This window comes from Nycticebus coucang, chromosome 6 (genome assembly GCF_027406575.1).
Source record: "Nycticebus coucang isolate mNycCou1 chromosome 6, mNycCou1.pri, whole genome shotgun sequence".
In the NCBI taxonomy this organism is placed as follows: Eukaryota; Metazoa; Chordata; class Mammalia; order Primates; family Lorisidae; genus Nycticebus; species Nycticebus coucang.
The window spans coordinates 83,691,871-83,763,747 of record NC_069785.1 but is presented as its reverse complement, the minus strand read 5'-3'; the positions used below and the strand labels follow the sequence as shown (position 1 = coordinate 83,763,747).

The window sequence follows — 71,877 nt, the reverse complement described above, 5'->3', positions numbered from 1 at the left end:
TCCTTCCCCACCTTGCACCACTTCACACCCAGTCACTGATAGCCCTGCAGTTCGCTGACCCAGTTTCCTGTAGTGAATCGGTACTCCAGGAGTTTGTACCTGCCTGAATCACAAGGAAGTCTGCCAGGCCACTGCGCTCTGCCTCTCTCCAGCAGGAGGAGGTGAGGCCTGACAATCTCGGGCACTAGATGAAGGTTGAGGGGTTTTCACTCAGGTCCAGTCTCACCCCTGATTAATGTTACTGACAGAACAGAACAGAACAACTCTGCGTTTCCCCTGCAGAAGAGAAGCTGAATTGAGTTCCAAATCAGCTTGTCTTTGCTGTTGTATTGTCTATAGGCTGACGATCCCCTGAGGGCCAGGTGCGTCTTAGGTTTAGTAAAGTGGACCTCTGGGTCAGCCCCGCCCTGGGAGTTTCCCTGGTTTGCAAGTTTATGTTGCGTCAGGCAAACTCAGAGTCTCTGGTTGCCCAGGGAGACAGGGGGTGTGGCCTCAGAAAATTCTGTAGTGAGCCGTATTGCTAGCGAAAGAGGGCTGCTGCCTTATGGCTCAGGCAACCGTTGCTCTGGTGTAGCTCCCCTCTGGCCAATCGTCCTCTCTCCGCTCTGTACCCTAGAGTCAGCACCGACAGGCTGCAGCCCAGCACTGTCTACACCCCTCGAGCGATCGCCCAAGAGTCTGGACCCCTGGGGGACAGGCCTCCAGCCCTTGGAGCGAGAGCAGAGGGGAGCGTGGGGAGTGCTGGAAGCCTGGGGTTGCGAGCAGAGAACACACACAGCTTTACACAGTTTTATGCCTGGCCGTATTATCACCAAAAGACGGCTGTCACACTGTGCCTCAGGGAACTGCCATTCCGGTGCAGTCCCCTCTCCACCGACCGACCGGGACTGGCTTCCAGACCCCAGTGTGAGCGAAGGAGAGCGCTGGGAGCTCAGAATTCCAGGTAGAGACCATATACAGTTTTATGCCTGGCAGGAGGACACCGTGGCACCCCAGTAGGGGAGGTAGGTCCAGTTTTTAGAGGGTCTCTCCCGTGGAGTGTAGTGGGAGGACCTTTGAACTCTGCCCGGTTATTTGTGGGGCACTCTGAGCTGTTCTCATGGGGGAGGGGACTCCCGTCCGCTTGGTGATGGATTTTGTACCTTTTGTTTGTATCCTTGTGGTGGCAGCTCGCCTCAGCGGGGTTGACGTGCGTTCTACAACCTTCTCTCTTAGTGCAGCTCAAATCCACCAGGTTACTTGCTGAATTTTTGTCCTTTAACTCTCCTTCTGAATGGGAGCCTCTGTGGAAAGCTGGCTTCAGTCAGCTATCTTGTCTCTTCCCCCCTCATGATTAGCTTTTAAAATGTCCTGGCTAATAGGAAAAATAGTTAGGATCAGCAAAATTCTCCCTGGGAACTGAACCAGAAATATGCCTAGAGGATCACTCAGTTAGCGGTGGGGTCAGAGCAGATGGTCACTCAAATAAAACAGAATTGTTAAATTATATTAATGCAGCACTGCTGTATGGTGGCCCTGCATGCACTCTGTCCCAGTAGGATGAAGGCCCATTAATCCTACTCCTGCTGGGGTGCATGAGGCTTCCTCCACACTCAACAGTTACCTGGTCAGCTGCCCTGGGGCTGTCCTGCCTGCTGGACTCAGGGAGATGGGGAGAGATGAGAAGGGCTCCAGTGTGCCCCAATCCCAAGCCAGAGGTGCCCTGAGCTGAATGAGAGACAGAAGGTGAAACAGGGCAGACACGGGGAGCTGCACATCCCCCCATCCCTCCTGTACCCCGAATATGGCAGCTAGGGTGATGCTTCCCTGTTCTGTCTGTCCCGCCCTTTCTGGCAGAGGGACCCACTCTACATTGGGTCCCCCAATGTGTTGCACTCCACTGTCACCAGCCTTTGCCTGGATGTACTATGGCTATTGTTTGAACATCTGTTTACTCTAGGACCTGGTGGCATCCCTGATGGCCCTGAGTTGGAGGAAGCAGAAGGAAAAGAAAGCTGGGTTTTCAGGGCCTCGATTGGGAATCAGGGTCAGTGGGGAGAGGCTGTGTCTGTCCAAGGCTGCTTGGAGGTAGGGAGTGCCACTTACTTCTTGATACCGGGACAGAGAGGCCCCTGAGGAAAAAGAATGGCTGGTCTGAGCTCCTGACCAGTGGGCCTCTTGGCTGGGGCACAGTGAAGACTACCCCAGTGTTTTCACTACTGCAGGGGGTGGAGCAGGTGGTCAGCCAGGCTATGCCAAGAGTGGCTGCCCTCACTTGCCTTTGTCTAGGGTCCACTGCATCACAGAGGACACCTTTATCAGGATGCTGTGTTCCCACAGAGGACGACAAGCACCTTGAGCAGCAGCGCAATGGAACATTCATATGCCAGGAAAGGCTGCCTGCCTGGTCAGGGTCATCAATGGGGATCCACCAGCTTGACCTGCTGCAGCACAGGGCAGCCCTCACTCCTCCCAGCTCCAGGTCTACTTCCCTGCGGTGTCCCAGTGACCAGCATGGCATGTGACACTGACTCAGGGTCCAGTAAGGGTGTGCGAAAGGTGCAAGTGACCCAGGGAATGAGTGACATAGACTGAAGAGGCCCATCTCTGGGATGGGCTCTCAGAAGCCTGGAATGTTGCTAACCTGTTGGTAGAACTCTATAACAGACACACTGGAGTAATCCCTGCCCCAAATGGACCAAAGCTACACTGCCTCCTCTTGGTAAGGAATCTAGCTGACTCACACGGTGGTTTGAAGTTCTGGGGACCTGGGCCACCAGCCATAGGGACCACAGGAGGATGGCCAGGTGGTGGCCTCCCAGGCCCTTATTTTCATGTGTCCATGCTCAAGTAATCCTAGAAGGGAAGACAGGGCCCTTCTGCCCCTGAGCTCTTAAGTCCTAGGAGGAGCATAAAACCCTCAGACTTGAGCTCATGCAGCCTCCACATGGGATCACGCTGTGATACAGAAGGCCTGCCAGGAAGGCTGGGGGACTATGTTGAGGCTGGCTGCCACCTTCCACCCTTAGGCAATGTCCAACAAGAACATTGGACATCCACGTGCAGGGTGGCAAACACCGAAGTTGCATCTTCCTACCACGCAGACATGCTTCTTGTAGCAGCGTATGCAAAGCAGCCCCTGCCCCTCTGCTCCAAGGGCCACATAAGTTCCAGGTGTGACAGCAGTAGCCAGAAAGCCGCTATCCTGAGGGATATCAGGCCCATCTTTGTGTGTGGGGGGAAAGGCCAGGCCCTGCTGAGGCACTACATATGTCGCTCTCAGGGTGTCACCTAGCCTCACATTGCTACACAAAGGAGAGTGGACCTCGGAGACATGGAGGGTCACACTCCCCACCCCGTCCAGAGTCACGCAGCCTGAAGAGAAAGTTCAGGGATGGTCGCACGCCACACCCATGACTGCCAGGACAGGAAGGGTGATCTCAAAGAGCCTCTGAGGAAGGCCTCCAGCCAGCTGCCACCCCCTCTTCCACACAGGATCGGATCTGGCTGATGGAATATTGTGGCTACATATGTCCATCTATGTGCTGGAAGAGCTGGTGCAAATGTGCGCAGGGGCTGCCTGTTTCTGCAGGAGCCAGGCAGGGTTACCCGGAACTCCAATGTTCAGGGTTGTACAGCAGATCAGGAACTGATGTGGGCTTCCACATCTGCATAGCCCTGGCTCTCTGCAATGCGCAATTCCATCTGAGGCCCTCAGGTGAAAGCCAGCAGGAGTCAACGCAGCTCCTGTGCTCAGGCTGAGGTCGCCACTGCTCCTGATGCACATGCCACAGCGCTGCCTTCCACAGTGGGTGCCGCCTGGAAAAGGTCAGACCCTGCTTAGAGAAAGGAGGGAAGAGAGAGAACGAAGGAAGAAGGAAGGAGGAGGCCTGAAGGGGCTGGGGCCGGGGCGGGGCCGCTGCTGACTGGCAGTCGCCACCAAGCCGGTGCTCAGCTCTGGCGGCCATGCCTGTCAGTGAGGAGGCGGAGGCACAGTGGGTACTGGACCTCGGTCGCCGCCTGAGCAGCGCAGCTGCGCTTTGGCCTGCGCCCTCCTCCCTCTCGCCACACCGGCCATAATCGTGCAGACTCCTCCCTGGTTGGATGTGCCAGAAGGTCCTTAAGAACGGATGTCACCTCAGCAGGAGGCTCCAGGGGAGCAGCGCAGGAGGCACTGCGTGGAGAAGATGAAGACCTGGAGCCGCGCTCTGGTCCTCCATCCCACCGCCTCCACTCCCGCCCGGCCCTCCAGGGGTCTCCCAGGTCGCGCCCAGCGGCCGCCCGTTATTTAAAGGTCCCGCCGCAGCCCCGTGCGCGGTACGTTCCCCGCACTCTCATGTGCCGACTACTGGCCACGCCACGGTTTCCACAACCCCTCCCAGTGTTTCCCCGAGTGACTGCGATCCTTTCCGTGCAGAGTTCAGCGAGTTGGAGAGAGGTTTATTTTTTCAGGAAAAGACCCTCCAGGCTCCATGAGTCCTCAGGTCTGCAATTGGGTTCCTCCCTTGGGGAGAAGCCCAGGCCTCGGGTGGGAGGTGGGGGTGAGAGAGCCCTTCCCTTGTCCAGCCGTGTGCTCAGCCCTTAGTCCCCGGGGTGACCTGTGCGCCACTGCGCCTTCACGGGAGCCAGCCTGGAGATGCCACTGCCAGGGATCCCCCAGGTGACCTGTCCACCTCTGACCCTTGGACGGGGCCAGCTCAGATACCAGGGCCTGCAGCAATCCCTAAGGTGACCTGTTTGTCACTGACCCCTGGCAGGGCCAACTTGGAAATGCTGGCACTGGCAGGGGCCCCAGAAGTGACCTGTGGGCTACTGCCCCTCAAGGCAGTCATCTTGGAGCTACCAGGACCGGTGGCATGTACCGCAGGGCGGCAGCCAGTGCTGATGAAGGTGGGCAGCTTGCTGAGGGCTCCTGGCTCAGCCCCTCGCCTGCATAGGCAGCTGCTCTGGGGGAATTTGGGGTGGGGGGTTCCCGCACCCACCGCAGAGGTCTGGGCTTGACTTTGCCTCTGGGAGGTGGTGGTCAGAGTGGGAAGGGTGGTGTGTGATGCTGACCCTGGTCACTGGGGACATGGTGGTTTGGCCTGGCCTAGACCCAGGCCCACAGGTCAGTGGGCTATGAGGAGGGTGGAGAGGACTGAGGCAGGGGTCCCTAGCCTTGCTTCTCCTTGGCCCTGGTGACTTCCATGGCTGGAGAGGGGTATTGGCCAGTGTCGGTTTTGGGGCTGTGTGTGTTTCCTGCGAGAGCTTGGTGGTGGTGGTGGAAACAGGCGATGATTTATAGGGTCTCTCTAGACAAACACAGCCACTAAGTTGTGGGAGGGCTCCAATGGGGGCCAGAACTCCTTGGAAGGGTGCCTACCAGGTGTACCTGGGACCAGAGCCTTTCAGCTCAGAGAGGACTTGGTGTTGATGTTTCTGGCCATGTCCTCGGCTCCCCATCCCCCAACACAAGTCACTCTGATATTTGGCTCTGTTTTCGCTATGGCAGTGGTGCCCTTCCAGTCCCTCTGGGAACAAGTGGCCGATGGAGGGATCATCTAGCTCTTCCTTAAGACCCATGCCAAGGTCATGGGGACTTAGGGGTTGCACAGCCTTCCTACTTGTCCTGATTTTACTGCTTTTCTAAATCTTCTCTCCAGGGTCTTAGGTGGGCCAGAGGGCCATTGAAGAGGGGTGAGAGCCTTGCACCAGGGTTAGAAGTGTCTGAGCTTCCCAGGACCTTGGCTGTGTGGCAGAGCCATCTAGGGGTGTTCATGAACCTGATGTGTATGGGCTGTCGGGCCAGCTCATACTCTGATGTACTGAGGCCGCAGTTTGTCCTCATTGCTTTTCCGTTTCAGAGATGGAGGGACTGTGTGTGTGTGTGTGAGAAATCAAGTCTTCCCAACTGCCTCCTTTCGTGGTCAACTCAGTCCATTCCTCGGGGTTGAGACTCCCATGTGGGGAGCTGCCACTGTATTTCACTGCGGTCACACCAGCCTAACATGTCAGATTCCTGAGGGTGATGTTCCTAAAAGGTGTGGGCGATGGAAACAGTGATACGGGCTTACAGGCTGTAAGATATAAACTGGGTTATTGAATCACTGAACTGGAGAGGGATTAGAGTCTTCTGGCAATGTAATGGCACCTGTGGGCTGTTTCTGTAGAGAGGCACCAAATACACATTATGGCAAAAAAAAAAAAAAAAAAAAACAAGTAAATTGACCTTAACCTGATTCATAGATAACAACTCCTGAATGAGTTGTTTGATATTCTCCATTTAAATCTGGAGAAGAGGCAAATGCTGCCTCTTCTTTATTAATGTTTTCTCTAATTATTTCAGTCATCCTGAGGAGATTTGGGCATATATGGGAGCCAAAATATTAATGACAGGAACAGCACCACTGAGGCCAGAGTAGGGGTGACAACAATATTTTGGGAGATATCCTGAGGGCTCGGAGATTTTTTGAGATAAGAATTGTGCTAAAGAAGTCCACCCCTTTCCAGCTGCATGATTTCTCTTCAAATCCTATCGCTAGGTTTTATTTTCCTAGCTACGAAGCAGTTCTTTATAAATCATGAAATGGGATACTGATACTGAGCCAGCGACTTAGTTTTCTGTAGTTGCTATGGGAGCAACAGGCAGTTGTCATTCATGGCTGGCCTAGCCTCCAAGACAGTGGGTGAAACCTCTGGCCAGGACAGGGTGAGAGGGGGTGGCAGGGAGAATGGCTTTGGTGACACAGCCTGAACTCTGCTCATGGCTGCTTGTGACTCTATTGTTAATTTTACTCATGTATCTCTAGCGGCTGTTTTTAGAGGTGTTAAATACATAAGATCAAATTTAGGGCATAATTATCTGGATAATTCAAGTTGAATAAAACCTCATTTACCACACGTTTTTGGTCAGTTGAAGCAGGGTGGCTGAATTATATTTATAGCCCACCTAGAAAAATTAAGAAAAAAACACTATCATTTTAAATACACATAAAAAGAAAATCTATCTGGAAGGAGGGATTCCCAAATGTGTAAACATTAAAATTGAAAACAAAATTTAGAGGTTAATTTCATATTTTTTTTTTTTACAGTTTTTTGGCCAGGGCTGGGTTTGAACCCGCCACCTCCACCATATGGAGCCGGCACCCTACTCCTTTGAGTCACAGGCACCGCCCGAGGTTAATTCCATTTTTATGTGAGCACTAGTCTGTGCCTTTGCTTTAACTGTTTTTTTTTTTTTTTTCTCCCCTATATTAATCTTTTCTTGAAGACTGGCTTGGGACCTGTCCTGTCTGTGAAATAAAATAGTATCTAGTGGCGTGACACTTTGGGGTTAAATAAGAGTATCTATATCCAGTCTTCAGCAGAGGGCTGGGCACAAAATAGCAATAGTGTTTTCCCCTTATACTGTGATTAACCTTTAATTGTTTTATTCCCTGACTATAAAAAAAGAAGCTTGCTGCCTATACCACTTATTTATACATACTATTTTAGCTTTTTAAACTTTTCTATTTTAGATGTTAAGTTTTACATGCATAATGGAACTGTAGGCTCCTTGGTATACAAAAATGGGCAACACAAAACTCATTGAATTATATTAAATATCGACATTTACTTTCTTTACAAAGCACATGGCTTTCATTTATTTATTTTGTACTCAACAGAAAACGAAAATGTTAGTAAGAAGAGAGAGGAGTGTTCTGTCTCTTCTCCTGAACAAAATCCTTCAACAACAGCCCAGTATTGGCAGGTAGGTGCAAGGCTTTGTACTACACATGTGGTGTGTGCTTGAAACTTAGTATTACATGATGAGTTGTTCAGATCACAGTTTTTAATGTGGTTGTTTGTTTTTTTGTTTTTGTTGTTGCCCAGTAGCACCAGCATTCTCTGTTGGAAGAGAAATGGAAAATAATGATGGAAATTTAATAATGGAAAATTTGACTTCTGTCCTGAGCTTATTTAAAAAGACCCTTGTTGTGGGAATAATAAAGCCTTTTAGATCTGGTGTGTATGCTCAGTTGGGTTAAAATTGATTCAAAAGTGAATTTCACATCATATAGTACAAAAATGTGCAGGTTCCACATTTTACCAAGGTTTATTTGTAGAAACAATTGAACATCAGGATAATGAAAACTAAATATTTTGTTATGCAGAAAATATTACTTATCTTTTTTGAGACAGAGTCTCACAGTGTTTCCCAAGGCTAGAGTGTTATGGCATCAGCCTAGCTCACAGCAATTTCAAACCCTTGGAGTCAAGTGATCTTCCTGCCTCAGTATCCCAAGTAGCTGGAGCTACAGGCGTCTGCCACCACACCTGGCTAATTTTTCTATTTTTAGTAGAGACAGGCTCTCTACAGCATGGTGGCTCATGGCTGTAATCATAGCATTTGGGGAGCTTAAGACAGAAGGATCGCTTGAGGTCAGGGGTCCAAGAACAGCCCAGGTAATATAGTGAGACCTTGTCTCCATAAACAGACAAACAAACAACAACAAAAATAATAACAATAAAATAAAAAGGAAGAAAAGAAGAACACCCTCAATGTTAAGCTAGTTCTTTGTTTGTTTCAAACAATAGTAGGGCAATAGTCACAGATTGAAATGCTTTCAGGACCCTGAGAGATGCAGAGGACAGAGTAAAAAGTGACAGAGAGAGAATGTGATGAACTGGGCATTCAAAAACAAAAGTTTTTGAAAACTCAGTTTGGGCCAAGTGAAATATGGTCATGGGCTGTGTTTCTCAAACTCTACTACTTTGAGCTGAGCAACTAGAGTCAAAGTTCCACAGCAGCAGAGAATTAATCTAACTTATCTCCCCAGTACCTTAATTTAGCACAAAACCTACCCATTATATATAGATGCTCAGCTGGTATTTCTTTGATGAAAAATTAAAAATAATAAGTAAATAAAGGCTGCCCTATTCTTTCACTAAGTCAATTTGTCTCCACTTCACCACCCACAACTAATCAATTTAATCAATTGACAGATGTCAATAATCTGTATTTTTATGTGTTCTTCTATCTTTCCTGTCCATTATCCAAGGTGGATATGCAATTTTTCTTAGGTAAAATTACTGCAGTAACTTCCTGACGGTCTTCCTTCAGGATGTCCTCCTCTGTTTTCTTCAATATACAGATTGAATTTCCTTGATCCAAAATGCTTGGAAGCAGCAGTGTCTTGAACATTGGATTTTTGGGAGAATGTTTGCATATTCCAAATCAGATATCTCGGGGATGGGTCCCAAGTCTAAACACAAATTAATTTCTATTTTATATATAATTTATACATGTAGCCTGGAGGTAATTTTACACATTTTAAAAATATTTTTTTTCCTAAAATAAAGTATGTATACATGAGGTCAGCTGTGGAATTTTTACTGTAGGTGCTTAAAAAGTGTTAGTTTTTAGAGAATTTCAAATTTTGTGGATTTTGGGGGTGGGGTGGGGTTAGGAATGTGTAACTGGTATTACAAGACTTTATGTCCTGCTCAAAACCCTTTAGTATTTTACACAGAGTCTAAGTCCCTTAGTGTGATAGGAAAAATGTTCATGGTCTCGTCCTTACCTCATCTGCTGCTCAACTTCCTCAAGTCCTTATCGTTTTAGCTTTTCTGAATTTTTCAGTTACTGATGCACAATTTTTGACACATTCTTCCTTCCACTTACAGTGCCCTTCAGCTGTCATTTGTCTGTCTGTCCATCTTTTAAGACCTTGCTTCCTCCAAGACCCTTTCCTGACCAACTCACTGTCAGAGGGGGATGTCTGTTTTTGCTCCTCTTTGTACCACAGTGCTCTGCATTTCTTTCATTGCATTTATCTCACTACTCAAGATGCCCTCCCGACTGCCTCTAGTAGATGACCTTTGGTCTCTGCCATGACAAGCCCAGCCACCTCCTGAGCTACACTGTACCACCCTTGTCCTGCTTCCTGAAGTCTGCATATGTTCCATCTGGTAACCAGGTTATCCTCAGGACTTGAAGGGAAAGACATGATGAACTCAAGGGAAAGTGGACAGGCCTCCAGGACATCCTACTTATGACCCGTACAGTGGTCAAGTTGCCTGGATTACATCATTCCCGAATCCAGCCTTATCCCCCTAAAGAAAACCAACAAACTCATGCTGGACCAGTGGATTGCAGAACTGTGCAGAGATGAAGGTTAAAAACTTCAGTTGTTGGAGCACCAGCTGCGGTTAAGCACTGCCCTGGGCCTGCTAAACAAAACAGCTTCAGTTGTCAGGATGGGAAGTATATTGTTCTTAGACATCTTTGTTTGTCGTTTTATTTAGTGTTCTTCTTATCGTCTTTAGTTAACTGTGCTTACAACTTTTGTTGTTCTCAGTATAACTTTAAACTTAGCCATGGCCTAAAGAATTTGAATCCCTGGAAAAGTGCAGTAAATCTCAGTAATTATTTCCATTTAAATCTATTTCATAAATATGAAATGTAGTAATATGAGTGAGGAATAAAAGCACATGTAGTGTGCAGACTAGGGCAGACTTGACACAACAGATCTGGTCAGTTTGGTCCTGACTGACCTTCACCCCATGGCCAGACAGGTTCATCCCGAGGGCTGACACAGGCTCAGGAGAGAGCTGGGCTCTTTCTCTTCTCTAGCGTTGCAGGATTTCAGAAGGGCAGATCCCAGCGAGAACAGGCTGGTCTCTCTTTGCTTCTCTTTTCTCTGGGCCCTGCTTCCCTCTGGGAGAGCTTCATGCTTTAGAAGGCTACTCTCTGTGGGGCAGCCTGTCCGGTGACATTGTCAACATCTGTGGATCAGCTTGATGTGTGAAGCATGAAGTCGAGTCCTGGAGGGAGAGGAGGACAGCTCGCTGCTCTGATTCCCTGTGTGTTGCCCCATTTTTCTGGCTATGTGGTCAGTACGTGACAGACACATCCAACACTCTTCCTTGGTCAGCACAGTTCTTGGTTCACACCTGGCACACAGCAGGCGCTCAGTAAATGTCCATCTGGTGATTAATGCAGAGCCCATGTCACAGAGTTTGCTAACAGGATGATGGATCACCTCACTCCTGACTCAATCAGCATGTTGTGAGTGGTTCAAAATACAGGCCCAGTGTTTCAACTTCAGCGACACCCCAGAAAGGAAAAATTACTCCTTGGATGGAGTGATTTAAAGTACCACTGCTCTGCTCTCCAGGAAACATGGTGAGAGTGAGAACAATGCTGGGGTGTGATGCGGGTTTGGAGGGAAAGCAGACGGCGAGTCCCCAATTTGGCATCATGCTCCATGTGGGCTGCTCCCCATTTCCAGTTCCTCCTTCATGGAGACACACTTGTGTTGCCTTCTCTAGTGTCCTGGGGAGAATGGACTAGGGCAGGAGGAACTGAGCTCAGGGTGCAGGGCAGTTACACGCCCGGTGCCTCCTGAGATGAGCTGTGGGGTTCTCTCCTCTTCCCTGCTGAGGCCTGGCTGTAGCTCTGTCAGCATCACTGGCTGTGGGCCCTCAGCCTCTTCTTTATCAGAGAATCCTGGGGAATGGAATTTGATGGATTTGCTTATTAGCCTCTTGGATTACTGAGGTTGATTTGATTGTGTTTTCTTTCCCTCGTTGTGCATATGAATCAAATTGTTAGAATACATCTCAGCAAATCCTTTTCCTATATCCTGGACAGATGGAGAATGCCACTGTGTGGGAAGTGCAAGGCAATGGATTTCAAATGTCACCACATTGGCCCATCTCTCTATTTTTTATTTTAGATTGATATGAGGGTGCAAATGTTTAGGTTACATTATTTTCATTTGTAAGGTGAAGTTCAAGTTGTAGTTGAGCCCTTCACCTGGGGGCCTGCTGAGCCCCCTTACATTGCGCATATTAGGTGACATCCCACCACTCCCCCCGCCTCCCCCTCCCCCCTCTTGCCTCTCCCCTCCCTAGACTATACTTGTGTTTTTCTCTCATGTGGGTGTGTAGTTGTTTATCTATTTGGTTTCATATTACTATTGAGTACATTGAAGACCTTCATCCCAATTCTTGAGATACTTTACTAACAATGTGTGTAAACGACATCCAGGTAAACACAAAAGATGTAAAGTCTCCATGTTTTCTTATGGCTGAATACTATTCCATGGTATACATATACCACAATTGGTTTATCCGTTTGTGGGTTGATGGGCACTTGGGTTGTTTCCATGTCTTGGAAATTGTGAATTCAGCTGCAATAAACATTCTGGTGCAAATGTCTTTGTGGTAAAATGATTTTTTTTCCTCTGGGTAGCATCTATCTTCTTACAGGTGAAAGCCAGGCCATCATTTCTGTTAGTCCTTAGAGTCAGAGCTGGAACGTACAGGGATTGTCCAGCCAAACCTGCAGAGTGGCCACCGGCTTGGGACGCTGCATGGTGAATTGGAGGGAGGTGCTAGTAGCCCTGCCTGGGGGTCTGCTCCATCCCTGCCAGATCCTGTCACTGAGATCTCCTCACAGGTGGGGTGCCAGTTGCCTCGTTGCTGCTGATTCCCCTCCCCCTCCCCCCGCTCCTTGGAGTTCCCTGCCTCTACCACCTCCCTTCTCCTGCTCCTTTGCATTGTGGGCCCAGCAAGTCAGTTTAACCACACCTCTCAGCTCTCTCTCTACAGGACTTGGAGAAAGTCCCCTCTTATATTTTATAGGTTTCTTTCTCCCTGTAGCCACGGGCCACTTTCACTCCTCACCTCTCCCCCTCCCCCATACTGTGTCTGCTACATGTCCTGCAGGAGGCACGTATCCAGAGGTTTATAAAACAGGGAAAGGTGTTGGGCATGTGTTCCTGATTCACACACAAGCCAAGCTGTGAGGGCCTAGCTGTTCACAGTGTGGCTCCTGGACCAGCAGTGATACCTGGGGACTGTCAGAAATGCAGTCTCAAGCACTGCCCACCCTGCTGAGCCTGCATTTGACAAGACCCCCCAGTAAATCCCTCTGCACAGTCATGTCAGAGCAGCTCTGATCTGGTATTATTCTGTGTCTTCCTTTTTCTACTTAACAATACACAGTTGAGCTCTATCTGTACTGCTCCATATGCAGCCTGGTTTTTGCTTCTAATTGCTGCATTTCATTGACATTTGCCCACGTTGTTTACTTCTCCACTTCCCTGTGACGGACGTTTCCTCTGGCCATCACGATCGTATTAAGTGACCCTTCCCTTCTGGCCAGAGATGATTCTCTGCTCCAAGTTGGGATCATTCCTTCCTCCAAGGAATTTGTGCCTGGGTCTGAGATGTGGCTGCCCAGCCTGGGCAGATATTCTCTGAATAAAAGCTTGGCAGCAGTGACATGAGCACAGGCTGAAAGAGCAGGGCAAGGGGGAGGCCACAAGAGAGGAGCAGAGAAGAGGGACACAGAATGTCCTAGTCCCTTCGCGAGGCCCAGTGCACTAGTGCCTTTAAAATGCTCTCTTTTCTTTTTTCTATTCTTTTCATTTCTTTTCTCATCTTGTGTTTTCTTTTCTTTTCTTTCTTTCTCTTTTTTTTCCTTCTTTCTTTCTTTCTCTCCCTTTATTTTCTTTTTTTCCTTCTTTCTTTCACTGTATTTTCTTTCTTTCCTTCCTTTTTCTTTCTTCTTTCTTTTCTCCTTTCTTCATCTGGCTCTCTTTCTTTTTCATTTTTGTATTATGGTTTTATATATTTATATATAACATAAAATTTACCATTTTGAAAATTTTTGTGTGTATAATTCTGGGGCATTCGCACTGCTCTGAAACCAGGATACCATCTCCAGAACTTTTCCATCATCCTAAACTGACACTGGGTACTTCTTCCCCTTTTTTGCTGCCAGCTTGTGTTGGTTTTTAGTCTGTGTAAAACAATAAAATGTAAAGAATCGGGCATTCTTTGTCAGTCAGCACTCAGGATGTCACCTGAGACTGGCCTGGGGGCTAGAAACTGCTTATCTGTCACAAGAGGCATGTGATGGGTCAGGAGGTTATGACCTCAGCTCACAGGGAGGCTCCAGTTGACACAGGAATTTTTCTGACCTCAGATAGAGCATCTGATTTCATAAATGCATATTTTAAGGAAGAAGACAATAGCTTTCATTAACTTTCAAAGGGTCTCAAGAGTAACCTCAAAGAAAGGTTATTAATGGATGGGTTTGTTGAGGAGGAGAAATCATTTTTTCCTCTCAACTCCCACACAGTGCTCAACACACCACTTTTGATAGCCAGTGCATGGGTCCCTGCCCTCCAAAAGGAAGCATTTACCAATGGTGTGTCCACACAACCCAATTCTGACACCACCTACCCGGGGTTGTAGAGGATGCTGCAGGCTATAGGATCAGTGCCCAAGATGGCCCCATGGTAGGTGCTAACTGGAAGTAGCAGGCTGTCACCCACACTGACTGACTGGCCGCATTGGAGTTCCCACAGTTTGCTCAAATGGCTCACAGAACTCAGAGAAATGCTTTCTTACATTGACCGGTTTATTATATTAATAAAGGATACTATAGTCTGGGATTACATAACCCCTGTAATCCCAGCACTCTGGGAGGCCAGGGAGGGTGGATTGTTTGAGCTTAGAAGTTCAAGACCAGCCTGAGGAAGGCTGAGACTGTGTCTCTACTAAAATAGAAAAACTGGTTAGGTGTTGGACAAGTGCCTATAGTCTCAGTGACTGGGAAGGCTGAGGCAGGAGGACCACTTGAGTCCAAGAGTTTGAGGTTGCTGTGAGCTATGATGATTCCAGGGCATTTTACACAGGGCTACAGAGTGAGACTCATCTCAAAAAGAAAAAAAAAGGATGTAATAAAGAACACAGAGCAGGGAAAGATGAAAGGACACACAGAACAAGGTGAGGGGGCTCCCTGCCCTGTTTGTGGTGCCACCCTTCAGGGTCCTTTGGGGTTCCCTAAAGGGTTAATTACCTAAGTATGATTGATTAAATTACTGGCCATTGGTGATCAACTTGACCTTTATCTCCTCTCCTCTTCTAGGAGGTCAGGGACTGGGGCCAAAAGTTTCAACCCTCCAAACATGTGGTTGGCTCTCTTGACAACCAGCCACCAATTATCACTTCCACCCTCCCCAATTGTCTCCTCATTGGGACCAAAAATGCTCCTGTCCCCTAGGAAGATCTGAGGGTTGTGTCTGATGCTCTGTGTCCAACGCTTAAGTCACCCAGGACATCAGAAAGATCTTCAGAGCTCTGTGTGACGAACAAGAGCTATAAGGGAAAAAAGCTAAATGTATATTTCTTATTATATGAGAGTGTCATAGATGATCTCTTCCTTTATTTGGGGAAGTAGACCGGAGAATTTGCAGCTGCTTAGGACACAGTCCCTGCCCTGCCTGGGCTCAGTCCTCAGAGGACATGGGTGGGGAGTGTGGGAGCCGGGAACTGACTGCCCTTGAGGAGCAAATTCAGGGGCAGGATACCTCTGGGCTCTGTAAGCAGCCCCAGTCCTGCTATTAGGGACACCCCAGGGAAATGCAAATGGAACCGCCAAGTCCTATCGGAGACTTTCTCAAGGACAGCAGTGGGCACCATCTCCACCTAGTCTTCCTCCAACACCCAGGGACCCTCAGAGTCTCTGTGAATCCGGTGGCTGGGAGTTTTCCAAGCAGGAGACCCTGGGCCTGCAGTCACACACCCCTGCCTTTGAAACATGACTCCCTTCTTCCCTGCTTGCAACCTCACAGTCACTTTGCAGCTCTGCATCGCAGTTTCTTCATCTGTTAAACAGGGACGCTCCTTTCCCTACTGCCGGACAGGGTCGCTGTGCATTCCAGGCCAGTTTTTCTATGTTTGATACAGTGTCTTTAAGACCAGATGTCACAGGCTGGTAGACACACAATGTTTGTGGCTAGTGAATGTTTTGTTTGTCCCAAAGTATTTGTAAATAGAAATTTTTATTTGCTGTCAAGGATGAAAAATGAGGAGATGTTGTAGAAAGTTCTGACTTTCAAGTCTTTAAATTCTTTTGGAAAAAATTGGAAGAGGCGACAGTGGTGGGCGGGAGCCCAGCAGCTGTGACTCATGGGTGCTTGCTGTACACATGCCGCAGGCCTCACCCTCTCTGGCCTCCACCGAGCTGGCCCCTGTGGGTGTTACTCGCCTGGTACCTGGGGGCCTGTTGGTTTGACCTCCAACTTAGAAATGCTTTATCCAGTTTGGAGCTGGGATGTGAAGAAGGTGGAATGAGCAGGACAAAAAAAGAATAAGAGGAGAAAGACTTAGGTTGAATCAAATATTTTGAAACAAACTTTTCTGTTATTTTAGAGCTAAGAAAATTCCATCACCAGACGTTGCCTCCCAGTCAGAGCAGCCGTGGTAAGCGCTCAAGCTGTCTATGTGCCATGAAGCCCTGGCCACTGTCTCCGCTGCTGCCACCAACTCTGCAGACCGAGAGCCCCACATGTAGTGTTGAGCGACAGGAGACACAGATGCCTGAGGGCACTGGCCAGGCCAGGTCAATGCAGCCCTGGATCCTGTCGTCCATGTGACCTGTGGGGGGCGGAGGTCATTGCAGACTCTGACAAGGAGATGTCACTGGTTAGTGACCAGCCCGGCTGATGGTACAGAGTCACAGCTTCATGTGACCTGTGTGGGGAGGTACTTAGTGGCTGTGCCATCAGCTGTGATTGGTGTCAGGCTGTGACCGGCTAGCAATTGTACCAGCCGGTTTTGTTTTCCTTTTGCCCTGCCTCACTCTTTCTTCCTCATTCTTGCTTCCCCGGGGATGCATCTCCAATGAAGCTTTAAATTCATGATTTTCAACCTGTGTGCCATGAGAGGTTCTCAGGTGTGCTGTGACAATTCCTAAAGATCATTCATTAAACTATTTTTGAAAGAAGTTCCAAGCACAGTAAGTATATTCCTTTTTAAACTCTTTTTCTTTTGATCCATGTAATTTAAGGGCACTGAAGAAGTTAAACTATAGGTTCAAGTGCGCCATGAGATAGGTTGAAGCACTGCTTAGCCTGTAAGCTTTTCCACAGGCTCTGTTTTCTAGGGAAACTGAAATAAAATGTATACATTCATAGTAGAAATCTTGTAAAATGCTAAGAAAAATAAAGATCATAAGAGAAAAATAAAGATGGTAAAATAACTCACTTACAATCCTACTACCCAGTGATACCACTGTGGATACATTGCAGGGTTCCTCAAACTTTTTAAACAGGGGGCCTGTTCACTGTCCCTCACACCATTGGAGGGCCGGACTATAGTTTAAAAAAAAAAAAAACTATGAACAAATTCCTATGCACACTGCACATATATTATTTTGAAGTAAAAAAACATAATGGCAACAATTACAATGACACCGCCTCATGTGACCTGCGGGGCGCAGTTTGATGACTCCTGCTAGAGAATTTGCTGCAGCTTCCCCCCTCCCCCCCGCTCCTCTCCCCCACCCGGTCTTCCTCTGCCTCCCCTTCCTCGCCCTCTCTGTCTCTCTCACTTCAACAGGTGAGACTAGGAGATTTGAGGCTGGCAAGAAACAACTTGACAAGGTACCTCAGAGAGGGCTTCATACTTGCCTTGCAGTAAAGAAGTAGCTTTTATAATGAAGATGCTGAAGAAAAGGACAATAAATTTAGTAGCAAAATGAGAAAGAGAGGTTAGGTGCAGGAAAGAACTTCAAGACTGCCTGCCTGGAGGGAATCTCCGCTAACTGGGGTTTCCAGGACAGGGAGAGCAAGGAGCACTCAGAGCACTACCTTTTCTGGCAGAAGAGAAACTAACTATGAAAAAACTGGCATTTTAAGCCAAGTAATTCATGGAAAAGGGGAGACAGAAATAAGAGAAGGGGAAAAATAATGCAAATTGAGTTTATTGTGTTTAGCAAAAACTCTTACAGGATTAATTGCTCTTTGAATTTTCAAAAGAGGTTGTTTGGCAATGTGGAAAAGAAATTGTAAATAAATATGTATACTATGTAAATACATTTGTAATAAGACACCTGTGAGTGTCAAATGATGCCATCAGTCTGAGCGCGTGCAGGGCCCTGTAAGGTATGAGAAATAACAGGCACACAGACATCAGCAGGCTAAAGACTTCCTCCTTGGCATTGTTTGCTAACTAGTTCTGGAGGTGATTCAGGATGTTTGGCAGAAAAAGTTTGGGGAATGTATTTTTGATTGATCCCAAATGATTCAGGGGCAAAATTTAAATGTAGTGAGCATTACGTGGAGCTCATTCTCCTCAGAAGAACTCTAGAGGTTTTCCCATTTACATCACTAACAAGATCAATTATCCTGATTACATGGAGAACTGAGGGAAGTAATTCTCCTGTACTGCCTATTATAGTGCTTCCAAATGAATTAAAAACATCAAAGGTATAGAAGTTTAAAAACCAGTTATGGGGCATGCACAACAGCATCGTTTTGATAAGCAATTGTAAATGACCCATGAACCAGAGATGCTTTCTTAGAATCATGGTAATGCTTTTTATTCCTTTCCTTTCCAGCTCGTTAACAATCAGCATTTAACGTGTCTGAACCCGGGCGGCATTTCCCAGGAAGGGGCTGCACATGCCTGTCTGAGCCCCCAGTGCTGACCTGTGGCCACTGACCTCACCAGATGGGCATACCCTCACAGCCTTTGTCAGAGGCCTTCCTCAGATGCAAACACTCACTTTATGCAGCCTTAAAAACATTTTAATTCAGTGCCAATAATTAAGGATCAGATTTCACATGAGAAAGCAGACTTTCAATTTCTCTTTGAAAATCAGAAGCGTTGGCCATGCTGCCTCTGCATTCTGTCAGGACAGAGCCTGCTAGGACCAATGTGTTTGTCCTTTTTGTACGTGGGATTGAGCTTGTGCCCACCCTGACTACTCTACTCATTTTTTCTATCTTACTGAACTCAGTAGACCAGTGTTTCTCAACCTTGGTTATCTCATAGGACACTTGAACCTATAGTGAAACTTCTACAGTGCACTAACAATTATGTTGAATGAAAAAAAAAGAGTAAAAAAAAAAAAAAGAATGTATTTACTGAAAAGAATATACTTTGAACTTCTTTCAAAATAATTTAATGAATGATCTTTAAACATTTTTGTGGCACACCTAACATCCTCTCACAGCACACTGGTTGAAAATCACTACTGTAGGCATTTGAACTTGGGACCATTACGATTACAGCCCTGTTTATGGTGGGCTGACTTGTGTGTTCCTCTCCAAGTTAATTTGTTGATGTTCTAACCCCAAATTTCTCAGAATCTGACTTCACTACATCCTTGAAGTTAGGTCTTAAGTGTGGTAATTAAGGTAGAATGACCTTGGGTAGACCCTCATGCAATCTGACTAGTGTCCTTATGAGAAGAGGAGATTAGGATGCAGACACACACAGGGAGACGACAGATACCTGCCAGGCAAGGAGAGGCCCTTAGAAGAAACTAACCCAGCCAGCTCCTTGACACAGACTTGGAGCCTCTGAAAGTATGAGAGGATCGATTTCTGTTGTTTAAACCACTCAGTCTGTCTGCCTTTGTTACAGCAGCCTGAAAACACACCCACACACCCCTCCGCCACTGTCAGCAAAATGAAGGCTGTGTGTTATGTCCCTTCTTCCAAGAGGCGGAGAGGGAAGTTACCCAGAAAAATTAAGGTCTAAAGGAACAGAGGTTTTCTCAAGAGGACCCCAAGGATATACATGCGAGGTCCTCCCTGTGGTGACTCAGCTGTTATAAATTTGTAGAAACTTAACTTCCTGGGACCTGGAAACAAATGCTTGCTTCACTTCTGTAAAAGCCAGAGCCAGCTTCTCCAGCTTGATTCAAAATGACTAATGAGCAAGGTACCTGTGGGCCAGAACTTTTTGACTGGAGGTAAGAAGGAGAAAACTGAACCAGTCAGGGAGCGTGGCTATTATGAATTGTTCTGTGCCATCGCTCCCCTGTCTGAAATACAGCTCTTCCTCTTTTAAACACAGTGTTTGGGTGCTCATTCTCTCCACTGGACTTCCTCTTCCTGCAACAGTGGGTCGCTGTGAGTAACACCATCACCATATCCTTGTCATTCTCATCCTACTGTTACCTTTGAGAAAAACAAAAATGCAACAAATTTAGTGCAAAAATCTTCATGTCCGTTCATTTGTGAGTCTAGAATCTATCAATGCTTCAATTCATAAAGTACAATGAGAAGAACGTTTATGAACCTGTGTATGTTAAACCAGCATTTCATCCCTGGATGAAACCTACTTGATCATGATGTATGACTTTTTTGATGATAAGCTGTAATCTATTGGCTAGGAGTTTTTTTTAGAATTTTTGCATCTATATTCATTAGTGAAATTGGTCTGAAGTCTCCTTTGTAGTTGGGTCTTTTCCTGGTTTTGGTATGAGGGTGATGTTTCCTTTGTAGAACATGTTGGGGAAGATTCCTTCCTCCTCAATATTTTGGAATGATTTCTGCAGTATGGGAATAAAAGTTATTCACCATATCAACAGAAGCAAAAACAAAGACCATATGATCCTCTCAATAGATGCAGAAAAAGCATTCAACAAAATCCAGTATCCTTTTCTAATTAGAACACTGAAGAGTATAGACATATTGGCACATTTCTGAAACTGATCAAAGCTATCTGTGACAAACCCATAGCTAATATTTTACTGAATGGAGTAAAACTTAAAGCTTTTTCACTAAGAACTAGAACCAGATGAGGTTGTTCTCTGTCACCATTACTTTTCAACATAGTGTTCAAAGTTCTAGCCAATACACTTAGACTAGAAGGAAATAAAGAAGGAAATAAAGGGCATCCAAACAGGAGCAGAGGGGGTTAAACTCTCCCTCTTTGCTGTTGATATGATCTTATACTTAGAGAACCCCAAAGACTCACACAAGAGTCCTGGGAGTTGTCAAAAAATACAGTAATGTCTCAGGATATAAAATCAATGCCCACAAGTCAGTAGCCTTTGTATCTGCCAACAACAGCTAAGATGAGAGTCTAATTAAGGACACAACTCCCTTTACCATAGCTTGAAAGAAAATGAAACACCTAGAAATATACCTAGAAAAAGAGGTAAAGGACCTCTACAAGGAAAATTATGAAACCCTAAGAAAGGAAATAGTAGAGGATATGAACAAATGGTAGAACATACCATGCTTATGGCTGAGAAAAATCAACATTGTTAAAATGTCTATACGTCCCAAAGCAATCTACTGATTCAACGCTACCTCTATTAAAATACCAACATCGTACTTTCAAGACTTGGAAAAAAATGATTCTTCATTTTACAAGGAACCAGAAAAAAAACCCGTATATCTAAGGTAGTTCTTAGAAATAAAAACAAAGCTGGGGACATCAGCATACCAGATTTTAGGCTGTACTACAAGGCCATAGTGATCAAGCCAGCATGGTACTGGCACCAAATAGAGACATAGACATTTGGAAAAGAATAGAAAACCAGGAAATGAAACTAACATTTTACAACCACCTAATCTTCAATAAACCAAACAAGAACATAAACCAAGGGAAAGAATCCCTATTCAATAAATGATGCTGGGAGCACTGGATATCCACATGTAAAAGTCTGAAACTGGACCTGCACCTTTCTCCACTCACAAAAATTGATTCAAGATGGATAAATGACTTAAATTTAAGGCAAGAAATGATAAAAATTCTCAAATAAAGCATAGGAAAAATACTTGAAGATATTGGCCTGGGGAAAGACTTTATGAAGAAGACTGCCAAGGCAATTGCAACAACAAAAATAAACAAATGGGACTTAATTAAATTTAAAAGCTTCTGTATAGCTAAGGAGACAGCAACCGAAGCAAATAGACAACCTACACAATGGTAGGGATGTTTGCATATTTTGAATCAGACCAAAGCTTGATAACTAGGATCTACAGAGAACTAAAATTATTCCACATGAAAAAAGCCAACAATCCCATATATCAATGGGCAAGAGAGATGAATAGAATCTTCTCTAAAGAAGACAGACGAATGGCTAACAAACATATGAAAAAATGTTCATGGTCCCTAGTTATTAGAGAAATGCAAATCAAAACCACACTGAGATACCATCTAACCCCAGTGAGAATGGCCCACGTCAAAAATCTCAAAACTGCAGATGCTGGTGTGGATGTGCAGAGAAGGGAACAGTTTTACACTCCTGGTGGGACTGCAAACTAATACAACCTTTTTGGAAGGAAGTATGATGAACCCTCAAAGAACTCAAACTAGACCCTCCATTTGATCCTATAATCCCATTACTGCCATCTACCCAGAAGGAAAAATATCCTTTTACCATAAGGACACTTGCATTAGACTGTTTATGGCAGCTCAATTCATCGCCAAATTGTGGAAACAGCTTAAATGCCCACCAACCCAGGAATGGATTAACAAGCTGTGGTATATATGTATACCATGGAATACTATTCCACCATTAGAAAATTTGGAGACTTTACACCCTTTATATTAACCTGGATGGAAATGGAACACATTATTCTTAGCAAAGCATCACAAGAATGGAGAAGCAAGAATCCTATGTACTCATTCTTATATGAGGACGGTTGATGACCCAGTACATGGTGGGGGGTGATGAAGGGGAGCGCAGAAAGAACAAAGGAGGGAGGGAGTGGGGGTCTTGGTGTGTGACACAACTTTTGGGGTGGGACATAATTACATGAGGGACTTTACCTAATGAATGCAATCAGTGTAATCTGTTCTTTTTACCCTCAATGTATCTCCAACAATAAAAAAAAATACAATTGAAAGGGCTGAGGAAAGCAAAACAAGAACAAAATGCACATTGATCATTTCAAAGTTGCTCTCCTCATAAAGGTGAAGCAGAGGGGACTTCCTTATCTGTGGCTAAAACTGGCCTGCTTGGAGATTTGGCTATTATCTCTCTCTCTCTCTTCTCCTAACACAGGAAATGGCCAAGAAAAATGACAAAAAGTATTTTCCGTCTGTGTAAGACTTTCACCATTCTTTTGGGGTATTAAAACCTATACTTCTGGCTCATGCCTGTCATCCTAGCACTCTGGGAGGCTGAGGTAAGAAGATTTCTTGGGCTCAGGAGTTCAGAGACCATCCTAACTAAGCAAGAGTGACTCCCCATCTCTACTAAAAATAGAAAAACTAGTGGGGTGTCATGGTGGGCACCTGTGATCCCAGTTACTGAAGAGGCTGAGGCAGGAGGATCACTTGAGCCCAGGAGTTTGAGGTTGCTGTGAGCTATGATGTCATAGCACTCTACCCGGGTCAATGAGTGAATCTCTGTCTCAATATATACATACATACATACATACATAAATCCTGCATTGTCCATGCCTCAGGCCAGTGGTCAGGAGGGGCAGGTGTCTTTAGTTCTTTGTGCCATTGAAGATGGCTCAGCTGAACTGTCTGCATGGAGGCCAGGGGGGCTAAGGTCTGGGCCTCTCTGGTGGGTGGAGGTCACGGGGTTATAGCTCATGGAGAAGGTATTGTTGTTGCTGGAAAAATGGTGACTTAAATCTGGCAGACACTTACACCAACAACACAGAGGAAGGAACTGTGGGGTGAACTGCTGGGGTGAACTCAGGTGCCTCAGGGCATAAAATGATGAGTTCCAGGGAAACAGTTTTTTCAAACTATTTTTTCTTTTTATTTATTTATTCATTTAGACAGAGTCTCACTTTATGACCCTCAGTAAAGTGCCATGGTATCACAGCTCATAGCAACCTCCAACTCTTGGGCTCGAGTGATTCGCTTGCCTAGCCTCCCACATACGTGGGACTATGGGTGCCCACCACAATGCCTGGCTTTAACTTTAGACATGTGGTCTGGCTCTGGCTCAGGCTAGTCTCCAACTCATGACTTTTTTCTGCAGCTCAGTATCAGCTGCATAGGTATAGTTACAACAAAGGGTACAAACAGTTAATGATTGTAATACTCAAGAAACTAAGGTGCTCTTGTTCCATAGTTTTTGTCCAAGATTATTTTAGCTCAGTGAAAAGTTTCTTCTTATCTTTGGAGGAGTTTTTCTGAAGCTGCCTCCTGCTTTCTCAGGATCATTAAGTAGTATAAGATTGATTGATTGATTTCTCCTTCCTCAGGATGATCCAAATTGTTAATTGTATAGTCAAATGACAACAGCCTGGAACTGTAAGCTCTCCATTTGAAAGCTCTATCTTTCTGCTTATGTGGACAATGATGGCATTTAGACAGTGGTCTCCATCCTCCTCAAATGAAGAAATTAATTCCTAAGGTCCTCTTTCCTTCTCCTCAAACCACTTGACTTCTTAATTGTGATGCGATGACCTGGAGGACAAGGGCTGAACTTTTGGTAACGTCCCGATTTCTCCGGAGGGCAGACAAACAAGTCAGTTTAGGCTGGGGGTGAGGGACTTTAGTTGAGAGACTCCACTGTGGTGTGATCTTCTGGGCCCAGTGTAAGAACTCAGCCCACGCCCATGGTCTTCTAGCCTGGGTTTAGCCTTTTGGTCTTTCTCAGTCCCCCTGACAGACATTTGATCAGTATATCCACTAAGTAGGCCTGGAAGGCTATTTGAATGTCCATGCCGATTTCTTCAGATGGGAAAACTGAGGCCTGGGGGGTTTGCATTGTGGCCCTCAGGACCAGAAGAATGAGAAGACTGAAGAGCAAGAAGGGAAAAAAGAAAAGAAAAAAAAAAGGAGAAAAAGAAGGGGTTGAGTAAAAGGGAATATTGACAAAAAGAAGAGAGGCACAGAAAGTGGGAGACAGGAGCATTGTAGGTGTACGGTAGGGTACTTTGACCAAACCTTAAACCCCCCCAACATCAGGGGGTTGTGGTTTTGGTAGTTCCTTGAGGTCAGCAGCTCTTTGCTAGACTGGACACAGAAACCCACCTCACCAAGTAGACAGAAAAGACAAAAATGCTACAAATGAAACCATAACAAGCAAACAGAAAATTTTATGGGATAAAAATGGGGGGAAAACCAAATAATATGGGTAGAAACACTAGCAAAAATGAAGTTCTAATTGGTAAAGAAGGCAACAATGGAAAATTATATTTAAACTAGAAAAATGAAGAAAGAAAAGAAAGAAAAATGAATGGGAAAAATCTAGAGGGAAAATGTTGAAATTAAAAAAAAAACATAAAGACAGCAGTATATATATCTTGCTGAATATTTTCTGGGCAACAGGTGATCTTCTGGGGTATGAGATGTCAATCACAAAACTGACACAACTATATGAGAGGAGACTGGAGACCTCTGCTGATTTCTCAAACCCACAGGGTGGAGAGTATAAATCTCTCCTCAGCCCACTTTAAACTTCTTAACCTTGGCTAAACAGAAGCTTTCGCAGGAAAGCACTTGTCACTGGTATTACTCCTGAAGTGGCTGTCCACTTACCCAGTGTGTCAAATGGGTCTCACTCTGTGCCCCTGAGGCCAAGGCTGTAAGGCGTTTTAGTCCCCTCCTTTAGGCTGCTCAGTCACTAGATTACTCACCTAAGGTTTCCTGCCTGATCCTTGCTCTGTGACCCTGAGGGAAGAGCTTGTCGGTGCAGTTCTCCCACAATGACTCCGTGCGGCCCATAGCTGAACAGTATTAGCTCCGTCTGGCTCATTGCTCAGTCTGGGGCCCTAAAACAATGCTAAAGTCCTCTGCAATCTTGCCCAAGTTCTCCCAAGATGGTACAACTGAGTGCCAAGTCCTAAAAAAAGAAGAAAACAATAACAAAAAACAAAACCAGCTCACAGGTAAGGCCTTTCCAGTTTGCAATCTCACTGCTGCTTTACTTATAGTTGCTGGGTGGATTAGACCAAATGAACACATGCAACCACTTGCCAGTTCTCCACTGCTTTTGTTCTCCTCCTGGGGTCCAGAAGTCTCTCACTGACTCCCTGTGTCTTCAAAGGGGGTGTTTCTGGGCAGATCCTGCCAATCAGAAATGTCTGGAGTCTTCTCGCCTCAGTCTCACCATGCCCAGTTGCAAAGAAGCTGTTACTCGGCTGCCATCTTGTTCCTTTCCCTCTTTCCATTCTCTTGAGGAAGGATTGCAGTGCTATAAATTTAGCTCTTAGGACTGCCTTTGCAGTATCACAGAGGTTCTGGTAATTTGCGTCTTCATCGTCATTTTTGTTCCAAAAATTTTAATTTCCTTCTTAATCTCATCTATAACCCAGCTATTGTTCAGCATAAGGTTATTTAGTTTCCATGTTTTTGTATGAGTATATAGATTGCTGTTGTTACTTAGTTCAACTTTTATTCTATGATAGTCCGAGAAGATAAAATTAAAATTCTTTTAAATTTGCTGAGGTTAGACTTGTGACCTAAGATGTGATCAATTCTGGAGGATGTTCCATGGGCTGATGAAAAGAATGTGCATTCAATTTTGTTAGAATGAAATGTTCTGTAGATATCTGTTAAGTCCAGTTGTCGAATGGTTAAGTTTAAGTCTAACATTTCTTTTCCGAGTTTCTGATTGGAGGGTCTATTCAACACAGCCAAAGTGTTAAATAGTTAAAATCTCCAACTATTATGGTGCTGGAGGAAATCAAGCTGCTCACGTCTGTTAGAGTCTCTTTTATAAATTGAGGCACATTCTGGTTAGGTGCATAAATGTTAATAATTGAAATCTTATCATGTTGAGTGTTACCCTTAACAAATATGAAGTGACCACTCTTATCTTTCCTTACTTTTGTTGATTTAAAGCCTATGGTATCTGTGAATAAAATTGCAACCCTGCTTTTTTCTGATATCAATTTGCCTGAATTATAGATGACCATCCCTTCACCCTGAATCTATATTTATCTTTTAAATAGATGTAGTAGGAAGATAACAGTACGGATCTTTTCTATTTTTAAATAGGTAAGATGAGATTCTTCTTTTGTTGCAGTTTGGCCGGGGCTGGGTTTGAACCCGCCACCCTCGGCATATGGGGCTGGCGCCCTACTCACTGAGCCACAGGCGCCGCCCAAGATGAGATTATTCTATGCAGCAGATATCTGGTCTGAGTTTTTATATCCAGTAAGTCAACTTGTGTCTCTTTAGAGGACAATTTAAACCATTCACATTATTTTAAAATATTGATAAGCCTTGCAGATTTGGGTACTGAGTTTTTCAAAAGTCCAGTGGACATTTTGAATCCTTTCACCACTGTGGAAGTTGGAATTTGATCAAAAATTTCTGAGTGAGTTTAGATTCATTCATTTCTTTAAGCTCATCCATATCTTTTCTATATTCTTTTTTTTTTGAAGTTATTATTATTATTATTTTTTAATGTTGGGGATTCATTGAGGGAACAGGAAACCAGGTTACATTGATTGCATTTGTTACATAAAGTCCCTCTTACAATCGTGTCTTGCCCCCAAATGGTGTGTCACACACCAAGACCTCACCCTCCCTCCCTCCTTCCCTCTCTCTGGTCTTCCTTTCCCCACCCTTCCCTTTTCTATATCTACATATCTCTCAACTGACTTTTGGTTCTGTACTTCCATTTTCTCTTCCAATCCCTTTATTAACTTAATCAACCTTATTTACCTTCTCTTTTTGTTGAATCCATGAATTCTTTATAGGAAGAGACTTCTTTATAAATTGCCTCATGGTCCCTTAGAGGAGTTGCTCTAATTTGGTTATTTGTGGTGCCTGAGTTTTTCTGTTGGTTCTTCCTCATGTGTGCTTTCTTCTGGTTCCATTCTTTGTACACTTTTCTCCTTCACAATTCTTCCTTTGCTTCAAGTTTTCTTGTCTCAGACTTTAGGTGAGGAAGAGGACTCTTGGTATAGGGTCAGAAGGCAAAGAAGGGTACAGGAAGCAAAGAGTAGTGAGGGTACAGGAGAAAGAGAAGAAGAGAAAAAGGAAATAAAAAATAAAAGGGGTAAGTGTAGGGTAAAAGCAAAAGGAAGAAAAAGAAGAAAAAGAAAGGTAAAAACAAGGGGAGAAGGGAGGCTAATAGAAGAAAATTGAGGAGCAGGTGAAATGGAGGACAGGAAGGGAGGATGAGAGTGATGGAAGAGATGTTGTTGTTCAGCTCTGTCCTATGGCCACTCCTATAGCTCGAGGGTTGTGACAAGCTGAGCTGTGTGGGTTTCTCATAGATAGGCCCACCTTATTTTTCTGACCACAGCCAGACTCTTCCTTTGCCAAATAAATAAATAAATAAATAAATAAATAAATAAATAAATAAGAACACAAGAAGAAAAGGAAACACAAAACCCAAGAAGTAATAGTTGGATAAGGAAGAAGGTAAGGGGGTGGGGAGAAAAAAGTAGAAAAGATCTGTACTGTGATCTTCCTACTACTCTCTTTCTAGGGCCAAGATTAGCAAGCTCTTCTGGCTTCTTTCAGCCAGGCTACTGCTGGGGTCAATCTTCTAGCCCACCACTGTGTCCCACTTGTCCTCAGCAACGAAAGGGTGAAAAGAGAAAGAAAAAAGAAAAAAGAGGAGACTATATATATATATATATATATATATATATATATATATATGCATAGATCAAGGAAAATTAAATGTACTTTTGGATCAAATTAAGGGGAGGGAGGGAGGAGTCATAAGGAAAGAAAACAGGGAACAAACCAAGAAAAAGAGAAAGTCAATACTAGAAACGGGGTGGGAGTTCATATCTTGGCTGGTGCTGAAGTACTTCATGTGGGAGAGATGGGGTGAGTAGAAGGGACTCTATCAACTGAGAGAATGCCATGGGGAGTACTAGGGTGAGGGAGTAGTCCAAGCTAAAATTCTGCAACCAAAGCCAGAAAAAAAGAAAAAAATAAAAGAATATAGATGTCCTTGCTCTTGCTGAATGTAACAAATGGGATCTAGGAGAAAAATCCAAACTTAAAAAGCAACACGCATTGAAAGAAAATATTAGAAAAGAAAAACAAAGTAAATTTTTTAAAAAGCTAAGATAATCTGATATAAGCACTCTCAGCAACCAATTCAGGAAGCTAAATTACAGACAGAAGAGAAGAAAAAAAGAGAAAAGAAAAAAGCAACAGCAACCAAAAGAAAAAAAATTATATACAAGACATAGGGATTAGATTTCTGTAGTATGTTTATGCTGTACTATACTTCCTGGACAACAAGTGGTGCTATGAATTTGGGGGACAAACAACACAGGTATTAACTTCTGTCTGGTTCCGGGCTTAGAGCAGTATGCCAGCTTACTTGCTCCTGGTGGCTGCCCGTCCACCTCAGCACTTAGCTCCCACAGACCTGGGATTCCACAGTTCTCAACAGTTCCTCAGCAACAGGCCTCTACAATGGGGATCAGGAGTTCCTGTGCCTGTCCCGAGTGAAGGCTCACTCCCGCAGGCAGGATGCTGTCCACTTTGCCCTATGTCCCCAGCAAGAAGCCCGCCAGCACCATGGCACAGTGTTTCCAACAATGGTATGACCCTGATAGGAAACTTTCTCCCCCTACGAATGTCTCCCCACTGCCAAACCACAGAGAGGCTGCACCAGACAGGACCCCAAACTGGTCCCCAAATTCAGCTCGGGAGTATCTACTTCTTCATTCCTTTCAGAATTCCTGAGCCTGATAAGGGCACATGTTCACATCCCGATGTTGCCCAGCAACATGTCAGCTCACACTCGCTTCTGTGGCTCTCCTCTATCTGGGAAGCCCTCCCCTCTGTATGACCCATGGGTTGCCACCCTCGTCAGAGTGGCTCCAGCCAGCAATCCAATCTGGCCACAGTAGCCCCGGGCGTCTTCCCTCCCAGAGGCACTGCAGCAAGGGGGAACCTGCCAAAACTTGCCCAGATGTGATAGTTCTCCACACCTCTGGCCAAATCCTGCTGTCTGCTTCCACGCTGCACACTCCCAGCCACCACTGTAGTCGATATGCCACACTGGGACTGATCCAGCCCTCTCCCTTTGCCCCGTTGCTCTAGGACGGCTCCACTAAAGGTCCTTCCCACCCGTCATCATGCACAGCCACCCATGAAAGGCATTTGTAACACATTAACTACTGTGTGACTCGCATTTAGCATATGCTAGTTATGAGCCTGGGGCCTTGTGAAGCATATATCACTCATACATTTCTTGATCTAATAACACATCATGGCCCCAAGGAATTTTTTTTCCTGGTGTGGCAGTCAGTGTGTTCAAATGATATTTTCCTACCGTGAACATTTCCCTTGAGAGGAAACCAGAGAATGATCCCCTGACACTCTATAATAAAATCATTTTTGTACTGCTTCCCCTTTTATTTTTCCCAGGTAGAGAATGTGTTTGAATTTAAATTCTGTTGTGTGAATGATTCTTGCATGGGCGATGCCACAGAGATTAAGCCTGGGATTCAATGTGGGAGAATAAGGAAGGCTGAAAGCTCACTCAGGCAAACAGCCATTTTATTTCTTCCACCAAGGCTTATATAGGCACATAACTTAATCAATAAACATGTGACTTAAAACTTGGCCCCAGGCCTTTTACTGCCTGGCACCTAGTGGCCTACAGATTAACTGGATTAACTGATAACCACTTCACTAATATTAACTCAAAGTATTCTTATGTGCTAAGGTTTAACCTGATTAACCGGTTACCACTTCACTAACATTATCTAAAGTTATTTTTGTGCTAAATAATCAAAAACAAAACCACAAAGCAAGGTTCTGGGGAAATAAGATGTTTGAATGCTGGACCTTTAATGGACCATCTGGAGGCAGTCAATCACCTTTAGGGAGTCTTCTGGAAACAGCTGAGGTATACAGGTCTCTGCCTGCAGGCCTGCCCCACGAAGCTCGGCCCTAAATCACTTCTCCGTGATTAGGCCCTAAGCCACATGTGTAGTTCCATCCAGGTTCTTTCCCTTCCACTCACAAAAGACTTCAAACTTGCCTTCACAAAATGGAACCATTGAAAGGTTTACTTATAGGATTTTTGTCTATAATTCCCTTTTGGAAACTTTGCAGTGTGACTTGTTCTCAGCCACCATCCTGTATTTTCATGGCTCTGTATTTCATAACTGTCTAGAATTAACCAAGATGCCTACAGCAGCCATCTAGCAGACGTGTCCCTGAGCCATCTGCTAGAGAACAGCCTGAGATGGTAGAGGTGAAGTCTCTCTTGAGAGTAGCTACGTGCCCTGGGGCCGAGAGTAGTCCTCTGGTATCCCTTCACCTAAAAAAGCTAACCTCTTTGCTTGTTCAGATGTTCATTCCCTCCCTTATTTGGATGCTAGTATTGAGGAGGAAAGGCAGAAATGAGTCTTGCCCTCTGGAATTCCTCACACTTGAAAAGGAAAAAAAAAAAAACTTTCTAAAAGGACAAGGAAAACCCACCTAGCAAGGTGGTGTAAAAACATACAATGCAAAAATGCACTTTAGGCACAGTGCAGTGTGTCCTGGGAGGGTAGTCACCCAGCACTTCACTGAGCAGAACAGGGGTGGAGAATGTTCCCAACGTTAGGAGGCCCTTATTGACACTGCAGTCAGACGTGTCTGTTTTCCAACCAGTCCTGCCCCTCCCTGGGTTTGCCACCTTAAAAATTTTGTTTTCTTATTTGAGGCTCTGTCTTCCATTAAATATGAAAGCAGGCCTCATCATAAGGTATGATAAGAGCAAACCTTCAGAATATTATGTTAACTGAAATATACTGGCAACAAAATGATGCATATTACATTAATTTCACTTACATAAGCTATCTTAAGTAGTCAAACTCATAGAAAGAGAAAATAGAATGGTGTTTGTCAAGGGTGTTACTCAAGGGTTGAAGAGAGGGTAAAAGGAGTTTTTACTTAGGGGGTATTGAGTGGTAGATCTGAATGATTTCAAAGTTCTAGAGATCTGTATAACAGTAAGTAACAAATATACTTAACACTACTGAAATCTAAACTTAAAAAGATTTTTAAGGTCAGATGTGGTGGCTCACTCCTATAATCCTAGCACTCTGGGAGGCCGAGGTGGGTGGATAGCCTGAGCTCACATGTTTGAGACCAGTCTGAGTCAGAGCAACACCTCATCTCTAAAAATAGCTGGTCATTGTGGTGTTTGCCTGTAGTCCCTGCCACTTGGGAGGATGAGGCAAGAAAACTGTTTGAGCCCAAGAGTATGAGGTTGCTGTGAACTATGATACCATAGCACTCTACTGAGCCAAGGTGGACAAAGTGAGACTCTGTCTCAAAAATAAAAGGTATTTTTTTTATAAGATAAAAGTTCATTTTAATAAAGAAAAAATTCAACATTGAAAAGAAAGTATTTTTAGGAATATGTTTGGCTGTGTTTCTTTGTGACACAGAGTCTCACTCTGTTGGGTAGAGTGCCACGGCATCATAATTGCCCACAGCAGCCTCAAACTCTTGGGTCAAGAGATCCTCTTTGGAAGCGGGGATTAGTGTGCTCCCACTAAATGGGCACAATGTAATGGTAGAAGGCATGACTCCTCAGTGTGGGACACAATCACAATAAGGACTCTTATTGCAAACATTGTAACCTAATTGTACCTCACATTGATCCGAAATTAAAAAAAAAAAGAAAGAAAGAAATCCTGTTGCCTGTCTTCTGAGTAGCTGGGACTCTAGGCGTGAACCACCACGGCTGGCTAGGGTCTCTCTCTCCCTCTTGCTCAGGCTGGTCTTTAACTCCTGAGCTCAAGCAATCCATCCACGTCAGCCTCCCAGAGTGCTAGGTAGGATCTCAGGTGTGAATCATCCAGTATGATAATACCTTTTGTTATGTGTTCTTTTAATAATACAATTTTAAACAGATAACAAAAAGAGACAGTCAATAAATCTTTTCAAAAATTACCTTCAAATAACAAGTGTTTCTCTCACACACATAAAAACATAGATCCATCATTGAGCACCTGGTGAAATTAAGACTATTTTTATGATCATTCCACTAGATAAGATAAAAGAAACATTAAAAACTAAGGAAGAGCTGGGGCTCAATGGCTCATGCCTGTAATCCCAGTAGTCTGGGAGGCCTAGGCAGGTGGATTGCCTGAGCTCACAGGTTCAAGACCAGCCTGAGCAAGTGCAGGACCCCATCTCTAAAACATAGCTGGACATTGTAATGGGTGCCTGTAGTCCCGGCAACTAGGGTGGCTGAGACAAGACAGTAGCCTGAGCCCAAGGCTTTGAAGTTGCTGTGAGCTATAAGTACACGACACTCTACCAAAGGCGACGATGTGAGACTCTGCCTCAGAAAAGAAAAAAAAAAAAAACTAAACAAGAAAATAAATATATAAGATAATCATAAAGAAAGTCTGTTAAGAAAAACACATACATATATTATTAGTGATATACATATGCCTAATATTTTGATTGAACCTCACCTTGACTTAAAGTGTATATATAGAGTTACACACTCTTATCTAAGAATATAAGACGTAGACAAACCAAACACACAATAAACTGATGTTAAGGTAACTGGCCTACCAAGAAACACAGTCATAAGGTGTTATAAAACAAGAATATTAGAAACTTTAGCTTATGAAATTCTGTATGGAAATTAATATGACATTAAAAAAGAATGTTTTTCTAGATAACTAGAAGGTTCAACTATGACCTATGATCCCTATGTATCTATAGAGAGCAAATATTTTCAATCAGTGGCACATGGTGTAAGAAAATACAATTTCACAGAAAATACACTATAATCAATAACAAAGAACCTCAGGTAAGAATTTTTTTTTTTCTTTACAGTTTTTGGCCAGGGCTGGGTTTGAACACGCCACCTCCAGCATATGGGGCAGGCGCCCTACCCTTTTGAGCCACAGGCGCCGCCCTCGGGTAAGAATATTTTGATGCATAGCACTTAAAAGGCTTTACAAATAATAGGTTTTGCCTGGACGCTGTGGCTCAGGCCTGAAATCTCAGCACTCTGGGAGGATGAGGTGAGTGGACTGACTGACCTCAGGAGTTCAAGATCAGCCAGAGACAGAGTGAGACGCCCTCTCTACAAATGGCCAGGCATTGTGGAGGGCACCTGTAGTCCTAGCTACTTGGGAGGCTGAGGCAAGAGAATCACTTGAGCCCAAAAGTTTTACATTGCTGTGAGCTATGACACTACTGCACCCTACTGTGAGTGACAAAGGAAGACTGTCTCAAAAAAAAAGAAAAAAAGAAAAACCACAAAGTAGCTGGCAATACAGGCATGTATCCATTGAGAATGTTCACTCTCCAGAAGATGCTCTGGTGAACATATGGCCTCTCTCACCCCTACTAAATTACTCAATGAACACCCAGTTATTTACATACACTTGGAAAGAGAAATTCCTCCTTGAATTCACAGAGCTTGAGCTAGAACTAAGGACACAGTAATACATGTAAATATGATGAAAGTGCGGTTTGGTAAGTATATTCTTAACTATGACATTTTATAATTAAATATCTGTAACTACTGTATTTTATCTCATCCTGAACAATATGGCCTTCTTGATTCTAGAACTATTAGATGCTGCAGGAACAGTAGAAATGTCCAGGGATGTGTTTCAAATCAAGAATGGAACCTCTGCTTTTTGTCAACAGGTCATTTTTGTATCTTTTTCATTTCAAATCCTCACTGTGGACTCTATTTGGGGGTACACCGTGTCTCTGCTATGACTTATTTTAAGAAACAGAGAATAGTATGTGGGGGATTGGGGTTTAGTTTTTCAGATAATCTATTTCAACTTCGATGACACTTTTGCACACTGAAAGCCCACTTGCCTGCAGAGCAGCAGTTGGACCTCACAGTGTGGATTGTGCCTTCACTGGGAAGGTTCTGTGACACCCATCACCGTGGTGACATGAGAGTATATATCTTGGCCCCTCCTGCTGCCACTTGCCATTCAACATGGGAAACCTGAAAAGCCGATTCAAAGGTATGTTCATACTGACCTGTGGGACACTCTGCTCCTTCACAGTGACTAGAGTATTTCTCACAATATTTTACTTACAAAATTACCCTCAGCATTTTCCCATGGGTGGTTATAATGTGTTTCTGGTTTTGTTTGATTCCCTAATTTATAGTTGATAGTCTTGTCAAGCAGGTTGCCCTAAAGTGGTTATCTCCTCCTTTCAAAAATAGATTCTTTTTACTTATATCCTGTGATCCTCAAACATTGCTCAATTAGGTGTCCCCTAAATTGGAAAATATGGGAACATCTATTTCCATGTCATTTTAACTTAACTGAGTACCTGCTAAAACCATTCATTTTAAAAATTTGAAGGAAATCCAGAAAGCAGGAGATGACTTTGTGGGTTTTCACATGTTAAACTCCATGTTTCACATGTCTTTTCTTTTTCCTGAAATGTGTGCTGAGTTCAGTCAACTTTTGGCATGTCATTTCTGTTCATATGTAAATTTAAAAAACAACAAATCTCAGTGTGTGCTCCCTGGTGTCACTATATAAAACAAAACACTCATTGACTTTAATTCTATAGAGGCTGGTCAGATAAGTAGACAAGGAGGCTACTAGTTTATCTCAATAAACTAACAAAGCACCAGCCCAGATGGCTATTCTTCCAGTGAATTCTCCCTGCCTGCTAACTCGGGTTTAATCAGTGGTAGGAAAGGTTATTGTTTGTGAAAACATTATGAGGCAGCTTTTCACAATGTCCTACATTCTGAGCACACTTGGGGGACAAGCAGACACTGGTGATTCAGTGTGGTCACATGAGGGGCAGCTCACAGCATGACAGTACTGGGGGAGAAAGGCCACAGATGTGATGCCAAGACCCTAAGAGGATTTCCTTCAGTGGAAACAGGGCCACATTAGGGACGGAAGATGTGTATGGTAGAGGAGAGAGGATGTGTCGTGATCAGGGCAACCTCCTTATCCAGGCATGTCCTCCGGGGCATCGACTTGGATTCCCCTTGAACAATGGGTAGGAATGTTGGAGAAAGAGTCAGGGGAGCTCTTGAATCAGGAGTCCAGGATATGGTGGAGAGTCCCAGTCATCAGAGATCTGCGCCTCCCATGGGACCAGGTACGCATCCCATGCCAGATCCATCACTCTTTCATGATGTGATGCTAAAAGCCACTTAGCTTCCCTCAATGTCACAACCACACAGTAGAGAACAGGAGGTACAGCACCTGCTCTGCCCACCCACAGTCTGATGTGGGGATCACAGGCCATAATGCCAGATGTTCCCTGACAGCTGCAGAGCATAGTACCCACAGAAGGGATGAGAAATCACCCTCCACCCCCACTGCCCTGCAGTGGTGCAAGCACCTACCTGGTGTCCGGTTTGTTCCCCCTGCCATTTAGGAAACACGGAAGACGACTAAGGGACCAGTCCTCTTCCTCACGATTCACCTGGATTGAGTCATTTCAGCTGCCTCATGTCGTAACAACAAATAAGCCTATTACCATAGTCATATGACAGTGCAGAGAACTGAGGACAGAGGGACCTCATGACCTTCTCAGGTGTAGGTGCCTGTCAATGGGCTTGGACCCCATCCCTAACTCTGCACCACCTGCTCTCTGTCTCTCTGCTCTGCTGCCTTTCTCTGTGGTCTCATCTCCATGAAGGCTTGGCCCACACAGGCTCCCTGAACCCCACGATCTCCCTGAAACCCAGCTTTCATCAGATGGCTCTGCTTGGAACTCAGTAAACAATGGGATCAGATGTTCAAACTCAGAATCCAATTTTACTAGTTCTCTCTGGACTTCTGTCAGGAAGATGCTTACAGTTGTCCCTATTGGGAAGGCACTAACCATGTTCTTTGCTGACAGCACTGACCCCCACGCCACCCCCAAGAGCAGAGCATTGTACTGCATCAGTTTTGGTCACCTGAAAAACTTACTGTGACCATGAAGGTTATTTAGAATAGTGACTGGGTATTACTTGGTGTCCCAGATGTAATACAAACCTATGAAGAGTGTAAGCTGTGTTTTTCATGCAGCAATATTTTAATTTTCCAAGTCATAAGTGCTGCTGCAACCACAGAATTCAATATACATTTTCAAGTCAAGATTGGTTCACATTCGATGGCAGAGAATAATTGAAGCTCATGTCTAGATACTATCTGGTTATTGACCATTGGCATAAAAACATCTCAGTGGACCATGCTTGGTGGGTGAGGCCTGTCATCCTTGCCCTTTGGGAGGCTGAGGCAGGAGGATCACTGGACCCCAGGACTTTGAGGTTGCAGTGACCTATGATGACACCACCCACACTCTAGCTTTCAATCCAGGGAGGCAGAGTGAGACCCTGTCCTGCCCTGACCCCTGAAAATATCTGCCTGAAAGAATGGTGCTAAATGATGATTTCTAATAAAAGCATCATCTCATCTAGAAGAGTTTGGGGTTGACATAAAAATGGATCAATGTTCCCCTATCAATCTTTCCTCTCTCCCCCATGTCCTATTGGGAATGATCAATGACATCTTTACTTACTGGGATACATTTATTACAATTAATCTAAAACTTGACATCTGATTCTCTAAAGTTAATCATTTCCATTCAGGTTCACTCTTTCTACTGGGCATTTCTGTCAGTTGTGACACCTTCAAAGCCCCGTTGTCCATTGTGTCCTCATGTGGTGCCGTCTCCCTGCCCTCAAAGGCCCCTTACCCTTTGTTGGTCCACAAACCCTGGCAACTATTGAGATTTGCACTGTTTTTATATTTTTGCGTTTCCAGAATGTCATGTAATTGGAATGATAAATAATGGAGTTGTTTTATTATTATTTTTTTTTTGAAGGCGTGATGAGAGCTTTGTTAGCACCCAGCAGACAGGTCAATGGGTGGGTTGACAGGCCAATGGTCGGGTGTTCAGGTGGGCAGCAGGGGACCAGTGGGCAGGTGAACATGGCTCAGGCAGGTAGGCAGGTAGCAAGCAGAAGGATGCAGTTGGGGGCTCCCCTGTGAGGGGTGTGGCATCCCTCCAGCTGCTGCCTGCTGGGGCCTCGGTCTGTGGCTTAGAACTCAGAACTCGGTGTCCACCACGTGGAAAGCTGGCCTGCCTGAGTCAGGCATTGATGAAGACTGAAGGCTGGCCTCCTTTTGTAGCTGAATCTCCTGTAGTGCAAATATGGAAGTAGTGTCAGGAAGTGTGTGGATCCGCTCCCCCAGACTGAAGAAGAATGGATGTTTCATGGCATCCTCTGCAGAGATGCGATTTTGACCCTCAAACTGTAGCAGCTTAGAGAGGAGGTCAGCCCCGTCGCTATCAAGTCGGGGTGCATGGCTTAAAAGGGCCTCGGCTTGGTACTTGGGATAGTTGTCTGTCTTAAACTCCTCATTGGACGGGATGCCTGGCCACGTGTCCTCAGTTGGGGTTCCTAAGATGCCGAAGATGAAGTGCAGCTGTTCTTCCACTGCGGAGCCCGTGAAGAGGGGTCGGCCATCTCATAGAAGATGCAGCCCACACCCCACATGTCAATCTGAGTGGAGTAGTATGTGGACCCAAGCAGGATGTCAGGTGGCCGGTACCACAGTGTCACCACCTCATTAGAGTATGTTTTTGTTGGGATTGACTTGGCCCGGGCCAGGCCAAAGTCAGCTAGCTTGAGCTCTCCCCTCTCGTTGATAAGCAGGTTCTGGGGCTTGAGGTCTCGGTGTAGCACCTTCTGCCGTGGCAGTAGGCCAGGCCATGGAGCAGCTGGAACAGGAACAGTTTCACCTTGTGCATGTTGATTAGGTTCCCACAGTCATCCAGGTACTGCTTCAGGTACTTGTCCAGGTACTCAAAGACAAGGGTGAGGGATTTCTCCGTGTGGATAATGTCACGTAGCCTAACAATGTTGGCATGTTTGAGGTCCTTGAGCAGAGACACTTCCCGGATGGCGGTGCAGGGCGCCCCCTCTTCGTGTTCCAGTCTGACCTCCTTGAGTGCTACAAGGTTGTCTGTAAGCTTGCTTTTGCCTTTGTATATTGTGGCATAGGTACCCTCGCCCAGTTTGTGCAGCTTGATGTAGGTCTCTAGTTTTCCAAAGCCAATCTCGGACAGGCTGACACGACGGAGGCAGCGGCTGAGGGGCTTGTCAAAAATGGGACTATTTAGAGTCAGCTTCTCAAGGTAACCCTCAGGCAGCCGGATGTCAGCTGGTAGTGACAGGCGCTTGTTAATGTCCTCAGTGGAGATCTGGAGTGGGGCATGGTTGCGCATGCGCACCCTCACTGGCGCCTGCACCTCATCCTAGGATGTGGCCGAAGCCTGGTCACTCCCCATCAGACCCAATCTTCAAGGACTGCTGGGACCGGTAGGAGGAGAAGGAGGTCGTGCGGCCTAAGCCCGGGCTGTCGCCCCAGGCGCCGCCGCTCCTACCCCGCGGCTCTGAGGCTGCTCGCGCCCCCGCAGGTGGCCATGGATGGATGCAGAAGATGAAAGGGCAGCTGTCCATGACACTCGGAAGTGGCGGAGGCATAGATAAGACCACAGGTGCTTCTGAGCAGATAGGCCTGGATGAGAGTGGCTGTGGTGGTGGTAGTGCCCTTGGGGAACCTCCATCTATATGCGGCCCACTCAGCTCTCACCAGAGATTGTGCACGAGGACTTGAAAATGGAGTTGTTTTAGACTAACATTTCACTCATCCATAGATATTGAATGTTCCTTCATCTCTCTGTCATGGCTTGTGTAGATCTAACATTTCATCTGGCTTTTTATCTCCTTTGTTTCAGCAAAGCAATGTTTCTCCCGCTCCTGCTGCCCTTCAGTCGTCCCACGTCTCCCACCCATCCCTCTCTATTCCCAGCCTGTTCCCCTGACCCCACTCATGCCACCTCCTCGCCTCTGGTGCCCCCTGGACATATTTAGGTCATCAACCCCTTCTCGAACACGGTCCCTGCCTGCCCCTGCCGCTTCATGTCCCCTTTCTCGCCCCCGGTCCCTGCCCACACTCACTGTTGCACGGTCCCACCCCAGCCCCCTGTTTTTGCCTGGTCACCTGCGTCCACAGCCCCCTCCCAGCCCCCTGTTCCTGCCTGGTAACCCCCCTCCCCATGCCCCTCCCAGCCCCCTGTTCCTGCCTGGTCACCCCCCTCCACAGCCCCCTCCCAGCCCCCTGTTCCTGCCTGGTCACCTCCCTCCACAGCCCCCTCCCAGCTCCCTGTTTCTGCCTGGTAACCACCCTCCACAGCCCCCTCCCAGCCCCCTGTTCCTGCCTGGTCACCTCCCTCCACAGCCCCCTCCCAGCCCCTTGTTCCTGCCTGGTGCCCTCCCTCCACAGCCCCCTCCAAGCCCCCGGTTTCTGCCTGGTCACCTCCCTCCACAGCCCCCTTCCAGCCCCTTGTTCCTGCCTGGTGCCCTCCCTCCACAGCCCCCTCCCAGCCCCCTGTTCCTGCCTGGTCACCTCCCTCCACAGCCTCCTCCCAGCTCCCTGTTTCTGCCTGGTAACCCCCCTCCACAGCCCCCTCCCAGCCCCCTGTTCCTGCCTGGTCACCTCCCTCCACAGCCCCCTCCCAGCCCCTTGTTCCTGCCTGGTGCCCTCCCTCCACAGCCCCCTCCCAGCCCCCTGTTCCTGCCTGGTCACCTCCCTCCACAGCCCCCTCCCAGCCCCCGGTTCCTGCCTGGTCACCCCCCTCCACAGCCCCCTCCCAGCCCTCTGTTCCTGCCTGGTCACCCCCCTCCACAGCCCCCTCCCAGCCCCCTGTTCCTGCCTGGTCACCCCCCTCCACAGCCCCCTCCCAGCCCCCTGTTCCTGCCTGGTAACCCCCCTCCCCACTCCCCTCCCAGCCCCCTGTTCCTGCCTGGTCACCCCCCTCCACAGCCTCCTCCCAGCCCCCTGTTCTTGGCGGGCCATGCCCCACCACAGCCCTCTCCAAGTCCCGAGCCCCTGCCCACCTGCAATTGTCTTCGGTCCCTCTTCTGCTGGAGATCCAACAGAATTGCCCCAGAGCGACCAGCCAGGCAACCCTCGCCACCTGCACACTGCCCACTTCGCAGGCTGCGTTGGTGGCGGTAGCCCCGTTACAAGTCCAGGAAGAACGAGGATGTGGGGCCACCAGGCATTGCCTGGAATGGACTGGCCATGGACTGGAAGCACAGGCAAGCACTTTACTCTGCAGCATGCCTTTTTCTCAGTTGAAGTGAAAGATACCCCTCAACAAAATGGGTCTTTTTCCCTGGGACCCAACATCATGGGTTTCTGTGGCCTCTGATGCTGCTGTGACAAGAGGCCTGTCCCTAGCCCAGGTTGACTTCCTCACCAACTTGTGCCTCCTCCTCTGAGGTATTCTTTCTCCTTGGAAGGTGGACTGCAGGCTAGCATCACTACGTTGTTTATGTGATAATCTTGTCAATGGCCACCACACCCCCAGCCATTGATAAGGTTATAATATAAATTTTGAGGGGACAGAAACGGTGTGACTATAGGAGATGTAATGGTAGAAAGACTCACTTTCACATTATTGGTTCTCCAGGAATTTGTTTTGGTGTTTCTCTTACCATTAGTGTGAAATTGACTTTTGCTCAGCCCTACAAATGCTATGGAGTCATTTCCATTCTCATTAGCATTTTCTGTGCTGCACATGGAAGAGGGAATGCAGAGCAGTAAAGCAGCGCTGTTGAAAGAGTAAGGACAGGAACTCTAGGAGCAGACGCGGTGGGGGCGTCTTACCAACGTGACAGTGGAGGTGCTGGTGTTTTGTGCACATCAGTTCTCACTTACCATTGATAGGTCCTTGGAAACTGCAACTTTAAGCAAAATGACATTCTCTATTCCATAGAAATTTAGCACTTTTTTTCAATTCACCTATGGTAAAATTGCTTTCCTTAATAAGTACATCATTTCGCTTGAAGTCACAGTTGCTTTGAACGTATCAATGACATTAAATGAGGACTTACTACATGTGTGTATATATGCATAGAAGAATTTAATATATATGCATACACATTATATTTGTTATTTGGCTTAAATAATGCTGATGCAGTGTATATGTGTGTGTGCACATGCCTGCATACACTGAGTATATACACTGACGCATTATATCGGGTGTCCATAAAGTTTGGCTGTAATTGCACACAAAGTTTATAGACACCCTGTTTGCTGAGGCATCATATGAATAAATACCTATATAATGCTAAAACTGTATATTTTTAAAACAATGTTATTGAATATTTATTTAAACAAGTGAAATAAACATTTGTGATAATAAGGATTTTAAATTTGAAATAGAAAAATAAAAATTAATACATTAGGAAAATTCTATTTGATGACTATTTTCACGTGTGGGTAATAATTTTAAAATGACACATTTTGTGTCAAAATATACATACCATTTATGGTCCTAATTTCCATCGTAATGTATGGAAAAGAATTCAAACTTGAATCCCTTAATTAAAAGCCATATTTTTTTATATTCTTTTCTATTTCATAATTGAAAACAGCTGGTTTTAAATTTCGTAAGTCCCTAACCCCAAATAATACTTAAAAAATAATTTTTCTATTTCATGCAATCACACACTGGATATTTATAGAAATATAAAATTACTTTTTTGGAACTGAAAATTCCATTAATGAAATCAAATACATTGTGCAAGTGAGATAAAAATGTACATACCACATCCAGCCTTCCCTGTGCAGCTGTATTTTTAATAATTTCTATCACATAGGAAGAGTTAATCATGGGGAGAAAAAAGCCTTATGGTGGTGATAATTTTGACTATAAAAAAACATTGATAATGTCTGTTAATGTTTTCAGATATACAACTATTTCACTTTTAGTACAACAATGAACTTATTTTTCATTTATGCTACCGTTTAAAACTGCATAATTTTACAAACTGGTATTGGAATCTCAGCCAACACCTTTCTCCTCCTCTTCTGCATTTTCATACTTCCTCTGATCACAGGGTGAAAGCCACGGACCTGACCATCTGACACTTGGCCTTCGTTCATGTGTGAAGTTCTTCACCGTACTATTATTGGGGTCTCTTTGGGTCATTGAACTTTCAGAATGATCTTACATGCGAGGCATTTTTCTACTTGAGCAGAGGGATCAAGGATCTCTCCATATGCACCACCAGCCTCCTGAGCATAGTCCAGGCCATCACTGTCAGCCCCAGCACCTCCTGGTTGGCCAGATTTAAACGTAAGTCCACAGATTACATTATTCATGTTTTATTCTTTTTGTGGTCCTGCACCTTGTCTTTTAATCACAGCATGATCTTCTACACCGTATCTACTTATAATTTGATCAGACAAATCTACTGAAGATAAACACTTCTCACTTTCCCCCATGAATCCCCTAATCAGGGGACTTCTTTTTGCTCTGTCATTATCCAGGCTTGTCTCCTCTGTAGGAATCATGATGCTCTCAAGTGCTTACGTGGTGATCCTCCTGCTCAGGGAGCAGAGACGATCCCAGCACCTTCAAAGCACTAGAGTCTCCTCTAAAGCCTCCCCGGAGAAGATGGCCACCCAGACCATCCTGCTGCTAGTGAGTTGCTTTGTGGTCATGTAGTGGGTGGATTTTATTATTTCATTCTCCTCAACCTTGTTTTGGGCATATGGCTCAGTCATTGGAATGTCCAGAAAATGCCACATTTGATCCTTTGGTGCTACTCAGTTCAAACAAAAGAATAATGTTCTCCAAAATATACAAAATAAGTGGCATAAAATAAAATTAATTCTCTGAAGAGTAGGTTTTTCTCTCCTCAGTTACCTTTTCACATAGAAGATAATTTGTTTGATTAATTACCATGTATAAAAATTATACTCTTATTATATATCAGTTATTTAAGAACTGATGCTACTTAAAAGCTTTATGATTGGACTTTCGTCCGCTGCCTCCATGGGGAAGGTGAATGTGGCCAAGTTACGCTACCTGAGCCGGGATGGTTTCAGCGTTTTGACTGGTGTTGAAATGACCATGAAGAACCATGAGATAGTTCCCTGCAGTTTGATCACCTCTATAGCTGGCTGTAATAAAGTTTTAAGAGAATTAGTGAAACATAAACTCATAGCTTGGGAGCATCCCAAGACTGTCCGGGGCTATTTATTGACAAATGCAGGCTATGATTATGGCTTTGAAAACACTTTGTTCCAGACAAGTAGTTGAGTCTGTTGGAAACCAGATGGGTGTTGGCAAAGAATCAGATATTTACATTGTTGCAAATGAAGAAGGACAGCAATTTGCATTAATACTTCACAGACTAGGAAGAACCTCCTTTCGAAATCTAAAAAACAAGCCTGATTACCATAAACACAGGCATGATGTGTCTTAGCTTTATTTATCTCCTCTCTCTGCGGTGAAGGAATTTGCTTATATGAAGGTGTTATATGGGAGGAAATTTCCACTTCCAAAGCTAGTTGATTACAATCGCCATGCAGTGGTCATGGAGAGCATAAATGGTTATCCTCTATGTCAGATACACCATGTTGAAGATCCTGCCTCAGTCTATGATGAAGCTATGGAACTAATTGTAAGACTTGGGAATCATGGGCTGATTCACGGAGATTTCAATGAATTCAATCGCATTTTGGATGGAAATGATCGTATCACCATGGATCGATTTCCCACAGATGATCTCAACTTCTCATCCCAATGCTGAAGGGTATTTTGACAGAGATGTCAAGTGCATCAGAGATTTCTTCATGAAGTGTTTTGGCTATGAAAGTGAGCTTTATCCATCCTTTAGTGATGTCAGGACGGAAGGCTTTCTTGATGTGGAGGTTTCTTCCAGCGGCTACACAAAGGAGCTACAGGCTGGTGACCACCTGCTGCAGCCAGTGGGCCCAGGTGAGAGGGCCACTGAGACAGAAGACGGACCTCAGTTTTCATTTTCTAATGGAAAAGTGTCAGAAAAATCAGAGGTTTGTAGTTCCAAAGATGAAAGAGAACAGAACTGTGTGGACCAGTCGGGTGGCTACAGATCATTCGAAGACCTGGAACACATCAGGGAGGACAGTTCATCAGAGCAGAGTGCTGGCGCACACCACTTTGAAATGACTGACTTCAGCCAGGTTTAGAAGAAACGGAAGGGCAGGTTGTTGACAAAATTTCCATACCTGAATTTTCTGAGGAGAAAAACAGAAATTAAAATTACCTGAGACAAGGTGGTCAGACACATCAAGGAGAAGCCTCTGCTGGCTCTGAGGAGTGTGTGGACGAATGCTCTCATCTAACTGCCTTGTGTCACTGAGTAAAGAATCCAGGCCTCTCAGAGATGAAAAGCATATGGGAGACATTAATTGGTGTAGAACAAGAACTCTGAGTATTACTTCTTCTACGGGCAGTGTTGTGAGCTGTTCTACAATTCTTCCCGAACTCATGAAACAGAAGGTGAAACGTCAGTTGACAAAACAGCAAAACTCAGCAGTCGGTGATTACAGAAAACAGAAGCAAATGTGTTTACCAAGCAATGAAGGGAAAACATGCAAAGTATTAAATCAAGTTGGAAGCAGCTAGCTTTTGGGGAGAATAATATATATTTTTGATATTTTTTTTTTTGCATATAGGGATTGTTCTAGTTCCATCTGTTGAAAAAAGCTACCCTTTCTCATTTGAATTAGCTTTATCCAAAAGTCTACTGATAATAGACTGGGTATAGTGGCTCATGCCTGTAATCCCACAACTTTGGAATGCTAAGATGGGAGGATTGCTTGAGGCCAGGAGTTCAAGACCAGCCTGGGCAATATAACAAGACCCCATTCTATAAAAAATAAAAATAAATTCAACTGATTATATATATTTGTGATTCTCTTTCTGGACTCTTTATTCTCTCTCATTGTATCTGTCCTTTTACCAATACCACACTGTCTCGATTGCTGTAGTTTATTATAGTAAGTTTTAAAATAAGGTAATGAGCTATTTTTGATATTTTTTTAAAGTTACTCTACTCACCTTTTAAGTCACTTTCAGTCTTCTTTTGCATCAAGGCCAATATATAAAAAGATGAATAAATCCGATTTCATTTATAAAAAAATGAAATGATGATGAGTAGAAGGCATATGTTCCACTGGCTTCTGATTATGATGCTCTGTATGTTGCCAACAAAATCGGGATCATTTAAACCAAGTCCAGGTGGCTCATTCTAAATATATAACTTTTCATCATAAAAAAACCCAAGAAATTTGTTATCTTTTAATTTGCTTCCCTGAACTTCATATCAGAAAACTTCTCTATCTAAAGAAGCTCCTATTAGTAATTAAATTTATCAAAGTTTTACATTATTCATTTATTTTTATTTCCAAAAAAAAAAATGTTACCCTTATTTTGTAAAGACATTTTAGTTAGGTATCCAATTATAGCATGGACACTAATTTCTCTCAGCACTCTTTATTTCCCTGTTTTCTGTACTATGCAGGCTCTAGAGATGACCTTCTCACCTTGCTTCATACTCCATAAGAAATTACAATTTGAAAATAATTTGGTTTGCACATTTGAAAAAATTTACATTTGGGATAAGTTCATTTAGCAATTTTCCTTGTTTAGTCAAAAAGGATAAGTTGAGAAGTCCCCAAAGCCTTGAGGTCCACATGGTTATAAAGTTTCTGAAGGAAAACTGACTTGTCGGTTTGATTACTCCTATGAATTCTTCTTTTAATTTACTTGTGCTTTTCGAAAGTGCCCATATTTTCCGATTCAATTTGTTAAGTAATGTATGAATAATGATAACATTTGAGTATTTTTAGATGTCTTCACCAAATAGTATTTATGAATATCCCTTTGCCCAAAACATGAATTATCAAGTGGCAATCTTCCACTTTAATGTATGAGACCTGATTACAGCCAGACTTATGTTTTTCAGTCCCATAAATTCAGTATTGATATAATTAATTATGTAAATGTAGGCCCTTTGGCTCCAGTGAAAATGCTTTCTTCTTATCAATACTTGAACTCTGGGGTTGCCCGTAGCTCAGTGGTTAGGGCACCAGCCACATGCTCCGGGGTGGGTGGTTTGGAAGCCACCCAGGCCTGCTAAACCAAAATAATGTAGCCGAGCATTGTGATGGGCACCTATCGTCCCAGCTACTAGGGCAGCTGAGGCAACAGAATCGTTTGAGCCCAAGAGTTTGAGGTTGCTGTCACGCCACAGCACTCTACCAAGAGTGACAAAGTGGGGCTGTCTCAAAATAAGAAAAAATAATACTTGAAGTCTCCTAAAGTGATGTTGGTTTAAATTTTCTCCAGTAGTTATTTAAAATTATCGTAGAGGAAATGTGCATGTGGTTATTTACATATTACTTATGGGTTATGCTGTAATTGATGGTTTCTACTGTCATTTCACAGTACTTATAAAAATCTTTCCCATAGGGTTTAAAAAGTATTTTATCTTCTGTTTAGCATCAAAAATGATGTTTATGTGTGTACCTAATTACCAAATCAAACTTTTTAACAAAATTACTTAACACTTTTTGTGTTCATTAATTTGTTTTGTACAAGAACAGTTGATTTCTATGATGCTTTTAAATCACCCAAATGATTATAAATATGTCCTCACTCTGAGCTATATGCCAAATTTATTATCATTAAATATATATACATAAACACATAGGAGTTGTGTCAAAAAATAGGTGTAATCTAGGTATTAACAAATCTACTTTGTCAGAGTTTTATCTCTTTGTACCGTTCTTTATTTTCTGTGTCATTTTCTATTTTTATTCAAATTTATATTTGTCCACCTAAATATTGATGAGGAGAGATAGGCTCGGATATATATATATATATATATATATATTTTTTTTTTTTTTTTTTTTTTTTTTTTTTGCCGTGGTCGCGTTTAAACCCACCACCTTCGTTATATGAGGCTGGTGCCCTACTCCCTTGAGACACAGGCACGGCCCATGGCTTGGATTTTTATTTTGAGTACAATTAGATCATTCTTCAACTTTCTATAGATTGTATACCGCCATTTATTCCATGTAGTAAATATAGGAATTAAATACAAGAAGTACAATAATGGCCTCCTCCTGCCCACAGGAGACCCTACACATTGAGGAAACTTTGCTAAAAACCTTTATTTTTGCATATTACTTTTTAAAATTTTGATCTCAACTGCCTTAAAATCTAGAAATGTGCAATACGATAAATGAGAAATAAATCCCTATACACTCTCTACAAATTAATATAATAAACTCAGGCAAAAATTAAAATATTAAATTCATTTGAAACTTTTCCATATACAGAGCCCAGATGCAAGCTAATTCACTTAGAAACTCTATCAAATACTTAATGCAACAAAAAAATAGCCAGGCATTGTTGCAGGCGCCTGTAGTCCCAGCTACTTGGGAGGCTGAGGCAAGAGAATCGCCTAAGCCCAGGAGTTGGAGATTGCTGTGAGCTGTGACACCATAGCACTCTACCGAGGGCAATAAAGTAAGACTCCGTCTCTAAAAAAAAAAAAAAGAAAGAAAGAAAGAAAGCAAGCAGCAGTATTGGAGGTAAAATGACACTTCATGAATTATGATCATTGGGTAAATGTAAAATCATGTACTGTAAAATCATCAACTACTGAAAAAAAAATATCTATCTGTACCATGGGAACTTAAATCTAGATGCTGATCGGTCTTTTTATATTCCACTGTGGTTGATGTGAAGACTGCCCCTTTGTGATAATAACATGTATGTTCAAAAAAAAAAAAAAACCCAACAACACAGAGAATGTAAATCATAGGAAACTTTAATGAACTGTATTGATGGAACTATGCCATGTATCATCTTTTGTATTATTAAAGCTATTGTCATATATTATTTTCATTAGCAAACCATCCCATGACAATGGATTGTGTAGAGAAGAACATTTAGAAAAGAAAATATAGTGAGGATGTTTTACAATATGGTTTTACCTCAATAATTATAGCAGGAATTGAGAAACCACAATGTGTTATTTGTTGTGAAGTTGTATCAGCTGAATCTATGAAACCGAACAAACTCAAATGCCATTTTGATAGCAAGCATCCTAGCTTTGCCAGCAAGGATACCAAGTATTTTAGAAGCAAACCTGATGGATTCAAGCCAGGCTTGACACTGGTGGCAAGTACCACAAACAAAACATAGCAGCCATTAAAGCTTCACATTGGGTGGCACTCAGAATCACCAGAGCTATGAAACCTCACACCACTGCTGAGGATTTATTGTTGCCAGTAGCCAAAGGCATTGTTCAAGTTATGATCAGAGGAGAATTTGCTATGAAATCGAGTGCAACTTCCTTATCTAACGACACTGTCGGCAGAAGAATAGACGACAGGTCTGCTGATGTTCTTGATCAGGTAATCCAGGAAATTAAATCTGCTCCACTTCCAATATTTAGTATCCAGCTTAATGAATCTACGGATGTTGCAAACTGTTCACAGTTACTGGTTTATGTGATGATGGCAACTTTCAAAGAAATACATTATTTGTCGGCATCATAACACTCATAAGGACCACAAGTATCTTAAATTAGAGGGAGAGACATGAAAGGTTGTATTGCAGAAATCAAAGCTATAAGGCAAAAGCAAATATATATGTTAATCAACTATTTGGATGAATTAAGGGACACTGCCAACTCAGCATAGGCGTACCCTTCATTGTGATCAAAAGGGAAGATGTTCTTTGCTACCAAGAGTTACTTACTTTGAGCATTCTTGCAAACATAATGCAGGAACAGATATCTTCAACAATTTTCAAGACACAAATGTACTTGAGTAGAATCTGGTTTAAAAATAACAGTTCAAAGGGTGGTGCCTGGGTCTCAAAGGGGTAGGGCTCCAGCCCCATATGCCAGAGGTGGAGGGTTCAAATCCAGCCCCAGCCCAAAACTGCAAAAAAATAAACAAAAATACCCCAAAAACAGTTCAGAGGTTTATTATGAATGATGCAGAGATGAGGGGCAGGCCACGTTGTGGTCTGCCAAATAGTACTATTGATATTTGGAAAAACATGTCAAAAGAAAGCAAAATTCAAGAGAAAGTCACTTTCATTACATTGATATTTTCCTTCCAGAGACACCTGGGAAATTATATGGTTTAAATTTCTCAGGGAAGGTAGCACTCTATGTCTGCAGGAACTATTTTGTGCATTAGTGAATCAAAGGAAATCAATAATGAATGAACGAACAGGAAAAACTGGCTAACTTTTCCTGAATGCTCTGACTGTGAAATGGGTGTACTAGTCAGGTTCGCTAGAGGTGGGAAAAACAGTTTACCTGTATATACAGTTCCACTGTAATCTTTGGGGCCATCTATGTGCTGAATAATGGTGTTTCAGCTAACAACGGACCAAATATACAAGGACGGTCTCAAAAGACTGTACTGGAGCTGCCCAGGATAGCGATGCAATTCTTTTATTCTTTTTTTTTTTTTTTTTTTAAGGCAAGTTCTCATTTGTTGTACAGGCAGGAGTTCGGTGGCATGATCACAGATCATTGTAACCTTGAACTCCTGAGTTCAAATAATCTTCCTGGTTAGCTTCCCAAGAAACTGGCACTACAGATACCCACCACCATGTGTAGATAATTTTTTGTTTGTTTTTGTTTTTGTAGAGACAGGTCCTCCCTATGTTTCCCAGGTTGTTCTCAAACTCTTGGACTCAAAGCAATTCTCCTGTCTTGGACTCCCAAAATGCTGGGATTATAGGCATGAAACTCTATGTCCAGCCAATTTTTAAAATCTTGTCTACTGTAATTTCATGGCATTTTTTTTATATCTAGATATACAAATACTTACCTCTGTGCTATGATTTCCTAGAGTGTTCAGTACAGTAACATACTGTACAAATTTGTAGCCTAGAAGCAATAGGCTATACCACATAGCCTAGGTATATAATAGGCTAACCCGTCTAGTGTTGTATCCGTCACAGCCTGTAAAGATAGACTCGGACCCCAGTTTGGTAAAATCAGATGGTGATTTTATTACACCTGTGCAGGGGACCACTGCTCTCAAAGGCAGGTGGCCCTGAAGTGGAAGGCAGGTTGACTTTTATACCTTTTTTTGTGCCACGTGGCAAGCAAGTTACACAGAAGCATAATATTGTGGCTAGCTCAGGGCGGGGTTAGAGCTTAAGAAACACAGCTTGAGTACGTTTCTACTATTGTTTGTTCACGAGAACCTATAGCTTGAGAAACACAGCTTGAGCAAGTTTTCACTATTGTTTGTTCACTGGGAACTAGGGGAGGTTTCGGGAACTTGGGGACTTTGTGCTTTCTCGTTCTGAAGCCCTTTCTCGGAATCTACGGGGGTTGGGGGGACGTGCTGAAGTTTTGGGAGCTAACAGGCTTTTACAGTAGGTTTGTGTTAGCATACTCAGTAGCAGTCTCACAATGATACCATTACCTAGGAATGCTTTTCTCAGAATGTAGTTTCATCATTGAGCAAGACATGACCCTATAGGCATAAATCTACATCCAAACACATATATATTTTGATCTATCAAACTGGAGTATTAGGAATTGACTTACATGATTTTAGAGACTGACGATTCTAAAATCTGAAAGGTAGACTAGTAGGCTGTCGACTCAGGGATGAGCTGATGTTGCAGTCTCCAGAGTGAAGGCTGACTGGAGGCAGAAATAATTCCTCCTCAAGGTAGGGTAGTCTTCACTCTAAAACATTTAGTTGATTGGACAAAGCCCAACCACCTCATGGAAAAGAATCTGATTAGCTCAAGTCTATTGAAATGTTAATCACATCTTAAAAACTGTCTGCACAGGGACATTTAGACTGGCTTTCGATGAAAACCTGGGTGCCGTGGAGCTCTGGTATGGCTCATCCCTGGCAACACTATGTCAAAATAGGAGGCAAAGTTGGAAGGTGAAGCTAGTGCTGGGTGCTCTGATCCTCGAGTGAAACCCACATCAATAGATTAGTACCTCCATCAGGGGTGAGTGAGGTGTAGCTCTTTTGAGAATGGACTCCCTCCAGAGAAAGTGGGTTGTTAAGAAGAGGCTAGTTCCCCAGGTTTCCCTCTCTTGCTTCCTCTGTGGCCACGTGATCTCTTAGGACATGCTCACTGCCTGTGTGAGTAGAAGCAGCCTGGTGGCCTCACTAGATGCCGCTGCCCAATCCTGGACTTTCCAGCCATTAGAATTGGGAGCCAATTAATTTCCTTATAAATTGTTGAGACTCTTGTGTTCTGTTATGGCATCATTAAACAGACTAAAACATGTGACCTAGCCAAATTAATACATAAAATTTAACATCACAGCAGAGCAGACAGACAATAAGAGTATAAGAATAGGATTATTATTAACAAAATTCTTCGTTCTGTTTCGTTTTGTAGTGTTAACATTTACTGATCTAATCTTCTGGAGTGTCTAATCTCTCAATCCCAGTCAATGCATTTTTCCTTTCAGAAGTTGTAGATTTTATCTCTGTAATTTAAATTGGTTTTTTATGCTTTCCATATCCCTACTTACTTTATCTGAACAGATGAAGTATGGTTAGTTTAAATGCTCTAATGTCCTTATCTGCTAGTTCTAATACCTGTGTCAGTTCTGGTTTTGAATGACCAGTTTTCCTCCTTTTGACTGGCCTTCTTTTTCTGCCCCCTTGCATTATTGATACTTTTTATTGTGTTCCAGATATTGTGAACCTTGTGGGGGGTGTTGCATAGTTTTATATTCTTAGTCATATTTTTCAGTGCTATTTGGAATCACTGTTAAATAGTTTAGAAATAGTTGAATGTTTTAAGATCTTCCTTTTAAGATAGAATAGCCTAAACTGGAGAAAGATTCAATGTGAAGATAATTATTCCCCACTGCTGATGCAAATCTTTTCTGTGTATTCTACCCATCCTCCTGGAGGATACTTCTGATTAGTTCTGAATAATACATATTGCTTTATTAACAAGTATATATTTCTGTACCTCATTTAGGAAGAGATGCTCCTAAAATTATTGTAAACCAAGGAATGAACAAAAGGCTTTGGGAGTCTTTGTAAAATCATGGGTCTCAGGAGAGAATAGTCATGCTTTTGAAATTCAAGATCATTTCTCAGAACATGATGGCTGAAGCTTAATCACCTTCTGAACATAAACTATACATGGATCACTATAGAAGTTTTGAGACAGACTGTGTTATGGTCCATTATTTCATGTCTACATAACACAGTCAACAGTGTCTTTTCACATTCACCCTGCCAGTTTCAACTTGCTAGGTTCATTGGTGTTGCGGGGAGGGCTTCATCTGTTTTTGTCTGCATGGATTGTATGTGTTGTGATTTTTGTGTCTCTCAAAAGTTTCAACCTACCTATATGAGTGTGCTATGGGAGATCTAAGACCAGGTAATAATTCTTGTTCCTTTAAAGACAATTTTTTTCTTTAAGCAAAACATCCCAAACCTATCATCAACTCTTTATGATCACCTGAATCCTTAGGTGGGGAATGCTTCAGGAAAGGGAGACATGCAGATTCAATTATTAACTTTTACTGGAGTTTTCAATAGAAATAATTCATTAAAAATAAGGTCTATCCTTGTTCTTAGTAAAGTATCTCAAGAAAGGAAGAAAAAGTATCCAATGTACTCAGCCCTACTATGAAACTAATGTATGGCTTTCATATGAAAGCTATAACCCAGTTATAACCTAAGAATATGGGAAAGAGGGAGAGGGAGGGGAGGGAGGAGGGAGGATGGGCAGAGGGAGGGTGATTGGTGGGATTACACCTGCAGTGCATCTTACAAGGGTACATGTGAAACTTAGTAAATGTAGAATATAATTGTCTTAACACAATAACTAAGACAATGCCAGGAAGGCTATGTTAACCAGTGTGATGAAAATGTGTCAAACGGTCTAAAAAACCAGTGTATGGTGCCCCATGATCACATTGATTTACACAGCTATGATTTAATATTAATAAAAAAAATGAGCTCTATCACTTTTCCACTATAGTAGATTTTCTGTTATAATGATTTATGAACTAAGTAGTAAAAGAAGACATAGAAAGCAATTTTCAAGGAAACTGGCTTGGGAACAAGCCCCAGGCTGGGAAGAGGTGGTGATAAAAGAACCTCTCAGTGAGACTTTTTCACAGATATCTTCTCATATTTGTGAAACTGGAGCAAGAAAACAAATTGAGGCACACATACCATTTGAGGTACCACATACCATACACATACCCAAATGTTCAAAATGTGTAACTATAGCTATCAAACTGTCAATACACATCTTCTATCCTTCTGATCTGAGAAATATTTTATACTTTCATAACATAGAAGGCTGGATTGGAATTTAGAATGGTCAGACCTATGTATGGAGCCAATGTTGTGCTGTCTGCTCTGGAAAAACAAACCAGGAGAACGATCAGAGCAGCTCCTGGTTCACACAGTCAGTTTTGGATTTAGAAATCCTAGAGAGACTCTAGGAACCAGAACTCCTCACAGACGTCTCTGTCAGTTGGGTGACGCTGGGTGGTGTTGGAGGAACCAGAGAAAAGTGCTCTGCTCTGTAGGCCCCAGAGCACCTGCAGTCCTTGTTTCTGAAACTAAGAGGATGCTCAGTCCAGTGAACAGTAAAAACTACAATAGTATTTCACTTCCCTTTGTTGTAAGCAGTGTAGGACCCACAGCCACCTGTTAGAAAGACTTGGACCCCACTTCAGGTATAAATCAGATGGTGATTTATTACACCTGTGCAGGGGGCTGTTGCTGGGATAGCAAAGGGCCCGAAGTGAGGGGCAGGTGGACTTTTATACCATTTGCGCCATAGAAGCAAGCAGAAACAAAAGCAGAACGTGGCAGAGAGGCAGAGTTACAGTCAGGGGGCTATAGCCTGGTGACTGCATGGCCTACATCGTGATGGTTGGCACGGAGACAGCGTGGGAGATACAGTAGCTTGGGAACTTCGTGTAGGTGATTTTTCTTTCTTTTTTTTTTTTTTGTAGAAACAGAGTCTCACTTTATGGCCCTCAGTAGAGTGCCGTGGCCTCACACAGCTCACAGCAACCTCCAACTCCTGGGCTTAAGCGATTCTCTTGCCTCAGCCTCCCGAGTAGCTGGGACTACAGGCGCCCGCCACAACGCCCGGCTATTTTTTGGTTGCAGTTTGGCCGGGGCCGGGTTTGAACCCGCCACCCTCGGTATATGGGGCCGGCGCCTTACAGACTGAGCCACAGGCGCCGCCCACGTGTAGATAATTTTTCCACCATTGTTTAGCTGTTGCTAGGGGGTTGGAGGAACTGGGAGAAATTCAGTTTTATTCTGAAACTTGCCTTTCAGATTAAACGGGGGAACATGCTGGGGACTAAGGCTAAAACAGGCTGAGACAAACCTGGGTCTTTTAGGGGGCTGCTCTTTATCACACATTCTCCCGTGTTTCCCCAGGCTTCCACTATCACGGGATCCATCCACTGGTGATAGGGTTGGGGGGGGGTTCTGGAACTTTCAGGTTCTGCAAAATTATCCCTACTCTACCTCCACTGTGCCCCAAGCATCCAGGAATCTGCTCAGCAGGGTCCCCTTCCCTTCAGGGTTCTCCATCCCAAGTCCCTGCTTTAGGCCCCTAGAATCAAACCTCTTGTCACAACCCTGGATGGCCTCATCCAGAAGAAAACCCAGATCTCAGAGGAGACCAGGAAAGACCTCAAGGTGAAATCATCCATGTTGCCCATGCTCAAAATGAGACATCCTAGAAGACTGGGGCTTCCTCAACTTCATTTTCTTTCCTTGCTATCATTATTATTTTCTTTTTTTAGGAGACTGGTTTTACTTAGAGTGAAAATATTTTGCCAGGGACAAAGTTAACACAAAGAAACAAACAATAAAAAAATACCAAGAAAGAGAACAGTTAAGTGCAGCTCACGAGTCCCGGCAGCTCTTTTGTACAACAGGCTCATCCCTGGGCGCTCACATGTGCCTCACGCACCTGGGCCTGCACGTGTGGCTGTGGCAACGCTGGTTTGTCCCACCCACAGAGAACGAGGTGCTGAAATACTTCAGGCAACCACTCTACCAGGGGACATCTGCAGCTGTCTCAGAGTAGCTCCCTCTGAACTTTAACAAGACAGACAAAAGTAAATCATTCCATGGGCTGGGCTAGGCTAGGGGATGCGCTCTGAGCGTAGGTGAGAGGCAATGTCACCTTTTGGCACCACAAACTTGGTATCTTTGAAGTCAGAAAACTCTCCCAGATGCTAGTTTTGGATGCCCTTCTCCCTCGCAGCTGCCGGTGGCGTGGCCATGCTCAGGGCCATGACCATACTCTCGCTGTCCTCCATTTTCAGCCGCTGCTGCTCTGGCTGCTCCCGCTGGTCACCATTCTGGTGCTTTGTGGATGGGGCGGGGAAGCTGATGCTGACAATGGGCTGCCAGCATGTGGAAGGCTCGCTGCCCCATGGTCCACCTGACTGTGACTGCACTGAGGATTGGTACCACGTGAGTACCATTTTGTGTTACAGATTTTATTGGTTGCTGGTGTTGACCTAGAGGCTCCTGTTGTACTTTGTTGACTGTCTGGACATGGGTGGTCTGTGAGGGCTGAATGATCTGGCTGGACATGGGTGGTCTGTGAGGGCTGAATGATCTGGCTGGACACTGGTGGTCTGTGAGGGCTGAATGATCTGGCTGGCAGCGCCTAGTGTGGCATGGCTAGTTGCGGGAATAGTTTCTACTTTCACGTCCCTGTCATGACCGTTCTCCCCCCGGCTCCGATGTTGTGGGGGGCAGCACAGCCACCTGAGTGACCACAGCTTGTCCTGCAACAGTGTAAGTGTTTGCTGGGGCCAGTCCAGCCACACTGGTGACCAACACTGCTGGTAACTGGTGGACCACGTGAACTGTCCGCACAACGGGCGGCTGGGAGGTCGGAGTGGTCACTGGGGCTGCAACCGTGTAAGGGACGGCCTTAAATGGTCTGTGGCAGCTGTCGCTGAACAGCAATGACGACTGGCTGGCTGGGCAGATGTGACCCTGGTGGCTCTGGGCACACTGAGCTTCCTGGAAGTCAGCGAGTTTGGGCTGTCAGGCGCCAGGCTCAGGCTCCAGGGTGTGGGCGAACCTTCCCTGGACAGGCTGTGGGGGTCTGGGTGCTGCTGGAGTGAGCACAGGGGCCCCAGTGTAACTGGGAAAAGCCGGGCGCTCCTAGAAGAGAGCGGTGGTTCTAAAGCAAGGCACTCCCCTAGGCCGTCTTTTCCTAAAAGCCTGCTCTATTTATTTGCTTTCAGAGGCAGGATCTATCCTCCAGAACGAGCTTTTGCCTGGTTCTTCCTGGGAACGTACTACTTTGATGAAGTAACGATTCAGAGAGAGATTGTAGCGAATTGAATTCTGGCAGCCCTTGTCCGCAGTCCTGTACTGGGGGTAAATTTTTGTGATGTGCGTGTAATTCCATTTAGGGTAAGTTGTTTATCAGGAGACATCCTAATTGCTTGTACTATCAACTGTGCACAGGAATAAGGTGGCTTTGAGCCACCCTTTGGGCTTTCTCCTCCGGAAGCTGCCTTCTCATGTTCTGGCTGCGAGTTTTCGGCCATTAAATTGAGGTCAGGTGGCATCACTCGGCCCACTTTGTACCCTGAACAACCTGCTCCGTGGGCTGGATGGGCAGGAGTTGGCAGCAACGACGGCCCCCGTGGGGGAGGGGAGGGGCCACGGTGTCTGGAATGTTGATGGTCAGGGACAAGATGGGCGGCTGACCGGCCTTCACTGGGGACTCGGCACTTCCTGCTTCTCCTTCTTGTTGCTGCACAGGTTGGTGAATGTGATCTTGATGTTGCATATGGGAGGCAGCTGCCACCAGGCGCCCTGTGCCTCTGGAACAGCAGTCCACGCACAGGCTGTTCTTGCAGAGGCAGTGCAGGTAGAAGTAGCCGCCAGTGTCCAGCCTGGGCTGTGCGGGCAGCAACTCTGGGCGTGAAGATCTCGAGGTGGCACGGGGAGATGAAGCTCCAGCGCCCCATACTCACGTCCACCGAGCCCTGCCACGAGTTGCACCGGAGGGTCACGGAGCGCTCCTTCATCAGATACTCGAACTCGTGGCCCTCCAGTCGTGCCGCGGCCCAGCCGCCTGTGGGGACCCGCTGCCCTGGCCGCGCTGCCCGCCAGTGGGGGACCCACGTCCCAGAGCGCCACCGCTGCCGCAGCCATCGGCCTTTGTGAGGGCCCGCCGCTGCTTGGCACAGGTGCGGGTGGGAGGTGGAGGCCCAGGCGCCCGGCTGAGCTCCCCAGCGAGGCCTCTGGTCAGCGAGGCAGAGCCAGGCCTTCCTTCCTCTAGGTCCTCAGAGCCTTGGTGTATCATCCCACTGTCCCAATTTTCTCTGTGAAGCCAAGGCAGTTGCCTAAAAACTCTTGTGCACAGATCTGAGATGCTGCTTCAGAATCCAGTTTGGCTCTCTCAGACAATATGGAAGATGTTTGGAGGGAATTGTCAGGAGAAGGGTTTTCCTTAAGGCTCCAATGTGTCATCTCTTCCCGCCCCATAAGCAGTGAACTAAATGAGTTGGGGAAAAGGCTCCCATCATAATTATATTCTGGGGTAGAAATAAATTCTGATTAACCTCCAAATAAGTTCTCTCCCCTGCTCAGACCCAGAGGCACCCTGCTTCTGGCTTCCCAGCAATTTCCTGGCATTCCCTCTGACATGGGGTTGGGGGGCGCCTGGCAAAGAATTCTGTATTATGCTCTGGGGAGAAACCCTTAGGCAACATTATCTGGAGTTTCAGGAGCAGGAGAAATCTGTGTTCTGAAGTAAGGGCCAAAATTGTTCTCACATTACATTTTTACATTACAATACAAAAATAAATCAATATAAAAAATAAAACACTTCCTACAGTAACAAATACATGTGAAGTCACCCTCAGGCACATCATCGCCAATGTTTCTTAGACATTTGACAAAATTACTAACTGTTGAAATTTTTTTTTTTACCGTTTTTTGTTATAAGTTAATAATTAAAGCTACCAATCCAGAAATCATTTTTTAGATACTAAATCACCAGTAGGGAGTTTATTTGTTGCAAAAATATGTGATTCTTGATAAGATGATGTTGGTAGAAATTTGTTTCCGGAGATATCCAAGGTGATAAATCAATCTTTCCTTTTGTCTCCGGGAAACCTAATCGCCCATACTAACACCCACCCATCTGATGAGTAGTAATCACTTTGATAATCACTTTGACATAATGGGTGTGGTCCTCAGAGGTCCTATAAATGAGAGACTGTCAAGGAGTCAAGCTCATTCTCTCCATAACAGGCAGAGTTGAGTTGGGAGCTCACTTGGACTTGCACACTTCTGAAAGCTACTACCCCTACCCTGTGAGGTCCTGATCCTAACCTGACTTCATACTGCTCCAGCAAGCACTGGTGAGGTCACAGATAGAGTCATTAGGTGAGTACCCGATCTGCATGAGTCCCTACTACTTTCTATCACTGAAATAAATAGTGTAATTTTAATTTGTAGATCAGTCAATTGAAATTGTTTTTATGGAGTGATTGTGCTCAGTTAGTAAAAATGACTCCTATACTTTAGTTGAAAGATAAACTATTTTATAAAGTCATCTTACTAATTTTTAATTCATATGATGATTTTTCTGTATTATTTTATGTATGTCTTCATTGTTTACCTGGTAATATTCAAAGGTAGGTTGCCAGATGACTTATAATTTTGTGCTTTTTGTAGATTCTACAAATTGGCTAGGAATATTTTTTTCTTTTTTCTTTCTTTTTTTTTTTTGAGATAGACCCTCACTATGTCGCCCTTGGTAGACTTCTGTGGTGTTGCAGCTCACAGCAACCTCAAACTCTTGGCCTTAAGCCATTCTCTTGCTTCAGCCTCCCAAGTAGCTGGGACTACAGGCACCTGCCTTTTTTTTTCTTTTCTTTTTTTTTTTTTTTCCTGCTGCTTTTGTCATTTTTGTTTTAGTAGGCTCGGGCCATGTTTAAACCCACTTGCCCAGGTGTATGTGGCCAGTACCCTAAACTCTGAACTATGTTTGCGGAGACCAGCCAGGAACATTTTATTCTATAAATATGTTATACATGCATACATACATTACATACTACTTTATAAGTAGTGCTTCATGTACACATAGAAGAGATATTCAAATAACTGATAGCTTTCTTAGGAAAATATTGCTCTTGACGGTGGCAATATTGTCACTTTAGAAGCTTCCATTTATAAACTTAAATACTAAAAATGAGTAAATGTTTAGGCACTGAAAAAGATGATATTAGTGATCATGAAGGAACCTCAGTAATGAGAATGCTATCTGTATTTATCTACTATAGAAAAGAGAACCCCAGTTTTATTGTACAATGAATTTTATTACATGATATTTATTATTTCTTCTCAATGTGAAAGTATGCCTGGTGTTTTTCAAAGACCTGGAAGATCTCATTTCAATGGTGTATTTACTGGTCTGTGGTGGAGAACAGTCATGAGGTGGTGGGGGCCCCCACGACTTGGAAACATTCTAAGAATGACCCCCAGCTGCCCTCTTCCTTCAAGAACAACATGTTTTTCTTCACCTTGTTTTTCATCCTCTCCCAGGAAGCTTCTACCTTTTACTTCACTCTACGGAAGTCTTGTGATGAAACAATTGTAATGGACTAGACTGATTTTCATTACCTTCTTTGTAACCTTTTCCTTAGCACCTACAGAAGCCCATAAAGTTGAAGATATTTTTCTTGGTTACACTGTCTCTGCACAAACAACTTTAACTTTCCCTATATACTAAAGCTGATTTCTTTGCTTGAGGCTGGTGATGAGCATGGCTGCACCACTCCTCCCAATCCTGTATTTATGTTTCTCTTGTTATTCTTAGTTGCCCACCATTATCACTTTGGTTTTTCTCCATCAAGCAGGCTCTAGAAATTCAATTTGTATGCAAGATATAGATAATAAAGATAGAACAGATTCAACAACTTAGGGTATTTATATAAAAAAAGACTGGTCGAAATATGATCCAATTTTACAAAGTTAAGTTTGTCTCCTGTATTCAAAAGTTGATTTTGGGAGGGAATCTGTTAGAGACAACAAAAGACATCAATGGAGAAAATTTGTTTTATAAACGTGTTGTATATACATTTTTCTTATTCATTTTTATCAATTGGTTAGCTGGAAGGTATTTTCTAACTCATGAGTGAGACACACAAGACACAGTGGCATTCTCTACATTACTGCATTTTATATATTTTTTTCTTTTTGTGAAACATTTCTTATCTATTGATAAGGACTTTGTAGTCAGCAGCATATCTTTGAGTTGATTGAGACATAGGGCTTGGAAGAGGAAATGTACCAGAAAATAATTGTTGATTGAATTAAATTGTTGTTTAGAGAACAACAGGTGCTTGGTTAGCTGATTTTAATTTAGATCTGAAACCTTAACACTTCCTTTAGAGTGATGTTGGAGACGTGTCATGGTAGGGGGATTCTAACAATTAATTGAGATCAAATCTCAGCCCCTACTTCCATTGTCAAGTCAATGACTGGCAATGAAATTGACTGATTTTCAGATCCCAACAGACCAAACTCCTGGAGGTACAGATTGGGTTAAGCTCCTGTAGTTTGAGCAACTTAAAGGAAAGTAATACAGCACAAAACATGCACATTTCTTTTCTTTTTTCTTTCTTTTTTTTTTTTAAATTGAGACAGAGTCTCACTTTGGAAATTCAGTAACCACTGGGCTTTGCCAAATTTCTCAATGTTGATTCAAAATCAATCTTATGTCAGAGAGGAAAATAGGTGATAAAACTATGGGCATCATAGCTTACAGCAACCTCCAACTCTTGGGCTGAAGTGATTCTCTTGCCTCAGCCTCCTGAGTTGCTGGGGCTACACGTGCCGCTACAATGCCCAGCTATTTTTTTTTTTTTCTTTTACCAGCATGGGCCAGATTCAATTTTAACAGACCCAGGCTGGATTCGATTCACCAGCCCTGGTGCATGTGGCTGGTGACCTAATCACTATGTTATAAGCGCCCAGCTGAAAACTGGTACATTTCTAGAGAAGAAACGGTTTGGTAAGGTAGATACATGTTAGATAAGTACCCAACCAGTTATCTACAAAGCTTGAGAAATGTGTTTGTGCCTCAGTTTCCCATTTGTGTCATGCAAAGGAAAGCCTATTCTGCTCTAGACAGGAGTTTATTATTCAGTCAACATGTGAGTGTATTTTTGGTTAGACTTTTGCTTCTTTAGGGCAGAAGAATAAATTTTAATTTTCTTTTTTAGTAACATGGACCTAGATATACTGCAAGCCTTCCAGAGGGAAATCACCTGTGCCATCTGCCTGCACTACCTTATAGACCCAGTCACAATAGGCTGTGGACACAGCTTTTGCAGGCCCTGCCTTTCTCTCTCCTGGGAAGGAGCCCCAAATCCTGCCCACTGCCCAGAGTGCAGAGAACCATCATGGCAGAGAAAGTTCAAAACCAATATTGTTCTGAAGAATCAGGTGTCCGTTGCCAGAAAAGCCAGTCTCTGGCAGTTCCTGAGCTCTGAGGAACAAATGTGTGGAACCCACAGGAGAAGAAGAAGATGTTCTGTGAAGTGGACAGGAGCCTGCTGTGTTCGCTCTGCTCTAACTCCCAGGAGCACGGAGCTCACAGACACTGTCCCATTGAAGGGGCAGCTGCGGACCAGCGGGTAAGGGATGCTTCTGAGATCACGTTGAGAGCTGGATGGTGGTAGAAGTAAAGAGGGTAGAAGGAAGATGAAGATCATGAGGAAGAGTTTTCCGTTCTTTACCATGCCTAACATGTACTGGTATATGCCTAACAGCTATACATATAGCCGCCTCCATGAGGTTAGCATTCCAATAGGATGATAATGTGAACTGATTATTGTTTTCATTAAGAGGATTATGCAAACATCAACAGAAAGCTCTCATGTTCAGAGATCATTGACTATGAAAACTACGTAAAGAAAATTTTGTATTGGAAACACATTTACCAAAACTTGACAAACATGTTAGCTTTAAGTACATTGGAATGGGCATTTGAGAAGCAGTTGTAGATGGACATCATGAGGCAGGATGCTTACCTGAAACTTCCCCAAATATATCAAATATTTATTTGTTTTGCCTTGATAGTGGTTACATTACATGTGGGCTACAGTCTGAAATCTTCTAATATAGAAAGTTATGCAGAGTAAAAGTACAAAATAATCCTGCCGCTCTTCCCAACATACTTTTATTGAACATCCCTTGACTCTCTGCATCAGTCGGGGTCAGAATTCTATACTGTTTGTTTTTCTACTGCTCACATTTGTATCTTTCTGGCAGGCTAAACTCGAAAAGCAAATGAGATCTTTATGGGACAAGATCCAGGAAAATCAGAGGAACCTGAGAGAGGGACAAACAATGATTAACCATTGGATGGTAAGTACAGGAAATGTTTCCATCAGATTTGGCTTGGGACAGACATGCTACAACATTAGCCATTAAACGCCTGACCTGAAACCATGAGTTCTTACATTCAATGAATTGATAGGTTTATGGGAAAAATGCAGGTTGTCTTAAAGACACATACATAGGGAAGATGAGAAATTTTAGCCAAATGTAGATTCATATGCAAAACATTTGTTACAAAATTTTATAATACATTTCTCTATCTGTAGATACATATATGTATAAATTAAGTCATATAAAATATAAAAATATAAAATATAATATGAATATATGAATTTTGCTTATATGATGACCTTTGGGACACCCTGCTGTTGGGCTTTTCAATGGAGGGTCACATTTTTCTGAGGATTTCTAGACCCTAAGGTAAGAACAACCACAAAAATTACCCAAAGAGAGGTGGAGAAGGCACACACACAGGGTTTGAGGAAATTCAGTAACCACCGAGCTTTCCCAAATTCCCCAATATTGATTGAAAATCAATCCGATTTCAGAGAGGAAAATAGGTGATAAAAATTCCCTGGGTGCCTCAGGCAAAGATTTATGTGCGAGATGAATTCTAGAAAATACAGAGTATGTAATTGCGTATTGTAAGCCTTTCACTGGGGATGGAAAAGCATGAACAGCAATTTTAGAAGTGTGCCTGCCATGGTTAAAACGGTTTGCACAGAAGCTAGACAGTGATACTGGTAGGAGAACATAGAACATGTGGAGAGATTGACAAAGAAGGACAGAACAAAAGCAAAAATACTCAGTGGACTTAGAAAACAAATACGTGATTATTGGGAGGAGACGCAATGAAATTAGAATTCCTGTTTTTAAAATGGCTGGCCACTTGAGGCCCAAGGTCATATTTAGGAGCACCATGGAAATTAGGAGAATAGAAATCTTTTTAAGGGGTTAGGTTCAGAAATTTTAGATATGTTGTTCTTGTCTGATGGCTTCTAATCCTATATGTAATATACAATGTTTCTTCTAATTTAAACAATCAGGTTGCAGAGTGGGGAGACTAATGAGTTAAACAGATCACAATAGCTTATAAAGTTTTAATAAGACACCTTAAATTTCAACTGTTTGAATGTCAGATTTCAGATTTGAGAGGATATGTATTAAAGAAAGTAACTGGGGAAGGTGACTCTCCAGTGCCTGCCTATTTTTAGAGATGAGGTCTTGCTCTGCCTCAGGCAGGTCTTGAACTGGAGACCTCCAGAAATCCACCCACTCAGAGTGCTGGGATTTCAGGTGTAAGCCACCACACCCAGCCTCAGTGTTTCTGATGGCCAGAGATATAAAATCAAAGAGCATAGCTACGAATGACATCAATATTATGAATCATTCATTAAAACTTTGTTATATTTCCTCCAACCAATATTACCTTTACATGCCAAAATCTACAACAAGGATCAGTATGGTAAAATGTTTATCTAATTATCATTGCTTAATCAACTACCAAGGAATAAATAATTGGAAAAAGATTGCGTATCCAATAAAATTTTGGTATCTTTTTCCCAGAATTTTACACTGAATAATTAACTAGACATTTATGTTAAAAGGTATAATTGTTAATATGGATGCTTTCTATTGAAAGTATTTTAATTTATTCAAAAGTGAATATTGATGTAATTCAGTTCTCAAATTACTGGATGCTATACTTTTATTCGTAATGTTTACTTGAAAAATATGTGATCTGCCTCAAGCCTATGACAGGCTATTTAGTATGATTGTAAATATGATTAGTATCAATTTTATCCAAGAATGTTTAGTACTAAATGTAAACTCCACTAAGAAAATCTAAAGAAATACTTTGTCGAGGGTGGTGGTTTGAATCATAAGACAATGCTACATCTAGGCACACGTTGTGTAATCAGGGCACTTATCTTGTGTATTGAAGAGAAAAACATTCTAAATTTTTAAAATATATTACTTCACCAATTGTTCCTTAGATAGCAAAAAACAGGACAGTGTAAATAATACTGACATATCTTTATAGTGAAATGAATAAAAGCCTTGAATAATATTTGATATGATAGAGGACATAAAAATCTTGAATGGTAATTGATGTAATAAGAGCAGAAATAAAAACACCTTTATAGATAGGAGAGAAAAAAAAATAACGCCCATATCTTTATCAATATCAGAGGTGAGTAAAGATGACTCCTATCAAAAGGTCACATAACAATGAAAATCAATGTGCTCCAAATAGCCTCCATCTTTAAAGAAAGCATAACTAAGGTTACTATGAGAAATAATGCTTCCTGAGTGCTGGTGACCAAGGAGCACATGGTGGATTTAAAAATGATTTATTTAGGCTGTGCGCTAATAAACTGGTCACGATTAACAAAGGAAAAAAAAAAAGGAAGGAAGAAAAAAATAAAGAGATGAATTGTGGATTGTGACAGCTGGACAATATGAATTTAAGCTGTGCACTGCTAATGGGTGAAGAGCAAGAGCCAAAGAGAAACAGGCGAGGTGTGCGTGCAAGTTAAGGTGGCCTGGAATGTGACATGGGTAACCCATTTCTATCTCCTTACAGGAATATGTGCTTCTAGTGAGAAAAATGACCAGGACCGAATATGCAGAGCTTCACCCAGTTCTCTATAAGGAAGAAGAACAACATTTGGAGGAACTGGAAAGGGAGAGCTGGAATATCCTTCAGCAACTCAAGAGAAGTGTGGCCCAAATAAATCAAAAGCAGAAACAACTAAAGGAAATGCACGAGGAACTGATGGGCATGTGCCACAAACCAGATGAGGAGCTGCTGCAGGTCAGGACTTGCCCTCCGCTCACTGGCTACATCTTTTTGTTGTTGTTGTTGCAGTTTTTGGCCCGGGACAGGTTTGAACCCACCACCTCTGGTATACGGGGCCAGCGCCCTACTCCTTGAGCCACAGGCGGCACCCTGCTACTACGTTAATCTCCATTATTACTTTGCTCCCCAAAATATTTCTCCTTATTTCCACATCTTTGTTGGGAGTCATTTTTTGTTTATTTTTGTTTAGACAGTCTCCCTACGTTGCCTTTGGAGAGTGCCAGGGCGTCACACCTCTCAGCAACCTCCAGTTCCTGGGCTTACACGATTCTCTTGCCTCAGCCTCCCGAGTAGCTGGGACCACAGGCGCCTGCCATAACACTCGGCTATTTTTTTTGTTGTTGTAGTTCGGCCAGGGTCGGGTTTGAACCCGCCACCCTCGGTATATGGGGCTGGCGCCTTACTCACTGAGCCACAGGCTCCACCCTCCATTTTTGTCTGTAAGGGAAAATACAGAAATATCTGGCACAAGCTCCCACTGATTTCCTTGTTCTCTGTGGATGTCCTAGATTTGAATTGTCCTAATTCATTGGCCTTGGGGGATAACCCCTAGCAAGAACCCCTGGCAGACATTGGATGGTGGCAGGAGGCTGGTGACTGTGGTTCCTATCCATTAGCTTCTCTCTCTTCATGTCACCCTCAGGGTTATGAATTCATCAAGAGTTCAGTCTGTTACCAGGTTGTACTGGGCTCATCCTTTAAGAGGAAAAAGAGACGTGGTTGATAAGAAGGTTTAGGGAATGTTTGTGATGACTAATTTTCTTTACTTTCCCAAACCCTAAGCCTGGATAGGCACAACATCCAATGTCTGAGGAACCTAACTTTTCTTTTTTTCCCTCTTTACAGGATTTGGGAGCCCTACTGATGAGGTAAGTTGTACCTTCAATGTGAACTGGGGTACCTGGTTAGGACAGAGATCAAGCTGTTTCTAGCAATTGAAGCCATTCCATATTAGATTATAGCTATTACATTGTTCATGTGACCAAGCATTCGTGTGCTGTTCTGAATACCATGTCCTGTACTCCCTTTACCACAAGTTAGTCTTGATCTCTGCCTGGTGGCTCAGAGGGGTATGTTGAAGGGCTGAATTCACAAGTGGCCAGAAGGCATCAAACTCAGAGAAATCTCCAGGGGTGTGGACTAGATTTCCCCAGGATTGTAGTTAAAATCAAGTGTCTCTGAGAGTCATGAGGTAAAAGTATTTAAGCAAAGAGAAAAGTAAGAAAGGTACCCCATGAATAGCAGAATCCTGTAAGGAGTTTGTGGAGGTAAGCATAATTGGGAAGTAGTCTTTGAGAAAGTCTTTTCTGTTGTGTAGTTATGTCTCTCTTAAGCATCAGGATGAAGTGTTGGGAGCCAAAGTATCATCTGAATCCTTCTTCTTCCAGGAGGGAGTCTGTGCAGCTGCACATGCCCCGGCCTGTGCATCCAGAGCTCAGCGTCAGAGCCATGACTGGACTGATGGACAGATACAGCCGCTACTGGGGTGAGTGTCAGCCTGCGGTGTGACTGGGAATACCCAAGTCCACATGATCAAGTCCACTCTGATCATGTTTCCTATAGCCAGCGTTTCCTTCTTCATTGGTCTTTCCTTTAGGAGAGAAAGTAATGCCGTGAACAGGATAGACATGTGTTTATTGCACTACAGTAAAAGGAAGCTGGTGCAAAACTAGAATGAGAAAAAAATATCAAGCAAAAGGTCTCCATTAGAATTGGAATCATTCTTAGGGAGCTTGTCAATGCATGGAATCATGCATAACTGTGAATGTGTTCAGTACCTCTGAGCTCTTATTAAATGCAATTAGTGATGCTGACGTTTCATTTTAAAATATATTTCCTGGGTGGCGCCTGTGGCTCAGTCGGTAAGGCGCCGGCCCCATATACGGAGGGTGGCGGGTTCGAACCCGGCCCCGGCCAAACTGCAAACCAAAAAAATAGCCGGGCGTTGTGGCAGGTGCCTGTAGTCCCAGCTACTCGGGAGGCTGAGGCAAGAGAATCGCTTAAGCCCAGGAGTTGGAGGTTGCTGTGAGCTGTGTGAGGCCACGGCACTCAAGGGCCATAAAGTGAGACTCTGTCTCTACAAAAAAAAAATAATAATAATAAAAAAATAAATAAAATATATTTCCTGTAAAATTTTGAAACACTGGACTTCATATAATGGGAATTTCAATTGAAATTATCATAAAAATGCATGAATAAATTAAGTAAATGCAGACCTCATTTTATAAATAGAAAGAAAGTCAGTGATTAAGGAGGCAGGACCTAGAGCACAGCGGCACATCTAAGGCTAAGGCAGGTGTGCTAAACCTGAGGCAGAGTGGCAGATTAGGTGTAACATGAAACTAGGAGTGAAAGGCACAGAATTCCTAGCAGGAAGTCACGTTCTCACAGGCATATTTAGCTTAAGTGCTCAGGAGCTAGCCTACAGTAACATTGGCAGCGTGATCACCATTTCTCTAGGTCTCAGATCCTTCTGAAAAAGCGGGAAGCAGGAAGGGAAATGTAGGGAAGTTTATTGCTATGGAATTATAGCTCCAGAATTCCATGTGCCATGAAATGTAACCAGGGAGCGGTAGGCATGGCCCCCTCCTCTACAGTCTCTGAAGTGGAAGGAATCTCCCCACTGTGATCAGATCCTTCTTTCTGCTTCATTTTTATGGGTAGCTTGTGAATTGATACAGTTCTGCCAGAACTGCCTTCTTGGTTGTCTTGGCCTATTTATTCCACTGACCATCCAGGTAGACATTCATATCTCAGAGATAATTTATTTGTAAAATAGATGTTGACTGAACTATTGTCTTCTTTTCACAGTGGAGATTTCTTTCCACAATGAAGTAAGCAATCAGCACATCAGGCTGTTTGACTATTTGAGAGACTTCACATTTAGATCTCACAGTCAAGATCAGTCTTTGAATCCTGAGAAATCTAACTATTTTGCTGCTTGGGGAGACCAGGTCTTCACTGCTGGGAAGTATTACTGGGAGCTGGATATGGACGACTCTCGGGACTGGGCTCTAGGGGTCTCTAGAGATTACCCGATACGCAGACTTGGCACAATGCTTGTATCTGGGGACATGTTTCTTCTTGCATGTGTGAGGCACGATAATCAGTACACTCTCTGGACAACCTCCCCAGCGATTCCTCAGTTTGTAGAGAAACCTGTGGGCCGGGTTGGTGTATATCTTGATTTGCAGAGTGAGAGTGTGAGTTTTGTGAACGTTGCCAAGAGTTCCCTCATATGGAAGTGCTGCGCTGGCTCCTTGTGTTTCCCTGTCAGGCCTTTCGTTATCACTGGACACAAATGAGCAGGGATGAGGCAGGAACCTGACTGCAGGTCTGGGACCTCCATGTGCTGGGGAGCCCATCTCAGCTGAAGAAAATCAACCCTACTTTATTGTCTTGAAGGTTTTGTACTGCCATGGAATCTCATTTTATTGTTATTCAGTAAAACAGTATAAAACCCAAAATTCTGTTGTCCCATTTTCTTTACATTGAAATCATCTCTTGTGGTCTGCTACCTAAACGTGCACTGCACTCAGTTTGTTCACGTGCTTTGTGAGCTCCCTGCGGTTCTGAAAATCTTTGGGTGTATGATTCCACCTTAATGAACACAGTTTCTACATTCTGGACAGACCTGGTTGGCCACACTGCTCTTATCGGCCTGATATTAACTCCTGTCAGTCTAATAAATTCTATACATCAGTCCACCTTAGGAGATAAAATTATTTCACGGTGAAACTTCGACTGACCCTCAGAGGGAGGACAGTCTTTCTGTATATAAACACAGACGAGCTGGTTGTTTTTCAATAGAGTAAATTAGAAGACATAGAGGTTGTATCTCCTATTCAGACCCCATTCTCAGCAGGTAACATACTGTGCAGGACATAGTGAGTACTTACAAATATTTGATGAGTGAATAGGTGTAGGTGAATAAAGGTATAAGCAAGCTGCCTCCAACAGTGTGAGTTCACAGTGTGTTGTTCCATCATCTCTGCTAGTGGGCACATAGAGTACAATTCCTCAGGGAATTACATCATTACAAGAAAAAGCTTATTTCAAACAAAACGTGCATCCCAAACTTTGTAGATACTGATCAAGAATATTGATCAAAACCAAAAGTAAATTAAAAATTGCTATAAAGCACATGCAGTGCTAAAATACAGTGTAACCAGTCAGTTAGAAAATGCTAAGGAAAACCTGGATTGAATAAATGTTTGTGGCTAGTGGTTTGCTGCCAGCTCCAGCAGAATCGGTATCACCTGGAACTTATTGGAAATGGAAATTCGGGGCTCCTCCCAAGACCACTTGAATGAGACACTCAATGGGTGAGGACAGCCATCCATGGTTTAGCAAATCTTCCAGAGGATTGTAATGAACGATAATGATTTGAGAAACATTGATTTGGCTGATGTACAGAGGCAAATCTCAGTACGTTTCTTCTACCTGCGGACCTAGGTATCCATCGAGTTGATTTGATTCTATATAAGTGATTGTGTATTTGTCAGTGAAAAGAATATAATAGCCACTCACCTGTGGCTCAGTGAATAGGGCACCAGCCCCATATAGCTGAGGTGGCGGGTTCAAACCTGGCCCAGCCAAACTGCAACAAAAAATAGCCGGGCATTGTGGCAGGCGCCAGTAGTCCCAGCTATTGGGAGGCTGAGGCAAGAGAATCACCTCAGCCCAGGAGCCAGAGGTTGCTGTGATCTGTGACGCCAAGCACTCTACAGAGGGCAACGGAGTAAACTCTGTCTCAAAAAAAGAAAAAAAATATATATATATAAATATAATAGGTGAGATGAAGTTTTCTGAGGGAGAATTTGGGGGAATCAGAAAATAAGTTCATCATTTTCAGTGAAAGATTGTGTTCATGGAACATCCACATGGTCTTTTATATTTTGACTCATTCACTTCATATAATAAAGGGAAAATCTCCTTTCTTTAGTTTAGAAAATACAGGAAAAACACAGTATCCAAAACAGTCCTGGTATAAGCAGAACAATGAATTCATGAGTTCCATCTATTTTCTTAAACATTAGTTGGAGAAGACATTGCAATCAAATATTCATTTCTGTCATAGTTAGATTCTTCCTTCCTTCCTTTCCTTCCTTCCTTCCTTCTTCCATACTTTTGGTAGAGATGACGGTCTAACTATGTTTGCCAAGGCTTGTCTAGAATTTCTGGACTCAAGCAATTCTCCTGCCTTGGCCTCCCACAGGGAGGGATTACAGGTGTGAGCCACCATCCTTAGCCAGTTGGTTGCATTTTCTTACCTCTCTGAAAGATACCATTGAATGATGAAAAGACTCCAATGGCTTTCTTTATGCATATAAATGTTGTACATGATGTGAGTAGCAGCAATGCTAGAGCAGTGTTCTTTTATGAGTGAAAATATCAAATATGTATTCTGAAATCTCAGTGGCAGATTCTATAGTCTCCAAGTACTGTACCAATTAAGCCATGGTCCCTTGGTGTGGGGATGGAGAATGAAGACCCCAGAAACCACAGAGAAAGGCTCAGGCTCACCTGATGCGTGAGTGCTGGCTTATGACTGACCGGTCAGGTACTGCAAGTGGATTACAGCAAATATGCTGAGATACTGACCTGATAGCCTCAAAAATCACCTTAGATGAATCAACTTAGTTCAATGTGAAGGGCAAGTTTAGAGTTTTAAAAACGTGAATAGGTGTCTATCATTTTAGCCTTATGTTAGAAAGACATTTCTAAATAAAGAAACAAAACTTACATAATAAATAATGCAAATTACGATTAATTTAACATGACTTGGAAAAATAAGAAAGTCTTTAAGACACAAAAATGGAAGAGAAAGTCTGGGGAAAATATTATAACACAAAAAATGTGTAACAAAGTATAAATATCCAGAACATATAGCCTGCAGACTGACAGTACAAAGATATACAGTCTCCTCTCCTAGGTATAAGAGTCTACAGTAATGAGTTCACAGGAAAAATGTCTGAAATACATGTAAAAAGATGCTCCAACCCACCTGCAATCACATAAATAAAAACCATGAAATAAAAAATTACTTCCTTTAGATAAATATTGAAAAAATAGAAAGGTTTGGTGACACATGGAGAAACCCAGAATATGTCACGATATGGGAGT

General features: G+C 43.6%; 1 protein-coding gene, 1 long non-coding RNA gene and 3 pseudogenes across 3 annotated transcripts; 3 read left to right on the top strand and 2 right to left on the bottom strand.

The window, feature by feature from the left end:
- Nucleotides 1-3,786: 3,786 nt before the first annotated feature.
- On the top strand, nt 3,787-7,922 carry LOC128588911 (uncharacterized). The gene is made up of 3 exons (XR_008380819.1): nt 3,787-4,296; nt 7,623-7,708; nt 7,834-7,922. It is a non-coding gene; the product is annotated as an uncharacterized LOC128588911 (long non-coding RNA).
- Nucleotides 7,923-37,444: 29,522 nt separating this feature from the next.
- On the bottom strand, nt 37,445-38,898 carry LOC128588909 (cyclin-dependent kinase 16-like; annotated as a pseudogene). The gene has a single exon (XR_008380818.1). The product of XR_008380818.1 is annotated as a cyclin-dependent kinase 16-like (transcript).
- A 4,581-nt stretch (nt 38,899-43,479) lies between these two features.
- Nucleotides 43,480-45,112, top strand: LOC128588907 (serine/threonine-protein kinase RIO2-like; annotated as a pseudogene).
- Nucleotides 45,113-55,735: 10,623 nt separating this feature from the next.
- Nucleotides 55,736-58,733, bottom strand: LOC128588906 (forkhead box protein K2-like; annotated as a pseudogene).
- On the top strand, nt 57,350-69,056 carry LOC128588742 (tripartite motif-containing protein 43-like). Its single transcript, XM_053595572.1, has 8 exons — nt 57,350-57,399; nt 58,791-58,925; nt 61,783-62,182; nt 62,820-62,915; nt 65,476-65,706; nt 66,598-66,620; nt 67,140-67,237; nt 68,563-69,056. Exons 3-8 carry the CDS (start codon nt 62,075-62,077, stop codon nt 69,054-69,056), a joined length of 1,050 nt encoding a protein of 349 aa, XP_053451547.1. The 5' UTR covers nt 57,350-57,399; nt 58,791-58,925; nt 61,783-62,074.
- The last annotated feature ends 2,821 nt before the right edge of the window (nt 69,057-71,877 follow it).

Excerpts from the sequence above, each read along its gene's own strand:
- LOC128588742 (XM_053595572.1), top strand. The coding sequence starts at position 62,075 with ATGTTCTGTGAAGTGGACAGGAGCCTGCTGTGTTCGCTCTGCTCTAAC. Across the intron at positions 62,916-65,475 it reads CAATGATTAACCATTGGATG|GAATATGTGCTTCTAGTGAG; the intron begins GTAAGTACAGGA and ends ATCTCCTTACAG. Across the intron at positions 67,238-68,562 it reads CAGATACAGCCGCTACTGGG|TGGAGATTTCTTTCCACAAT; the intron begins GTGAGTGTCAGC and ends TTCTTTTCACAG.